At 37.5% G+C, this 72,089-nt stretch overlaps 3 protein-coding genes and 1 pseudogene across 3 annotated transcripts; 3 read left to right on the forward strand and 1 right to left on the reverse strand.

Moving 5' to 3' along the window:
* The first annotated feature begins 1,412 nt into the window (after positions 1-1,412).
* LOC139134481 (monocarboxylate transporter 10 pseudogene) lies at positions 1,413-1,847 on the forward strand (annotated as a pseudogene).
* A 753-nt stretch (positions 1,848-2,600) lies between these two features.
* Positions 2,601-5,173, forward strand: LOC139134345 (monocarboxylate transporter 10-like). The gene is made up of 2 exons (XM_070701223.1): positions 2,601-2,779; positions 3,628-5,173. Exons 1-2 carry the CDS (start codon positions 2,638-2,640, stop codon positions 3,972-3,974), a joined length of 489 nt encoding a protein of 162 aa, XP_070557324.1. The 5' UTR covers positions 2,601-2,637; the 3' UTR covers positions 3,975-5,173.
* Positions 5,174-26,428: 21,255 nt separating this feature from the next.
* LOC139135660 (tryptophan--tRNA ligase, cytoplasmic-like) lies at positions 26,429-37,369 on the reverse strand. Its single transcript, XM_070703191.1, has 9 exons — positions 36,759-37,369; positions 36,102-36,210; positions 35,265-35,384; positions 34,248-34,430; positions 33,851-33,951; positions 33,256-33,368; positions 29,854-30,027; positions 27,655-27,795; positions 26,429-27,394 (listed from the first exon to the last, which is right to left on the reverse strand). The coding sequence occupies exons 1-9, from the start codon at positions 36,898-36,900 to the stop codon at positions 27,230-27,232; spliced, it is 1,248 nt and encodes a 415-aa protein (XP_070559292.1). The 5' UTR covers positions 36,901-37,369; the 3' UTR covers positions 26,429-27,229.
* Positions 37,370-60,636: 23,267 nt separating this feature from the next.
* LOC139134482 (torsin-1A-like) lies at positions 60,637-70,756 on the forward strand. Its single transcript, XM_070701341.1, has 6 exons — positions 60,637-60,850; positions 66,134-66,399; positions 68,169-68,344; positions 69,096-69,220; positions 69,873-69,989; positions 70,692-70,756. Exons 1-6 carry the CDS (start codon positions 60,637-60,639, stop codon positions 70,754-70,756), a joined length of 963 nt encoding a protein of 320 aa, XP_070557442.1.
* Positions 70,757-72,089: the final 1,333 nt, after the last annotated feature.

Here is a 72,089-nt window from a genome sequence, read left to right on the forward strand (position 1 = left end):
TTGACCAACACATCTTGCCATCTACACCAGTTATGAATAATTTATATAGAAGAGAATCCCTATCAACAAAATCAAATGCTTTGTGCAGATCATAAACGAGGCAAATGTAGGTAAATGCTCATTTAGGCGGTTACGCACAATCGATGTCAGAACAAAAATGTAGTCCTGGCAAGACCTATCTTTTCTGAAACCATTTTGTTCATCGGCCAAAATATTATTGCTCTCCAAAAAAGCAATAAGTCTCATGTTCAGAACAGAGCTATATATTTTTGAAAATAGCACTTTGAAGGCTAATACCTCGGTAATTCAATGGTATGCGAGGATCCTCTGAACGGTTTTTTTGGGAATTGGAATGATGACTGATGTGTTCCAAGCTGTATGGATAAAACCAGTATGATCAAAACATCACTGTAAAAGATTAAATAACAGATCAACGGAATTGCAGTTTTTCAAAACTTCGTAAGGGATTCCGTCCATACTACTCTTTTACCTGATTTGTTCTATTTAGAACCTTTTCAATTTCCTCTCTAATAATATTTGAGTTTAAATCATGATTTGATTCATAAGTAGGATCCCATAATGTTTTGCTCCAATAACGTCTTATGATTATTCATCTGAACATGAAAATCAACATCACTTTCATTTGTTTACAATTATAAAGTAAGGAAACCTGATCCTGCCATTTCTGAAAAACTTGACTGGTATCTGAAACAACCTGTCCATTTCATCATACACCTCCATTATCAATTTATAGGTCTAGATGGATCTAATTTATTTAATACATAATACATTGATTAATAATACATAATCGATAAAGGGATGCCGACACAGATCGTATTTATCACTTTTGAGCAAGGGTGAAACATGGAAGTGATAGAAGACAGGAAAATAGTCTTAGATCTCCGGAGATGAAGATTATGCTACCATGCCACTATTTACTCGAATATTTAAATGTACAGATGCGATAGAAATATGAAAGCAAACATAACTTTGACGAAATTGATGGTATAACAACTTAAATGTTGATTTGATCGTTAGTTTGTCAGATAAATAGTATCGAGCAATCTTATGAGATAGAGTTAACGGGAGGCACAAGTCATACATTCAGAACGCAAAAATGTAATTCCCTTTGATATTACTGCAGTTCAGAGTAACTGCATCTCCGTTTGCTTCTGTTAGAGTTTCCTTGCGTCACAAATACACCATAAAATTACACAAAATTAACAAAGGTTCACATCTTCATTGTCCCATCAATCTGCACCGAACTTGGGAATATCGCTTTCTATCATGTTAGCACATATGGTCTGTCACCATTCTACACTTAGTCTAACGTTTTGTTAATCTCGCCGTGTCTCCTACTTTCAGCATGGGTTGGTTCTCTTACTGTGTTCATGACGTTCTTCGGAACCTACATGACGAGCATTTTGACAGACAGGTTTGGTTGCCGGAGGACAGCGTTTGCCGGGTCAATCATTGCATTCGTAGGTTGTCTAACGAGTTCGTTTGCAACGCGGTTAGAAATCTTGTACTTGACCTATGGGATTGTCATCGGTGTTGGATTTTCGCTGACCTACATGTCATCCTTGATCATCATCGGACACTACTTCGATGAAAAGAAAGGTAAGGCTAACGGCTTTGCAACCTGTGGTAGTGGAGTGTCTACAGTTCTCCTGCCGCCGGTTCTGAGATATCTCATCAACACGATTGGACTCTGGCACACGCTTCGTTTTATCGCTGGACTAACGTTTCTTCTCATTCCGTGTGCGCTGGCATTCAAAGGAACATCAAGCCCAGGCGACAGCTTGGACGCGGCAAATTGCAACAGCAAGGCATTCAAACAAACGTAGAGCTCAGATGATTGCTTGGACGTGGCAAATGGCAACAGCAAGAATGAAGTCTGCTGTTTGGGACATGTCAATTTAAAGATATGGAGAAACAAAAGCTATCGAATCTGGTGTATCGGTGTTGTTGTTGGACTTCTTGGCTACTTTGTTCCGTTTGCTCATTTGGTAAGAGCACAACATTAAATGTTGTTTTCAACCGATGCATGATACAAAACACGACTTTTACGGCATTATTTATTTGTTTATCTAATAATCAGTTGAATGTAGCGGATATAATTGATTACTTCCTTGAAAAAATACAGCACTCCGTATTGACTTCTTCTCCCGGTTTCAACAGCGTTGAAATTGCGAATCAAACTTTATAAAATAATTACTATAATATAGAGGGGAATTGAAAGAAGTGTAATTGCTTCAGAATCTGTTTCTTCTTTCAAAATATCAACCTAAATATTGTGCACACTATCCTGTGCATAGCTACTGGCTGCATGTGGGTGAGTAAAGTTTGTTGTCGGACACATTTTGATGCGTTTTTTTCACTTCTTCCTTAGATCAAGTACGTTGAAGAGGTTTCTCCTGATCCGAACACAAATGGTCCAATCTTAATCTCTTTAATAGGTTTGTCTTCCATTGTTGGCGCTGTTGCACCTGGGCGCCTTTCCGACATGGAGGCAGTAAAAAGATTCATGACTCGCATTGAGTTTCAGCAATTATCTTTCATCGTTATTGGTACCTTTAATTTCTTGTTCCTACCCTTGTTCTGAGCTTTCCAGCGTTGGTGGTGGCTACGTTGATCATGGGTATCTTTGACGGATGTTTTGTGTGTATGATGGTACCAGTGGCTATCGACATTGTAGGAAAGAAGGATGCAAGTCAAGCTGCTGGTTTCATATTCTGTATCATTGCTCTTCCAATGATTGTGGGAGGACCAACGGCCGGTAAGTTGTTTCCCTATTTCATTGCGGTCTCATATGCCCACGAATTAACAGCTACGATGTCTTAAAGCCAGATTTAATGAAACTTTGCTGATGACCAACATGTGTGGTGCATATTATATGTTGTTGATGCACAGGCGGCCAGGACGTATTGAGTTTTTCTCACTGTTTTCTCAGAGTCCCTCCACGCACGGTTTTCTCTATCAGTTCTTCTCCTTCTCTTCATTCTATGACTGATTGGAGTAAATAGAATAAATGATAATATAACCTAACCTAACCTAGCCTCTTGACTCTTTATTCATTTTACACCCCATTACAAGGATGTTTATCTCTCATATACACATCTTGTAATTCATTAGTCAACACAACTAATATGCTAATCCGTGGATTTATCAAGGATTTTATGGGTTGGTCAACATTGCGAAAGGTAGAGATGTCCTGTCTGTCGGAATGTTGACCAACCCATAAATCCCTGATAAGTCCACGGATTAGCATAATTAGTTGTATTGACTAATTAATTACAACATGTGTGTATGAGAGATAAACGTCCTTGTAATGGGGTGTAAAATAAATAAAGAGTCAAGAGGCTAGGTTAGGTTACATAACTGTTTATTTTATTTACTCCGACCAGTCAGAAGAGCATGAAGAAAAGCAAAGGAACTGATAGAGAAAACAGTGAGAAAAACTTAATACATCTGGGCCGCCTGTGGTTGATGTAGTGACAGAAACATTTCGTTTATTGTTTGCGTTGACTACTTGAGGAGGGAAATATTTTTACAACAGGATGAAGGAAAACTAATAAAACTGACTTTTCTTTTCAATCTAATGAAAATCTATTCTTTTTATGGCAGGTCTAATTTATGACATCACCGGCTCTTACAACCTGGCATTCATCCTTGCTGGAATTCCTCCCATACTCGGAGCGTTGATAATGTGTTTTATTAAAGTAAAGGAACCAGAGAAAGCTCCACCCACAAATTCGGAAAGTTCAAAAACTTTTGAGGAAAATGTAGACACGGTGACGAAATGTACAAATGGTGACGAAGAGGAAGATGATGAAAGGCAACCTTTAAAAGATAAAGATGCTGAACAGTTAGAGAATATCGTACTGTCCAGTAAGTCACACCAACCTCAAATGGCACAGTCCAATGGCCTCGCTCCTCTTGCTAGTATAAGTGAGGTTGACGAATTTGTATGACATTATGCAACATTCTCTCTCTGTAACACCATGGTGTGAGGACAAAGATCCACCAGGAACTCAAACGTCTGTTGAATATGTACTACCTTTGATTCTAAGAAATCAAAGTTTGTGTTATCGACTTATCTTAATTATCTTGTCTTGACATGTCTTAATTTTCTCTTTATAATCTTCAAAATGACAAAAACGTGTATAATACTAAAGTGAGCTTTCCCTTCCAAAATGTTTTGCTTCGAAGTAAAAATGTGTAAAAAAAGTGCAGAGAACTTATTTGTTCAAGTTATTCTAGTGTAATGTACATCGATGTTTTTATTCAGTCAGAATACATTTACTTTCAAAAGGACTGTCATTCTGTCCCACTCGCGAAAATGTGAACATTAGGAAGTGTTCAGAATTTACTTCCAGGGGGCCTGGAGGATTTTCAGGGGGAGGGCACCCATTTTTCCCAAGAAAATTTTTTGGGGCAGACAAAAATACCACAATCTTGTAGGGGGGATAAGGAAAAAAACACATCAATTAGATATTTGGCCAGAAGTCCTGATCTATAAAATTATGCATGGCTGTCAAAAATATCTGGTGAAAAAGTTACAGATTTGCTAGTTCCTATGTGGTAAAGTGTTGATTTTCCAATAATTCTGTATGTGCATCCAGAAGATCATGTGCATCAATACTTTTGGTGCCAGATTGTTGAAATACTGGCCATAGCATCCTGTGTACAAAATAAATTTGCTGTAGTCAAGAAGTGATCTCAGTGTGTGAATCAAGGAGAATTGTGGGTAAGCTCACACATTTTGTGGTGATACTAATACTTTAGAATCCCATTCGTTCTGATTTGTAAGATTAAGGATTTCTCAGTGACGGCTGGCGAAAAGGCCACCCCCCCCGAATTTAACATGTTTTGTTTCCTGTAATCCGAGAATATGCGCATTATGACTTTTTTAAAGTAAAAAAATGTGAAATATGCATGCTCTGTCAAGTTTTGGAAAAAAGGTGCTGCTGACAAAATGTGAACTTTGACGTATCATGGGTTATCTGCATTTATGGACACTGCATTGTGAATGCAACTAGCAGAAATATAACATATACATTGTGTGAGTTCATGTTATGGATCAGGTGTTCTGTTCAACAAAGGTTCTGAAATATTCCTCAGGATTAATGCTTTCAGTGGCAATCACTTTATTTTATGGCAACCAAATTCGAAAAAGAGAAAAGAAAACACTAATTGGGTTTCCCCAATTTTCACCATGAGTCTGCAAGTTATTGAGCATCATCAGATGAAAATGTATGCTGGACTTTTGCTTGTAACATCTCACTTTCCATAAATATCTGGAGACCTGCAACTTGTGTACCATTAAACTTCAAAGATAGATATCACTTTGTAAATTATGTGCTCCGACAATTTCTAACTAAATTATGTGCTTGTCTTTGTGTGTATCATGGGTATCAGTGAGAAAGCTTACGTTGTAGTCATGTTTATGTACACAAATTGTTCTGTCAAAAGTACAGAGGATTGGCATGGTACCCCAGAATGAAAGTATAAAATGATTGGTTTTGCCTTGCAATGAGATAAATAATTTTACGTTTGATGCAAATAGCGATTTTTCTTTGCATAAGGTAGAAGACTACCCAGGGGCTATGCAAAATTAGTCATTGCATAAAATTGCATACATGTAGAAATGTCAGAATACATACTAGAAATATTGTCAATTTCATAGAACTTTCACAAATGATCCACCGAAAGATGCTTTATTGAAAAATATAAAACAAATAGCATGTTACTGTGCTTAATTTTAAAGAGAATCATAATTGTGTTGTTTTTCCTTGAAAAATCACTGATGCAAAATTGCTGACTTGGCATTTTTTCACAATTTCCATTACATTGGATGAGTAACTTCATACATCATGTTTCTATTTGAAATACTACATGTAGATGATACTTAAGAATCAAGAGTGTAATGATATAACAATATTTTTATCCACCATGGCTATTGTTTTCTTTGAACAGGTCAAATTTGCAATAAAGTCATTGCATGCGTCTGTAAGCGTGTATCTTGGCACAAAGGCAGAACGAGAATCGGGATCTGAAACATACCGACTCTGCCATCTTGTAATAAAGATCTAAAGTAGTGCTTACAATTGACAACTTGCGAGTCAGCTTCAGTTACTGAAGGCACAACTCACATTCCCTAAAGGTACAAGCGTAACAAAGGACTGAAATCTGTCTGGGCATGTCTGGGCTGACTGGCTCGAGACCAATAAAAATTAAAACAAGATTGCCAGTAGGTATATGTATTCTATTTTATCGCAAAAACATGCTGACGAGCAGCTGTATTACACAGCACTATGTCCTTAAGCCGACTTTGAATGAAATAGGTCCATTCATGGCTGAGCAAAGGCCCTGGAAGGACAAATATTAAAAAACAAAATGGCCGCCAGACTGCCATATTGAATCGTAGTGCGAGATATTAAAATTCATGTACACCTGAACGTCATTGTACTATGTCCTTCTGCCAAGTTTGATTAAAATCGGTTCAGTAATGTCAGAATACTTGCTACAAACCAACAAAACTTAAAACAAAATGGCCGCAACTTGCCAGTCCTGGACTGTTTTGAATAACAAATTAAAATAAAAATTAGTCATGACGTGCTGTGTTTATGCCAATTTTAAATGAAAGCAGTCAAGGTATGTGTAAATTATAGCTCTCCGTACAAAACGACAGCATTAACCATATTTTCTCATGTTTACACGGTGCTTTCTGCAGTAGAAGTGCAATATCTATCGTTTTGAGAAAGGTACGAAATCGTGTCACCAATTTGTACAACCAATCATTTTATTAATTTCCTTTCAACCGACGAGAGGTTTCAAGTGAAAAATGTGATACAGTATCACTGAAAAGGCTTCAAAATCAGTCGTCATTGGTATTTAAGTTTATAATGCTCAATCAAGACATGAAATTTATACACGCGGCGGACATTTAAAATGTGGTCAGTCAGAATAAGTACTTATTGTTATCATTACATCCTTAATGGCCCGAAAGTGTCCCTACTTGCGTAGAGCAACAACAATTTTCCTTACTTTTACGATGCTAGAACAAGAAGTCAGGGCGTAATATCTTTGCTAATATTGTGTGCATGGTCTATGGTGTTTTATGTGTACTTCCATTATTACGTTGTCACCATCGTTACGGTGTGAAAGGTCACCGAATTTCGTCGTGGATACATAAAAACAAAGCAATTTCGGGTACTGTTAATGACACAGAGATTTATATTTAAAGGACAAGTCATTTGATTTATATTAAAACCAAAACGGCACATTTTTCTAGTTTTTCTTCAATGTTCCACCCTCGGTCCGAACTTGTTTGTCACAGCTCGAGTGTCATTTTTTCGTCGTTATAGCACAGAGTGGCAACGGGTATTGTTTAAGGCGAGAAGCGGTTACGTAACCCATCCATGTTCGCCTCGCCTCAGGTTGCTCTCGCCTCTCTTTTCCGAAGAGTGCCGACCATGCATCCTTCGGTAATTTTCGGATTTTCGCCTATTGTTAAGCGAAAGTATGTTCGGCAAAGTTTCTGTTGTTGTTGTCGTGTGGTGCTGAGCGGAATTGACGTACTGGCGAAAATGGGAGTGTTTGGAGCTTCAGAAAAGTGAGTTTTGCCGTTTTAAAAATTCCTCTCATATTTTTATGAATATATAATGAGTGTGTTTGAACCAAATTTGAAAGTCTTTTATCGATACTGTCTGGTTTTACTCAATGGTTTACGGTCAGTCATACCGTCTTTTACACGTGCGTCAAGGAAGGACATGTTTATGAAACTGCTGGCGTGTTATGTTTTGATTGGCGTGAAGCAGTGTTTCTGGCCTGAGAGCTCACATAGTAACTATGGTTGCTACGCGACTGGCAGTACGATGCCATCTCGTCGTATTTTTCGCATAATCTCGTGTAATTATCAACCACAAACAAAGCCTCCAAAAACTTTAACACCTTTGAAGCTCATTTAATATGAAAAGCCAATATAGTCTACCGAGACGACCATGGAACAAAAGGCATGCAAGCGTTGCCACTCTACCTATGTTTCTCTGTGGTCATAGGGAAACGACATTCAAAGGTAGTACGTCTCAGGCGCCACAACACACAATGAAAGAAACTGAAAGGTATGCTGGTACAACAAAAGCTTGGAGTATAATGGTTTCTGGTTTTAATCTCAATCCAACTTCGTTGATTATACAGTGTTATCGTTTATTTGCATAGTAAGAGGTATTATGTATTTTGATGTTATAAATTTATTGTCGATGGCCAATAAAGATTTCAGACAAGATATAGGCCTCTCTTGGCAACAAAATAACATCAAATTTTTGACGGAATGTTTGTCTTTTGTTAACGTCCATGAGTTATTATCAGCCTCTCTAAAGCTAAATGGTTGTAGAATAGAGTTTTATAGTTTCATGATACACTGTCTCAAAGTAATCAGACAATGAGAAAGGCAATTTCTTCTCATCATAGTTTGAAAGGTGACGTTGAACTTGTCAACGTCAAAGTTTACTTGTAACTGTTAACGTTCGCTGGCGGTGACGCCACGAGTATATTTAACAGCTTAGTGACGGGTAAGGCTTATAAATGAAGAGTTTTGAACATTTTGCCTGAAAATACGGCCAGTTTTCAATCGGGTTCGAACCTACAACGTACGGCATCAGTCGCCTAGCGGAGAGGCAACAGAGAGATACGCTCGGCTAAATATCCACTCCCAAAAAAGAGTGGTTTGAGCTGTGACTCGAGCTGTGACCGGCTAAGTTGTTACATTTTTCTGACTGAGACCGCTCCACACGTTGTAGAGTTCGTGAAGCACTCACGCACTCACGCTCACTATCACTCATCGCACATACGAACTTTATTCAAATCGGTCGCAAGGGCGGCTGACCGGATTAGTATCGATTTTCAGAAAATCGAATATTGTGCTTACAATCACGTTATCGCTGTCCGCAGAATTAATCGACACCTGGTATAATTACTACTTTTAAAATTTGAGTTGCTGTTTTGGGTTTTTTTTGAACGGTTTCAAGATAGCACCCAACTTTTCTAGTCATCGCTTAAAATGACAGAAGAAAAAGGGAAAAGAGAACTCTAATGGTAACAATAAAGGTCTTTGCCCCTCTAAACGTGAACTTCTTGTCAAGATTTATTTCCTCGCTGAAGCTATCGGTGCCTACAATGAATTTCTTTCATCGATCAATCTTTTGATCGATTTATTGATTATTTCAGTCTTCCTGAGCACATTTCCTCTTAACTTACTCTTACAGGTCCATTCTTTTTAGTAAAATTTTAAACACTGCCAAACATTTACTCTTATGATAACATTGACTCCTGAACGCAGTATGGTAAGTTCTATATTTGATAAGTTAGACACACAGTAGTTTTGTGGAGGGTCCTTGGTAGGGCATTGTAATCGAAATGAATCATGACCAGGCACAGTAATATAAGCTTATGATCTCCCGATGACCTACACAATGGGCAGTTTGTTTGCTTTAGGTCTAAATACCTCACAACACTGCAGGGGGTTATTACTTGGAGTTATTAGTCTCCTCTAACCCTAGTTTCAAGGTGTGGTATTTTCAAAACAATAACGTAGATATGGTAGCGGGACAACAATCTATTGTGTTCTGACTGCGTGTAAACTTTATAAACGCGTAAACGTTGAAATGTACTGGTAACCAAACAATCGCCCGAAAAAATAATCGCATGATAATTATATACTGGCCCTACTGAAGCATTTTTATTTCAAAGTTCCCCTTTTTAAAAGCATGAGCGCAAAGAGTGACGTTACAGCTACAACTGCCCCCTGCCATTACAAATTTCAAGTTCATCACTAACCATATATATATAGCAAGATGAGGAACTCCATTAAGCATGTTACGGTACCATTTGCTATATACCGGTCACCCAGGAAAAGTAGCACAGTATATTTAGTGATCAACCGAATTATCCTCCTGGACTTTTGCACAAGCATATTCTGCAGTCAGCAATTTTAATGTCTTTACAACACACAGGTGTCCGACAGTAGGCCAGATCGATCGCGAAATTATGTTAAAAATGCGGCGTTGAGAATGCCCTACAATTTTCTTTAATAAGTCTCAATGAAAGATTTTATTGAAGCTACAGCAATATGCGCAACCTATCCATCATGTATTTGTAAACAAATTTGCAACATCAAGTTTGTGTAAAGAAAGGTGCGATGGATACCTTCGTGTTTTCCGATTGGAATTGTGAAATCATTGGAAAGACATTGCCCTTGACGAACCATCGGCCAATCATTTTCGTAAACCAATAATTATTAACCTGGAATTATTCTATGAATAACAATTACCAATAGATGTGTGCATAATTCGAACACCGCGCTTTAGGGAGCCTTCAGTAATTACAGGGGGGGGGGCCGGGGGAATTTCGCGAACAGCTGTACCGTAAAATGTGACCTCCCCCAATCCTCCTGTCTAAAATGTGACCCTCCCCCTTGTCCGACATTCTAAAACTTGACCCTCCCCCCCTCTCCCATCATACCACATATGAAGTCTGTAGCACTTGTGGTTATCAAGTTGTGGACGTATAGTATATTTAAGGTCAAAGGTCATCGACGTCACATGACATTTTGTCAAAAAAATTTTATTGCTAAGCTATCCCTATATACCAAAAATCAGACCTCTAGCTCTATTGGCTGGCTCAGAATTAGATATGCGCATAATTAATTAAATACAGGATGTGTTGTCATAAGGTCTCCTATCATACCAAATATGAAAGGTGTAGCCTTCTGGTTACTTAGTTATGGACATGTACTCATATTTGAGGTCAAAGGTCATCGAAGTCACATGATATTTTGCCCAAAAATTGTAATGCTATGTTATCCCTATATACCAAAAATCAGACCTCTAGCTCTATTGGCTGGCTCAGAATTAGATATGCGCATAATTAATGAGGTACAGGATGTGGTGTCATAAGGTCTCCCATCATACCAAATATGAAGCGTGTAGCACTTCTGGTTACTGAGTTATGGACATATATGTATATTCAAGGTCAAAGGTCATCGAGGTCACATGACATTTTGTCAAAAAAATTGTAATGCTAAGTTATCCCTATATACCAAAAATCAGACCTCTAGCTCTATTGGCTGGCTCAGAATTAGATATGCGCATAATTAATGAGGCACAGGATGTGGTGTCATAAGGTCTCCCATCATACCAAATATGAAGGGTGTAGCACTTGTGGTTACTGAGTTATGGACATATACGTATATTCAAGGTCAAAGGTCATTGAGGTCACGTGACATTTTGTCAAAAAAATTGTATTGCTAAGTTATCCCTATATACCAAAAATCAGACCTCTAGCTCTATTGGCTGGCTCAGAATTAGATATGTGCATAATAAATGAGTTGCAGGAAGAGGCCAAGGTCAAAGGTCAAGTGGAATCCCCAAATTGTGGAGTGCAATTTGGTCCCTACTGGCCATTGTCCAATAGACGCTGGCTGTCTTGGACTTTAACATAGGCCAGAATAAGCCATTACCATAGCTTAGCTGCATAGGTATAGGGGAGGTCAAAGGTCATTGAAAAATCAGAAAAATAATACTTTAAAAATCTTCTTCTCAAATCGGCAAGACCTGTGACCTTTATATTTGGCATGAAGGAGCCTAACCCTATGGTCTACAAAAATTTAGGACAGAATTTTGATTGGTTAATTTTTATGCAAATGAAGTCAATTTTAAAGTTTATTTTCAAAATGGCCGAAAGGTCACGTGACCTTTTGTTATGGTCATGTGACAAAAAATTTACTTTTGATGAGTTGTACCTCTGTACCAAATATGAAGTCTCTAGGTGCAACGGTGTTCGCGTGGTAGTTGCAGAAGTGCGACGGAAGAAGAAGAAGAAGAAGAATAAAAAACAGAACGATTACAAGAGGTTTCGCACCCATGGTGTCCAAACCCTATATAATAATAATAATAATAACAAGGCAGTATGCTGAAGGCATGAGTACTTGGGCCGTGATAGAGTAATTTTGAGGACAATATATACTACTATTCAAATATGGTCTTGAATTTCCTCCTGTCAATAAGGCATTTGATTAACTGGTTATTAAACGAAGCAATGGCATGACAACGGCAAAATATTTCTAGCAACTTTTGTGGAGTTTGAGGCAGGGGTTCTCTATTTATAGTGGAAATTGCTTAAACTCCTCAAATATTCAAATTACAGCAAATTTCTTTTGTTCTCGATGGCAGATGTCTAATATTTAGATGGGCATATTTAGATTTCTACCCTATAGTTATCCCTATATACCAAAAATCGGACATCTAGCTCTATTGGCTTGCTCAGAATTAGATATGCGCATAATTAATGAGGTACAATATGTGGTGTCATAAGGTGTCCCATCATACCAAATATGAAGGGTGTAGCACTTGTGGTTACTGAGTTGTGGACAAATATATATATTTGAGGTCAAAGGTCATTGAGGTCACGTGACATTTTGTCAAAATAATTGTATTGCTAAGTTATTCCTATATACCAAAAATCAGACCTCTAGCTCTATTGGCTCGCTCAAAATTAGATATGCGCATAATTAATGAGGTACAATATGTGGTGTCATAAGATGTCTTATCATACCAAATATGAAGGATGTAGCACTTGTGGTTACTGAGTTGTGGACAAATATATATATTTGAGGTCAAAGGTCATTGAGGTCATGTCACATTTTGTCATAATAATTGTATTGCTAAGTTATTCCTATATACCAAAAATCAGACCTCTAGCTCTATTGGCTCGCTCAAAATAAGATATGCGCATAATTAATGAGGTACAATATATGGTGTCATAAGGTGTCCTATCATACCAAATATGAAAGGTTTAGCACTTGTGGTTACTGAGTTGTGGACAAATATGTATATTGGAGGTCAAAGGTCATTGAGGTCACGTGACGTTTTGTCAAACAAATTATATTGTTAACTTATCCCTATATACCAAAAATCAGACCTCTAGCTCTATTGGCTCGCTCAAAATTAGATATGCGCATAATTAATGTGGTACAATATGTGGCGTCATAAGGTGTCCCATCATACCAAATATGAAAGGTTTAGCACTTGTGGTTACTGAGTTTATGGACAATAATGTATATACTAGGTCAAAGGTCACCAAGGTCACATGATATTTTGTCAAAATGTCTGAGATATCTGCGTGAACCAATGGACTCACTGATGGACTCACGGACGGATATGACCCAATCTATAAGCCCCCTGGACTTTATCCGTGGGGACAAAAAACTGTGTCACTGCATCCTTTAGGCAATATGAATACGATGAGAAACTAAATTGTTATTTTTCTTGACCTTATACATGGGAGTCTATGGAAAACTGCCTTATACATGGGAGTCTATGGAGGTGTAAACTAAAAAGTCCTCTAACACGGCCAATTCGATCGCATTGTGAAACAAATCGACGTGCATCTGTATGGGGTTGGGTACTATTCTTGTGCACAGTTTGAAAGAAATTGACCAGGGCATGTCTGAGAATATCTGCGTGACGGACGGACGGACGGACTGACATGACCAAACCTATAACTCCCCCAGGACTTCGTCCGTGGGCACTAAAAACAACGCAACAGTTGTTACAGCTACACCGGCGGTAGGTTCATATCCAGAGCCCCGTACGGTGTGCCGCCATCGCTTGAAAACAATCTCATAAACCTGGCTATATGGGCAACTGTGTATGGGCAGCTGGATGCTTGACTTCCCGGAGAAGGCGAGCTGTCACGTTCAAGCTCAGGATTATTTGTCGATCAAATTTCAGTAAATTTACCTTACCTAGATGAAACTTTTGTATGGCTGAAATTCGCCGAAGTTTGACAAAATTACATCGATTTTTCAGGTTCATATCCGACATTTTGAGTTTTGAGTGCAGACAGAAATAAGTTTTGAGGCAACATGGCTGCGACCCCATGTTGAACCCCTGTTGACCCTAGCCCTGCGTACGATGCTATTGTGCTACAGCTAACACACAGCATCGTACGCAGGGCTAGCGAGAGAGTTGCCGACATCGACGGTTATTTACGAGAAGTGAATAAAAGACTGTCATTTTTGGAAGCGATCGAGTAGCTGAGGTAGGCTGGGATACGACTTGGGCCCAAGAACGCTGAATTTCGGCAGTAATTTGGCTTTTTACGTCAAGTCCCAAAATGGATTTGAAGTCACCGACCCTACGCACGGGTCTTTGCAGGGCTGTGGTGAGCCGGGCAATTAGCTGTAGCGGAACACACAGCATCGTAAGCAGGGCTAGTTGACCCCAAGTGAAAATGTGTTCGCGATCAAATCTTCCTATATTTTTTTCAGAATTTTCGACAAAATCATTGCTTCTTAAATCTTTTGTAAAATATAAAATACTAAAATAAAAATGCGATGTGCCATGTCTCCAGATTTCTAAAATATCGTTCGTTGACCGTTCGACGGAATACTCATTTCGCAAACTTGTGACGCAGTTGAAATTCAATGCTGACCGCCAAATAATCTTAATGAGACGAGATCATTCTAGACATCCTCCAAATTATCCAACCATTCGCGTTAGAGTTCAGCTCGCTTAGAGTATCATAACATTCTTCGGCCTTCGTTTAGATCGACCCTAATCTCTCCCATTTAGGAAATAAATACACAAGCTACCTTGACAAAACTACGTGCACCATCCAGGACCAAACGCACTACAAATCTGTCTTGACGTCATCATCTCCTTACATGGTAATCGGCATACCGTATTTTTTAGCAAAGGAGACACAGAATACGTCGGAGTATTCAGTTTGAAAACGAATTACATTGTGTGATGTTGTCAAAAAAGGTAATGTTACTGCAGTGGTATAAATTACAAAACACATAAGTTCAAATCAGTTTATTTTGGACTGGCTTTACCCAACATTTCATATTGTTTCTTATGCCACATTGACCACGTGCTTGCTGGCGACCCCTTTACATGCAAATTTTGTGTCAAATGGTGTGTTCTCCTGGAAAAACAACGTACGATTTCTATATGAAGGAGGCGAAATTTGCCCTCAAAACTCGAAACCACCCCTTTATGGGGTGTACCTAGCTATTTTGAACGAGCTTCTCGAATCTGCAGCTCTATTTCGAAATGATGGTCTGGTTTTCTCAGCTCAAGGATAAGTGTTCTCCATCGCTGTGGGCATTACTATTCTCAATGGGGGTAGCAGTTTCCAGTCGTAATGTTTTTCATTGTGTCCGGGATATAAAACCTTTCCTTTTCACAATTTTACTTTGATTAACACTAGTCCACATCTTGTCAGCGATTAAACATGTTTCAAGTTTAAATGTTAAATTCTGGTCTCGAGCCCTCTTGTTCGACCAAACTGAAATTACCCCTCCCACTTTGGCTCGTCCGGTGGGTGTAGCAAGGGTCGTGCCATAGCACGGAAACGGAGGGTGCATTAATTGTTGCATTTCGATGCACATTTGATTATATTCAGAAGATTTTGTGGCAAAAACTCAGATAGAGAAGCATTAATATTCACATCTCACTTATTCAAGACTGGCTGAGAGCAGCACTTCCATTCAGTTAAACATGATTACGCCATTTATTATGCCAAGAAAGATGAAGCCAAGACATTTTGCCCTCCTGGTCTCCGCCAGAAATGGTTATACCTTACAGAGTTTTTCCCACGGAATGAAACAAATGTACTTGGCTGAGGCCCAAGTACAATAATAATATAAGCTGCTAGCAGCGATACCAGGGCCAAAGCAATCTAAGTTGGTAAAAAGACGTTAAACGTCATCAGAGTGATTCAAGGTCATCTCGGTTACGTGTTTATTTTTGGCAAAAAAGTTGTATTCCTTCTATTACCCTTTTCAACCAAATATCAGACCATTAGGTTTATTGGCCAGTTCCAAATAAGATATGTACATAATTAATGAGTTAATGACGTAATTAATAAGGGTTTTACATAGGTCCCTAGGACTATCTGTCAGTTATGTCTACAATAACTTGTTTTATCCCGTCAAGTCGACGTTCTTCAATGAGAGAAGATTTTCTGTATTTGTCAATGTTAAGTAGCAAAGTTAACGTTCGTTTTTAACCAAGCAAACCCTTGAAATCTCGAAGTCTTCTTCGAAGTCTTGTTCATCATCAATGCTGGGAAGCCTAACCTACTAAACAAACGATCGGAGCTGATCTCAAAATGTCGCCATGAAAATAGATACCTCCTGAGCAGCAAAAAGTTGCGATGTTACCGTAAGGAGCTGGAATGTTTATCAGCAAAGTAACCAAGTTGAGCACAATAGAAAGTTTTGAGCTTACACTATATAAATACTCAATGTAGACAAGAACTACTGCGAAAGACATGGGTTTAGGACTGTCCCTGTACCTCTGCTACTTTGGGCGCATAAGGTGAACGTCACGAATTGTTGTCAGACGAATATACTGAGAGAATTGATGGTTTAATCTTCATTTCTTTTCCAGATCAAATATGTTGAAAGAGTTTCTCCAGATCCCAACACAAACGGACCAATCTTGATATCTTGCATAGGTCTGTCTTCAATCGTTGGTGTATTGCGCCTGGGTACATATCTGACAAGCCAGCAGTGAAACGCGTCATGACCCGCATACAATTTCAGCAGCTGTCATTTATCGTCATTGGCCTGTTCAACCTCCTTGTTCCTACTCTTGTTCTTAGTTTTCCAGCGCTGGTGGTGGCTACGTTGATCATGGGTATCTTTGATGGTGTTTTGTGTGTATGCAGTTGCCTGTAGCTCGAGATATAGTCGGACAGAGCAATGCCAGTCAAGGAATCGGTTTCATATTGCTCACTATCGCCTTTCCCATGCTTGTTGGAGGACCTACAGCCGGTAGGTCTTCTTTGTTCCATTAATTTCATTGTTTTCTCAGGCTCAACTAGTACTAATTATAAGCAGAGACTTGCATGAATCCAAAGCAGACTCCTACACAGGCATAAAGTGCAAGACAATTCCGTTCAAAGAAATCACTCAGCTCAAAGTACGGGTAAGTTTAGTTCTTCAGACTGTTGTTTAAGTTCATGTCAGGACGCTAGTGTGAAGGTCAAATTTTCAGTTAACACAACAAGGATATATAATATGCATTATTATTCTTTGTAGGTCATCAATATAAATGTGGCTATATGCACAGGAGAGTTCTAACAAGCGGAATACTGTTATTTCCTTTCAAACATTTTTTCTCTCTACAAGGCAAACTTTACCACAGAAAGTATTTAGTATTTTCATTCAAACTGTGTTGCTGATTTGCTCCAGCAAGTAGACCCGGAACCAGATCCTTTTCTTGGAAAGGGGGACTAACCTGAAATGCTTAGGAAAGGGGGACTAACCTGAAATGCTTAGTGATGTCAAAATTGTCTGAAGGGAAGAATTTTCCTGACTGTCCAAGCTCTAAACGTTTCATTTCTAACTGTAGTCGACGTTCTGCTAATTCTCTTTCCTTTTCTTTTTCCTCTCTTTCTTTCTCTCTTTGTCTTTCTTCCATTTGTAATCTTTCCTGCCTATCTTTCTCTCTGTCTTTTTTCCAATTGTAATCTTTCCTGCCTATCTTTCTCCCTGTGTCTTTTATCCATTTTTAATCTTTCCTGCCTATCTTTCTCTCTCTGTCTTTCTTCCATTTCTAATTTTTCCTGTTCTAATGCCTGTCTCTCTTTTTCCATTTGTAATTCCATTTTCTTAAGTTCCAAATTTGCCTGTATTTCTAATTCCAATTTTCTGAGTTCAAAGGTAGACTCGGGCTCATAATCTTTCAAGGTGGATTCCTCAAATTGGCCTAAATTAACTAAATGTTTTGCAATATTGTACTGTATTTCCCTCTTGCGCATAGATCTTTTGACTTCTACTTTAAGGAAATTGGCCAGTGTTATGAGATTGTCTTTTCTGCGGGAATCAAATGCGTCCTGATCAAGGTCATCCATAAATTCGTCTGGCTTGAATTCCGCCATGATTGAATTTCGCTGAGTTCACAGTATACAGTAGTTTTGAAAAGGCTGGCAAAATGTTGTCAAACGGCTCAAAATATTCGTATCCCGGACGAGCCCCCAATTTTGTTACGTGAAAGAAAACGAACAAAAGGTGAACTCAGCAGTTTCCGTGTAAAACGAAATTTATTACAAAATAAAACTAATTTCTAAGTCAGGGATAGAATACAAACTGTAAAAGTGTACAGACTACTTATCTCAGCTGGGACGGCAAAGCTCCAGTCTCAGAGTTGTAACAGTCAGTCGGATGAATGAACAGTCCTTTGGCTTGCAGGCTTGAAGTTGCACAAAGTCCACAGTATAAATCCAGCTTTGGCAGTGAAGGTCTTGAAAAGTCTTGAAATTAATACTGCTGGAGTTTCCAAAGACTTGAAGTAACACGCAAGAGACACGATCCCAAAATGTCTGACTGCAAGCTGTGCACGTCCCTATTTATACCCATGTGCTTACATAAGAGCACATAAGAACAATCTAGAACTTTTATTGACATGCTAATTACTGTTCTAAAATTATCTCTCTTACACAACTAATTAAATTTCCAGAACATTCCAAACACCACTAATTGAATTCAAGGTTGTGAGGTCGTTAAGGGCAGTGACCTTGAGAATGTTCTAGACTAATTAAACTCAGGTCATGATGAGTATGTAGGGGGGGTGACATACATAACACCTGTGACAATTTTTGACTTAGCATTCATTGCCATAACATTATTGGTTATGATTATTAAAATATCATCCGTTGCTTCTTTTGCTCATCCAGAAAAATCCGAAAAACAAGCATGTTTTGCACGCCTGAATTTTTTTTTCTGAACGTTTGTCAGGTAGAAGCATAGGTTAGCGAAGGGATATACTACGAAACAACGAATATTACGGTGTATTCCGTCTACTTTTAAGAAACAGCTATTTTTCATGTATTTGGCAGGTCTAATTTATGACATCACCGGCTCATACAACCTAGCATTCATCCTTGCCGGAATTCCTCCCATACTTGGAGCTTTGATAATGTGTTTTGTGAAGCTGAAACCTGTAAAGGATGAAGGCGGAGAAGGAGGAAATACAGAAAACATACCTTTACGTGATGTCACTGACAACGACGGAGATGAAAATGTCAACAGGCTGCCTTTAAGGTTTATCGACCAACACCCGGTAGAGATGGCGAACTAGTCGACAATCCGCGCCATCGCCGTGAGCCGATAGTTGAAGGCCGAGCTCCAATTGCTAGTATTAGCGAGGTTGACGAAGATAATTGACATTAAGAAATAGTCCTCTCTATCAGTAAAATGAGTGCAAAAATATATCAGACAGTCAAATATCTGCAACATTATGTCTTCATCAGGTCATTTGGTGAATGTAAGAAGTGAAACAGTGCATGGACCGACACTTTAAAGTACATGTAGGCGTATACTATATTATCCGATAATTACTGATTTTGCGTGGAACACGATTGGAACTAATTTGGCATAATTGGATCTTCGTATTTTTCAAATTTCTCAACAATGGTAGGTGCCATATCTCTGAATGTTGCAATATTACAAAAAAAGAAAAGCAAATGAGCTTACATTTGCAGATTTTAAAGACATTAGTTCACCATCCAATTATCCCAAATTAGTTCCAATCGTGTTGTGGATGTTTTTTCTACAATCTAGAACGTGGTACATACATGTATAACATTAGCAAAATATTTCCCTTTGGAATATTTTACGATAATTTCAAATTTGTTGTACATTTTTTCCATATTTTCTGGATGTAATCGTTGTTTGTTTATATATCATCGTACATAGTGACAGTAGGTTCATCCAGCCTCTACACCAAATTATGGTAGAAACACCTGTGTTCTTTCATTTTGTTTACAGAGATCTGCATTATATTAACGTTAAGGTCATTAAATGACAAACAACGAATAATTTCTGACATACGTCATCAAAAGTACCCAGATGTTCGTACCTGTGATGCGTCAAGTGTCCGTAATATTCGGTGAAAACTTTAAACAACAAATGACCTTTTGTCAACAAAGAATATTAATGATGATTTTTTGTTCAGGCAAACCGTCAAGTCGTCATGAATCAAATTAATTTTGTTTCGTTTGTACGCCATTGTCCCACGTTTAACAGGAAAGAGTATTTCATTTTTGATGATATAAAAAGCATTTGTTTGGTTCCTTATTCATAGACGAGATTATTCTTCTTTTATAACAGAAGTAATGCATACTATACACAAAGTACTGAAATATAAGCCCCTCCTATAGCTCCCTTATGGTACGTATCTTTGCCATTGTCAGTAATGTTTACAATAATTTGTTCTTCCCGTCAAGTCGACATTCTTCCAATGAGAGAGGATTTTCCGTATTTGTCAATGCTAAGTAGCAAAGTTAACGTTCGTTTATAACCAAGCAACCTCTTGGAATTTCGAAGTCTTCTTTCATTGGAGTACTCCTCTGCCGCAATGAATTCCTAAACCGACTTTGTACGCCTAACAAGCACTGTTAAGCACAAATATTCAGACGATGCCCCTCGTTACGAATGACCTGATTGATTAAAATGCGTGTTTTATGGTTCGCCGATCTAAATCATGTCAACGCTTGTTGAGAATACACGAAAAGCGAATTTACAATGATGTATGCGAGGTGAAATATTAGTATTGACGTGTTCGCGTAACCTATGGTGCCTTAAGCCGTCCAAGTCTCGAGAATGTATTCGAGAAGGATAATTTATAACTGCGAACGCAACGTGGTTCACCGTAAAGTTTTCAAATATAACAATATCAGTCATCAGGTATTTGATACCCCAGACCATAATTTATAGGAATCGCCGGCGAATGTTGAAGTATTCAGATAATACAAGTTTATTTATTCAGATAATACAAGTGTAACCCATGGTTACTTTGACATCGATTTCTGTATTGCTATATAACGAAACTTGCAAATTTCCTTTTATAGAGGGCGCTTTTTAGTTTGTGTTTATTATGCTAATCAGTAAGTTGTACGCAACATAAACAACTAAAAACAAAGTTTTGAGCAGTATGTGCACTGTAGTTTATGTCGACATTATTCAGCCATTACAATACTTACCTGTCTACAGTATGATTTGTAACACAATGATTACAGTATATCAGTAGGTTTCAGTACCTTCTGTAATATATACAGTGAGAAATTCCACTTTCGTATTCCAGATGCTGTTATCATGTGAAGCGCAGTGTTTTGAAAATCGCGCGAGTGAAAGGGTTGTTTCAGGTATCATTGTTTGCATTATAAACCATCAAAATGACATGCTTTATTTCTATATTGTACTCTCTGTATGATATCAGTAGTCAGGAACGTATATTTTGTTTGCATTTTAACAAACTTTAGTATATTTTTGAAGAACTCATTTGGCGTATGAATTTCAAAGAGTTGTCTGGTTTTTCAATTTAAAGGGACAATCGAAAATTGTCCGTGGTCGTTGCGCAGTGTTGGTTTTCAGTGCAGGTCGTGTAAACGTGTGCGTAGTTGTTTTGAAGTCTAAACGTGGCAACAGCGTAATTTTGACTGTAAAGAGATGCCATAGTGTGGACTTTGAAGCTGCAACTTCAGTCGAGTGTTGGTAACGTGTTCAACATTAGAACGATGAAGTTTGGTGTGCTGTAGTGTTCATTTAGTCAAGTTATGACGAGTTTGGAACTCCAGTTGTGATTTGAGTTGCATTGTCATTTGCTATGCATGGACCGCCACACTGAGAAGCCGTACTCGTATAAAGACAGAAAGTGAACTGTTTCTCGTCGCTAGAAACTGTGAGTATTTGTGCTAGAATTTTCTGACTAAAGTGCCAGATGTTGTACATTTAAGCCAGAACTGTTGAAGTCTCTGTGAGAAGTTTCTGCAGAACTATTCTGTCCTAGAGTTACTCTGTATTCGAACTCTGAGATTGTATTCGCCGTGTAGAGTTGTGAAAGTCATCGTCGCTGTTATTGTATGCTGGACTAGACTTTGCATAATCAGAATACCAGCGTACCAGATGTTGTGCAATGCGGTTTATGCAAATAGAGTCGTCTGTGAGCAGAACGAATTCATTACTGCTGTCGTGAGAGTTTCAGAAAGAACTGTAAGCTGTCAGTACCATTCCGTACATTTCATTGGCATCGCATAGTGTTCCTTGAGCCGCCACCTTGGACAACATACAGAAAAGTTTGGTCAACGGTGGAGTGATGCCGTGCTGATTGAGACAAATTTGATGTAACTGTGAAAACATGCTTTCATTTGAAAGATATTTTTGAGGGTGCGTAGTACAAAGAAAACACCGAATTTCCTTGGTGAATATTTATTTCTATGATCTGTAGTTTGTCAGCGTACATGTCACTTCAGTGTCAATAGTTTACTAAGCATTCATTATGTGTATTTTTGATTATAAGTGAACAGAGAAATTGAGAAATCTATCCGTGTTTATTTGTAGAGACGATACTTTTGAGAATAGTTTGTAACAGTGGTTTAGATCATTGTATAAAACTATTGTGAACACAATTATAAAAAAAAAGCAATTGTGCTGAACATTGGAAGTTGAAGTATTTGTGAACAGTTATTCACTATTTGGAGAATGGTTTGTAATAGAGTGGTTCAGACCATTGTATAAAAAATATGTGAACGGAATATGAAAGTAATATATAGTCATTTTTGATTTTCACAGTATAATTTGTATCGAGTGTTTTTGTTACCCTGCTAATGCTAATGTATGAGTGCTCTTCTGACATGAAATCATGGTGCCGCAATGCTATCTGGGACTCCGTTAAACAAATAATTTGTGATAGCCAAGATAGTTTCTGGTTTCGGCTAATTTGGCATTTTCAAGGTATAAAATTGTGGTTGGTGTCAAATTTGGGGTTGTTAGTATTCTTGGGCTACACAAGTTTATTTGATAATTAGAACACTTTTTACCCTATCTGCGAATTGCTTTACTCCATACATGATGGTAAGTTAGCATTATCACAAGGGGCAAAATGTCGAGGAAATAAAGGAGGAATAAAGAATGGCATTTTTCAAAAACCTCAAAATCGTTGGCTTTAAAGCCCCCGAGACGATGCTCCAAAATGTAAAGTATCAGCATACAGCCAAATTTTGTATTCAGTAATAACAACCTCAATTTCGTTTTTCACGGCGATGCAATATGACTGTGCTGGTGAACGCTACGCTTACCTATACGGTGCACAGTTGTAAATAGTTTTTGGGTTTCACCTTGTTTAAATGAGAGGCGAGGTATGATATAATTATCAGGGCAGGTACAATTTTCGGGAAAGCAATTTGTCAAGTTACCTGACTTCTTGTCAAAATCTTTCTGTTATTTTCACAATACCCTACAATGCTATAACATACTACTCTGGCGCTGAATACAGTAGTTCACCTGGATGGTTGCAATGTTGGGAATAAAAAAGTGTAAGGTTTGTTTCTCATAAAATCGGTTCCGCGTTAAAAGGGCGTCAAGTTATTAAAGGCGTTAGTCGAGGATAGTATAAAGGACATCTCTAGTTGCTTTGGAGACCCCAAGATACTCACCAGACAGTAAACAGACTTACTACTTCATGTGGATTGTTGAGTCATCCTGTCTTAGAGAGTTGTTCCGATAAAGTTGAAACCTGTAACCACAACGTACATTCGAAGTCCAGAGTGAAAGTAGAGAAACTGAATTTCGTCAACTTGCAGTTCTAATAGTAAGTCCGATGCTCTGTCCAACTATGAGATCATAGTGACATTTGCAGTCCTAATATTAAGTCCGATGCTCTGTCCAACTATGTGATCATAGTGACATATTTTGTGATCACCACCGTCCTTTCGGTTTTACTGAATACACTTTGGCATAGCTCAGCTGAACTCAAGCAGGTTAACGTCAGTCTGATCTTTGACTCTTAGAATACACGTTTTGTGTTGTTTTGCACGTCACTGGTCTCGCTCTCGTTAACATGTCCCAGAGCTGACCTCTTTTTTTCTGTTTTGACCACCCCTCCCAAGATCTAATTACATACATTTCAACAAAAAATTAGATTTTGGAATTTCACCAAAGTGTTGATATTCTATACATTATTGTCTACGAGGAAACAAGAATAAATTTATTACGATACAAACTAGCTAAATCTGTGCTTTTTGAGATGTTTGATAATTGATATAAATGTACAATGTGTTTGAAAGAGTAGATGTGAATAACAAATCGATATTGGATTTTCATCCAAGTGATTATTTGTAAAGTTCAAAAAAAATCATTGAACTTCAAAGGTCAAATGGGAATTATAAGTAATTAAGATATTATTGATGCGGACTGTGACATCTGGGGGAGAGACACTGTTTTTTATGCATGGAAATCGGGGAGAGTCACTCTTTTCTGGCAAAATTTTGAAGGGTCACTATTTTTCACCCGGGGCTTAATGTGCAATGGGTTAATGAATCAAATCAGATGATTTTTTGGGGTGGGTCATATTTTACGATTGATGAATTTAGGGGTGGTCAAATTTTATAAATTTAATTTTGAGGGGGTTGCTTTTGCATTTTATTTGTAGCTTAAATTCAACCGACCTCCCCCTCCCCGTAAAAAACGAATGCTCCCTAAAATAATTGGTATAAAATTTCAATACCGAAACAATGCTCATCAATGTACTCTACATAAATGAATACAACCCACTTCTTGCACTGAAAGACAAACAGTAGTCCCCCGATCGATCGATAGAGTATTGTAGTGTAAAAAGGTAGAAATATGTTAAAGTTTGAAGTGAATTTGTTTTTGCTGAAGGAGGAAGTTGAAACTTTACAAGCGTGCACAGTCGTAAATAAAGAAGCATTGTGTCCTATTGCTGAGACTTGAATAGATGCTTGGACTTGTGTAAATATACGTACGTCATCTGAAATCAGTTACCCGGATTAGCACCTGTGTTTATTTTCCTTTCATAACGAAATAGCCCTGTAGTGCGTTTCATCGAGCGTGGTCTTTAGCATTATCGTGTTGAGAGTCCGTACTCAGCGAAGAAAACTGGCAGCCATGATACGCCTACCACCTCAATATATTGAATAGATAGGGTGCCGCTGCGTATCATTCAGAAAGAGCTGCTGTAGGCCTAAGTCAGTTAAAGCCGCACTTTTCAATCCCAGGTTCTCGCATTGAAGTTTAGTGGAGTTCTCCTTCTTGTCAAACGCTTGGCCAGTATGATGTTTGATTTCCATAACATTAATTACACAGACTGATCTCAATCTTTTGTCACCATTTGCTAATCCTGCAAACAGAGTTTATACAAGCGTTTTATTGACGGTCGGTTCAAACTGCCAATGATCATTGATTCCCCAACACCAACGCTCAAATTTCCAAAAAACTGTCTTCAAGTCGCGTTAGAATTTGAATATAACCACAGAGTTCGATCGGCAGCAGCTTCGTGCTGACCGCTTGACAGTCTATCTACGTTTTTGAGGCGGAGAAGTCTAAAAAGTATCATTTTCTGGAGCGTGTGCCCACCTGTTTCCTGTCCACTTACACAATGAACGCCCCCTTAGCTTGGCGCACTTTTAAAGGGAAGTTCCGCCTTTAGGTGGGACGCGCCTTAGAGGGACAGATATTCGGACCCTCAAACTTTCACAGTTCCTTTCTGATATACCCACTTGTGAGGATTCATTTTAAAACTCGTAGTGAAAGAAAACTTTTCACCGTCTTACTTTGTCGAAAATCGACAATTTTATTTTTCACCATTGGGATGGTGGTCATTTTAAATTTCAAATATCTATAAATCTTGGGCAATTTCAAATGTCCCTTTGTTTCCCGATTTTTATTCTTGATTTTGACATGGAATGGTTAAAAGACTCATTGAGGAAAGTCTGAGCAAATGTTCGAGGCGCATATCACCTTAAGATAGAATGCGCCTCGGTACAGAAATTCATTCTCGCGAGCCAGAGCATAATATTTCCGCTCCGCTGACCTACGCAAAAATCAAGCTCTGACAGATTACGCGGGAAACTGCGCGGAAGTTTGAATGGGGATTAATTAATTATTCAGTAAAGGGGCGCGTATTTACGACGATGCAGAAATTTAGACGCTCAAAGTCTCCATTATTTTTCTAGCCTACCGCTTGTGGGGGCTCATTTTAAAGCTCTTGTTAAAAGAAATGTTTTTACCGTCTTAGTTTTCCCCATAAAGTTAACACAAGGATGGCAGCCATTTTGAATTTCAAAACATTGGTAAATACCGTGGATGATTTGTTTCTCTAGTACTAAAATTTGCACCGTGACCCCCTTATTTAATTCTTGATTTTGAAAGAGAATGGTTGAAAGTTTCCTTAAGGAAAGTTTAAGTAAGAGATTAAGTCTTCCACTTTCGAGGCGCGTACAGATACAAAATATTGAAAGTTTATCTCGGAAACCTTGAAAAGATTAGACGAACTGTCACATCTAGTTTGCATCATACTTTAAGAACACCTCACTCTAGTTCATTCTACAACAATGATACATTTTTTTCCTTTTTTATTGCCATTAAAATAGTATTCAAAAACTTTCTTTGTATACAAAAAATATTGTCACAAATAGAAGACATTTTCAAATGTTCCAAGATTTGGCGTGAAATTCCCCTATACGTGATACATGACGATTATTAACGAATATAATAACATTGTCACCACATGAAAGTTGACATGATTTTGCTTCTCAATTTTTGTGAGTTCCTCCAATCAGTCGTCAGCGTAAACTTAAACTTGGAAGGAGGCTAACCTATTGTCATTTTCCAAAATTAGGAAAACTGAAGCAAGAAAAGGGTGATTTTTAGTAAAACTTAGATTTCATTTTGAAAGAGTTGCTGCTTAATTGGTAGCCGGCCATTGCATCGACAAATTTCGCACAGAGATTCAAATAATCTCTGATTTACACTAGTAGTCTCCTGAGCATACTGAAAAACGCTCTATTTCATTGTTCTATAGTTCAAACAATACTTTTTGTGACATCCAGGGAAGAGATTATATTTGAATCCGCACTTAAAGTAATTGTAACATGCATACAGTATGTAAAGTTCCTTGTGTTGTTAAATCTATTACTTCAAAACGCTGCATTATGTCATTGTAGATTTAGATGACGATTGTAATTAACGTATTCACATTGTCCATAGGACTAACCATACTTTGATACAAATGCCAACTAACACCAGACACACTATTTCTCTCTCATATTGATACGCAGTGGATGAAATGGTGCTTTTAAAGCTACCTTGACTGAATTTCTTTTTCATCAGTACGTTGCAATGTCTGACAAGCGAAACCTATTTAGAATAATCAAAATCTAACTTTCTGGGAGTCATAAATTCCTTTACAATCTCGTTGGTGACTTCAGCTCTCTTCTCTCTGTGTTTTCTAATCAGTGGCTGCAGTGTGTCGATGAGTACCTTCTTCAGCTCACCTGTCAGTAGCTTGCCACTCGTGTAGTCCTGAAGATTCCAATCAAGACATACATTTAACAACACCACTTTTCATTATATGTGAGTCAGGAAACAGAGGCATGGAACTGTATTGAAAAGGTGTAGATGACTATTGTTTCCTGGAAATGACTTAGTGAAAATAAATTTTGTCCGATTCGGAATCGCAGTGAAATCTCGGCTTTATAAAGTTGGTGTGATATATCGCGCTGACATACATTTAATTCTGTGGTGATTCGGTATCCATGACTCTATATTGCTAGGAAACTCACCTGTTTCAATTGTTGCAATTTCTCATCATCTTCCATGAAGAACTTGAGATACTGATATGAAATGTCAATCTCACAGTCTCCTCCTTTCTCTCTGTGTTCCTCTACGGTAGCTCCTCCACCAGAATAGGCATACTTTTCTATCTAGCAAACAGAAACAGTACAGGGTATAAGTACAAAGTTCGGTTCAGTATCAACACAATTCAAAATGTCTTCGGCGTTATATAAGTAACACGATGTGAGGAGATGAGATTTGGATCGAAAAATATCGCTCCAGTGGTTATCTAAGCGAGCGAGAATAGGTTTGTAAAAAGTAAATTCCCTAATAGGCATTATATTATATTTAAGATAATTCGCGCCACGAAAGTAAAAGCCTTAAACTTTTGCTCAAACTTTCACCAAGATATATTCCAACATTCTCTTTGAAAATCAAGAATAAAAATTGGGGTCACCGTGCAAATTTTAGCACTGGAGAAACAAATAACCCAAAATTACCGATATTTGAAATTCAAAATGGCCTCATCCCTGTCATCTCTTTGGAGAATAATAACATTTCGAATTTGGAAAAACAAATCCGGCGAAAAGTTTTCTGGCACCAAGGGCTTTTGAGCACCAACAAGTGGTATATCAGCAAATAATCATAAAAGTTTGAGCGTCCGAATAATCTGTCCCTGAGGCGTATTATAAACCACAGTTAAAGTAGAATGCCCCTGGGGGGGGGGGCAGATATTCAGACTCTAAATTTTCTACAATTTTTTCTGATCTACCACTTGTAGGACTCATTTTAATAAAGCTCTTTGGGAAAGAAAAATTTTTCACCGTCTTAGTTTTCCAAAACTCAAACTTTAATTTCCCCCATAGAATTATCACAGGGATGGCAGCCATTTTCAATTTCAAATTTGTTTTCGCTAGTTCGAAACTTTGCATGGTGACCCCCGATTTTTATTGTTGATGTGGTAAGAGAATAGCTAAAAGTTTCATTTAGGAAAGTTTGAGGAAAAGTTTAAGGTCTTTCACTTTTGAGGCGCATACTACCTCAAGGAACGTCCACCAGCTTTAAAGAAATTCATTCGCCATAATGTCAAAGATATATATATCAAGGTGAACGTTAAGAAAACACGATGCGAAAATATTTGCGACAGGGTTTGCGATTTTTTAAAAATCGGACTAGGCAAAAATACCAGCGCTGATTGGGATTTTTCCCGGCCAGAATTGAATTTTAGGGGTTGGAAAGAATTACAACAAAGATTAGCAGTCGTAAATTCACACAATGTTGACTCATGAAGTTGAAGCACCTCTTATAACAATAACCTGGGCAGGTATTAAATGACGTCTGATCATCTACCACGATGTAAGGAACATGCAGTCAGTATGGCTCTCCGCAACTCTGGCTACGGAGTTATTCTGCATGGCTATAAAATCGATCGCAACCACAGACTGCCCACTTTTTTTCTGATAAAATCCTGACCTGACATATGCAATGTAAAAGCTTGCACCACGTTTGATCGATGAGTTAATAAATAACTTTGCGATCGACGGTGCGGACATTTTTGGCATGTAGTAATTTTTTTCAGATTGTATGTTACGAGCGTAGTCTGCTGAAGTGAAAATGAAGAATGACATGTCCTTTGTCACTTCCTAAGTGTTCCTATCTCATTACTGTTCAAGTTTATTAACACGATACACATTTTACATTCACAGATTTTCAAATATTCGAATCGGGGTTGGTAGAATCTGACTTGTGAAATTTACACATTCACATGTTCTGCCGTAACAACTTTGATTTACTCGTGTTGCCAAGTAGAATCTGACTTGTGAAATTTACACAAGGTAGAATCTGACTTGTGAAATTTACACGTTCAAGAAATCTGACATGTTCTGCCGTAACAACTTTGATTTACTCGTGTTGCCAAGTGAGCTATGATACGGCAAACAAAGTGGTCACCTACCCCGTCAGTGTTGTACAAAGCAACTTAGCTTAGCAGGGATTAATGCAATTTTAGCGCCTTGATACTATAAATTTTTACTTATTTATTCTGCATGCGAACAGTATAGTTCACTGTGAAAACGCATCTGTTCGAAAATGTTCAAGAAAAAATACATACAATTTAATAATATTTGGATGGTAAGTTTAAACGTTCCCTCCTTCCATCTCCCTTCTCTGGCGAATTTTGGAAGTAGAGATCATCGAGTTTCACTTACTTTTGTTTTGATATCCGCATCAGAGTCCGTGAGGAAGATTGAAGATGTTGGGTCACTAGCACTCATCTTTGTTTGAGCGCCTTGTAAAGCCGGGAAGAATTGGGAGTGGATGAGGGCCGGCTTTGGATAACCGAGTTTCGGGGCTGCATCTCGTGTCATTCGAAAATACGGATCCTGCCAGCGAGTGAAGCAGAATAAATAAAGGATTAAAACAACAACAAAAACAGTAAATAGTTTGTCGTGAAATGTCAATCAAAATCAAAATCGATTACCGTCAGAAGAGTACAGTAAATGTGACTGACCCATTCTGTGTAACCTGTCATGCAGAATCTGTGTTTGATTTGTCACCAAAAATGCCATGAAATGCGGTAGAACTTTGCAAGCCTGACGTCATATGGATTTATAGTTTGTACTCTAATTGGTGGTTACGCCTTTCCTCAATTCTACTTTTTTTGCCTGCCGTTTGTACGGGGACAATCAGTTTGAAGAGAAAAAAATCCTTTATTTTCACAAAACCTCATGCGTTTCAGTGGCATTCTTTTTCATGTTGGCGAATTTTATTTAGTGTTTTATGTCGTGCATAGTGCGTCGTCTGCAAGAATTAGGCTACTGATTAACTTTATTGTTATTGAAAAGACGTCTACTCAATGATAGGATAAAATGTTTACAGTTACAGAGTTTACACAAATGTCGAGACTTCAATTGTAGGTCTTCCAATTAAATCTGGTATTATGTTTGTCAGAAAGCCTTAAAGGTGACAAGATGTCTGATAAAACAGTCGATAGCCTGTCAAACGTTGTATGTCATCATGTACAAATTCCATTGAAACTAACAGGTGCAGTTCGGCCTGTCCGAATTGATTTGCTTGCCCCGGCCTCTTGATTTCAAACCCTGCACAACAATACACGAATCACTAATGCACAAATGTGTTTCAAAGTAAAATTCTACATCACTAGAAACAAGGGAAGGGATGGGCTGGTGATTTTCGAAAAGGGGATGAATAAAACAGCAGACCTTTCCTTGATTGAATAACCAAAATTGTTGATCACCCGCTTCTCTGTGAATTAAGAGAAGAGACTCTCCCATTCAGAACTACCATTACATGTAATGGGAGGAGCAGCTTCTGGTAATGAGTACATTTATTTTTGTCAACGCTCCCTATGGAAAAGCCAATTCTTTGTCCAGTCAATACGCATGTATGTGTTGTTAGTCAACAGCGTCATTGTAGAAAATCCAATTGACTGCACATACCATATATGTTATGTTACTAAATGAATTAATAGGTATTGAAATATTACACAGGCAGACAGCAGGACACTCTTGTTCCTTCATTAAGGCAGAATACGTCTCGGAGACAGATATTCGGACTCTCAAATAATGGCAAATTGCAAAACTTTTCTGGCCTTTAACTCGTGGGAGCCCACTTTAAAGCTTTTGGTTTTAGAACAATTTTTAAGGTCTAAGCATTTCAAAAATCGAAAATTGTATTTTTCTCATCATAAAGTTCACTGAGGTGGTGGCCATTTTGAATTTAGAATATCAGTAAATGATGATAGGTAGTTTGTTTGTCTAGCTCCAAACTTGTCACGGTGACCCCTGATTATGGTTGATAATTTTATTTAGAAAAGTTTGAGCGAAAGTTTAAGTCTTTCACTTTTGAGGCAATTAGTAACTTAAAAGTTGCTGAAGTACACTCTCTTCTCTCTCCATCGCATCCTCCGATTGGCTAATCAAGGCAGCCATCTTCTTCTCCAGGCAACTTCTGCTCAGTACAGCACCGCTCGGCGAGCTGGCATAACCTGTTGGCTACTTGTTGACAATAGTCTTCCTTTCATAGTGCTGCTTGTGTGTGTATACGTGTGAGCCTTTCAATCGCGTCGCTGCGGAAGAATGCGCCTCGTAAGGTAGAACGCGCCATTGGACAGATATTCGGACTCGCGCACTTTTTACAATTCTTTTCTGACATACCACTTGTGGGGTTCATTTTAAAGCTCTTGGTGTAAGAAATTTTTTTCAACGGCTTAGTTTTTCGAAATTCGAAAATTTTATTGTTCTCCATAGCGTTAACACAGGGATAGCGGCCATTTTAAAATTTAAATATCAGTAAATCTTGGGTTATTTGTTTCTCTGGTAGCAAAATTTGCAAGGTGACCCCCGATTTTTATTCTTGATTTTGAAAGAGAATGTTTGAAAGATTCCTTAAGGAAATTTTGACCGAAAGTTTCAGTCTTTCACTTTCGAGGCGCATACTGCCGTAAATGCTGTTGTTGTTGGTTTCGCATGAGAAAGTCAGGGGTATATGTATTTCACAAACATCACGACTTGGAAAGCTGCCAGAGGATAAATATCTGAAATATTTTACTTTACACTCTTGACATTTCGAGTGCTATGGGTCATAAAGGATTATGCTTTTTATCAATAAAATCTGGTAAGATTAATATGTCTCCTAAGCTGAATTTACATCTCGGCTGATTCCAAATGACGTCGAGGTTCTGTAAATCACGGCAAAATAGATTTATCGGAAAATATGTGAACAAGAGATAGCGAAAACGGTTCGTTGTTACAATTGAGTGGCTTATCACGGAATCACTAAAATTCCATGTTGACGGGTCCAAACACAAACCTTAGTAACATACCTGACAGTTGCAAAATAGACTTTAAGGTAGAATGCGCCTCGAGGACACATATTCGGACTCTCAAACTTTTACAATACTTTTCTGATCTACCACTTGTGATGACTCATTTTGAAGGCATTGGAGAAAGAAAAACATTCACGGTCTTAGTTTTTTGAAAATCGACGTTTCTATTTTCCCCCATAGAGTTACCAAAGGGATGGCGGCCATTTTGAATTCCAAATATCGGTGAATCTTGGGTAATTTGTTTCTCTGATACCAAAATTTGCACGGTGACCCCTGATTTTTATTCTTGATTTTAAAAGAGAATGGTTGAAAGATTCCTTAAGGAAAGGTTTAGCAAAAGTAGAAGTCTTTCACTTTCGAGGCGCATACTACCTTAAGGACGAATTTCTGTCGACACAGGCGACACTCTCTTCACAAACAAATATGATCGCCATAGCGTTATTCAACAATCATTCAAACCAAATTGTGTCGAATGAGCAATGTCCATGGGAGCTATTATGTGCTTGAAAAGATACACTGCAGGTATTTGAAAGCATTTCGTTTTACCGTTTTAGTAGAAATAATGCAAAACAGATCAACTTTTGTTGTGGAGTGTTTAGATAAGCGTGGCAGATACTTTTAGAACTTTCGGTTTCTCTGAATTTCCGCAATAGGGTAGCAAGTCTTTCAGTTTCTAGGTTCACTAGACAAGTAAATATGGCAACGTCTAAAGCACAAAATCAGAAACATTCGAAGTAACTAACTGCCAAGCTATGATATTTACCTGATCAATTGCACAAGGAATGAGACATGCTATATCTGTTTTCCCGCCAAATATTTGTGGAAAGGAATTGCTGAACGACGGTGCCGCCTGGATAGCGGGAAAGCTGATTTTACCTACACAATTGAAAAATATGACATTTTATATTTGATGAAATAATAAAGAAAAAGGTTGAAATGTTACTGCGTTTAATGTGTTATTGCAATTGGTTCGATTTTTTCTCGACAATGCTGTAGACTGAGGAAAAAGAGCATCATCTTCTGCTCACATCGATGGCAGTTGACGACGTTTGTTGACAGTGCACGTTGCTGTAAATGTTCCTGTTCACTGTATGATTTTTTTACTGTCAGAAAATTTCTGCAATCTTATCTGTAATGGATTCCAACTAAAGCCACCGTTTTGTCGAAAGGAAAATTTTAATTTTGTGACTTCTTGACTTTCATCTCTGGTCTGATGGGTAACATAAATCATCACCCCTGAGGAACGAAAATTAAGGTAAGTATAAAATTTTTTGTTTTAATTTTTGTAAAAATCTCTACCGGTAAATTATTCAGTTTAGAGCTGCTGTTTAAAGATAACTCCTATACCCCTTACTCACCAATACTATCGCTGTCGTTAAACCCAAATATAGCTCTGACTTGGCTGAAAGTGACGCAGCGTTGGATTCGCAACATATTCATGTAGAAGTCGCTGGATGACCTGTGTCATGACATAAAAAATGTAAATCTCACCTTGGAGTATTCGCAAATCATGGGTTATATCTATCGTTAATAAAAACAACTCACGAAATCAAGGCACTTACACTAAAATGGAGGAAAATGTAGCATCTCTACTTTACTATACCCTATGTTATCTCTTATAAAGAAATTGCTGTAATGCATTTGAAATTAAAGAGCAGATTCTGTATATCAGCATTTGAGAAGTCTTATACATGGTAATCCAATATTGGCTATATCATTTTCGCATCACCTCTTCATGATATTATTGATACGTACCCGATATAATCGATGTCAGAAAAGATAAAAGTTTTTTTGATGTCGAACCCACAGGCTATGATATCCTTGGCGTTCTCATAGGCAAGTCTGTGAGCCTCTTCAATACTCAAGTCTCTCCATAAAAATTTCTCATCGTCTGTCATCTGGATCACCAAGGGAACATCGAATGTATCCTGAAGATATCTGATAAAAAAGATCCCTATTACGTCCAATATGTATGCATGTATGTATGTATGTATGTATGTATGTATGTATGTATGTATGTATGTATGTATGTATGTATGTATGTATGTATGTGTGTATGTGTGTGTGTGTGTATGTGTGTATGTATGTATGTATGTATGTATGTATGTATGTATGTATGTATGTATGTATGTATGTATGTATGTATGTATGTATGTATGTATGTATGTATGTATGTATGTATGTATGGATGGATGGATGGATGTATGTATGGATGTATGTATGGATGTATGGATGCATGTATAAATGCATGGATGCATGGATGTATGTATATATGTATATATGTATGTACCCACCCAAAAACAAACACCAATTTCTTTCTAATTATGGCATTGCCTGTTGCATCATCAAACACACTGCACTATCTCTAAGGTATAATGCGCTTTAGGACAGATATTTGGACTCTAAAACTTTTACACTACATGTTTGTCTACCACTTGAGGTGGCCAATTTGAAACTCATTAAGTAACTACAGTTTTCACAAGCTTTTTTTTTGATAATCGACAACAATTTTTCACGATAGAGTTAACACAGGGATGGCGGCCATTTTGAATTTTAAGTGTCGAGAAATATTGCCATGGGTATTTTGTTTGTTTAGCACGGCGACCCTTGATTTTCATTCTTGATTTCGAAAGAGAATGATTTAAAGTTCTCTTACGGAAAGTTTTAGCAAAAGTTTACGTTTTTCAATTTCGTGGGCTAAGGCGCGTTTTCTGCCCAAAATTAATAAACAGTTTAACGATCCAGACACCTTAACACTTTAGACTCACTCACTTCGTAAAGATGAATGGGATCAGATGACCAAGATGCATTGCTTCGGACGATGGACCTCTCCCTGTGTACAGAAAGAATGGTTTGCCCTGCTCGTATGAATCAAGAATTTGACTCAGGTCTCTGTAAAAATGGAAAAAAAAACAGAACTGTATATCAGTGCAACATAAATCATAAACTGTTATGCAAATATCCATAGTCTGTGACAATCTCCATGTTCTTCAATAGCTTCTTGCTTCATAATTTTAAATGCTGAAATATATATCCATCGGTACTAAAATGTATATTAAATTTCGAAAAGTCTTAAATGTTCAAAATTAGTGAATGTTACAGCTAACTTGGAAGAAACGTTTATGTATCTCCACGATTTTTGCCTGCATGTAAAATGTAGTTCTTACTACTCCCGAAATCATCCCCAAATATCCAGTATTCAACTAGTCCTTGCAGCATGTGATGTACAAACACCTTGTTGAATTGACAACAGAATTTTAGTCTCAACTAGAATTTATTTATCGACAATGAATTGCTTATTGTACACAGTATTTGTGTTTGTAAAGCCACTTCTTTGTATTTAAACTTACTTCAAAAAGGAGAAAACGGCTGGCTCATTCAAGAATACGATTAATGACAATTTTACCGACAGTATATCTATTGATCTTCAAAATGTCATAACACGTTAAGTTGCCAGACTTGTTGATCGTGTCCAGAGCTGACGTCATCTTTCGTCACATCATCAAATGTTTCTTGATGGAAACAGTTGACGTAATTAAGTCAATTTTGAACACTTGACGAGCGAAAGGGTCACCTTGGATGGAATTTCAACATTATCTCATAACTTACCGCTGCGAGAAGAAAATTTCTCGTTTAAGTAAGTGATGAAGAGGCTTGCCAGTCACCTTTTCCATTCTTTGCAATAACTCTGGCTCAATTTTCTGGCTTCCAAAGCGGGCTGTTTGAGATATAAAACAAATTGGGTTATTTTGGACCTAATTTATACCTCGGCGAACAGTATACATACATAAGCTTATTGACTGTCCATCAGAAGCAGTTCTTCGAACTCGGGAAATAAACTTATTGAGGGTGACAAGTCCCTCTAGAAACAATCGCAAAGCTGTTACTCGAATATATTAAGTATCGTCAGTCTGTGTTGAAAGTTTCTGAAGAGTTGAGAAGTGTTCTCCGCTAGCATTGGCCTCGGTCGTCGAAGTCACCGTGCTATATTTGATCACATTTTCTTTGATATACGAACTCGTAGATGGCGCTTTCACACTCATCCATATAATAAATGCCCGACTTGTTACAAATCAAAAAGTTTTAACCGGTTTCTTTCTCATTGGATGTACCATCTTCTCTATACTAGGAGGCTCCCCCGTGCAAGCGAATGAATGATGACCTCAATTCTTTCCAATTGCTTTCGAATGATAATGGTCCTGAAACTTTTTGAGTATTTTTTCATTTCTGTCCATAGTCAGAATTACATGAAAACTTGTAACTTACTGATAAGTTTATCGTAGTCAACACCCTTTGCCGATTTGCTAGTCACAGTCCATGGATCAACAACGTCTCCACTTTCATTCTCCACATCTTCCCCTTCCACTGAGGGCGACTGTTCAGGTTTTGGTGTTTCGTTTTCAGCCATGGCTTCACAACAAGACCGTTCACTACAAAGCCGAACTGTCGAGTTTCTTCACTGGCTTGGTGGCTATGACGTCCCGTGTGCGGTACACAACTACACGGTCTTTTATACCGGTTAGGGAAGCAGATAGGAGCGATGCACTGTGGGAATAGTCGCACAAGCGCACAATCTGGTGATTATAGTAGCTGGCAAGGCTGACGAAATTTCTGTGTCACTCACCGGTCTCAAAATATTGCGTCAGCCGTACAGAAAGCAAAAGGTCGAAAAGCGCCAGTGGCCTTGTGTTTACCAATCGCTTTTATTTGGCCACATCGTGCGTCCCTCGAACCCCGTCAAATTGATCAAGATACTACGATAACGGATTGACAAGTCTGACGACATTCCATTGAAACTAAGCTGACTGTTGAAAGGGATGGCATACCTACTGGTACCCTGGGGCTGGTACCTTCGCACAGACCTGGACGATGCGTCTACAGGTCGTTACGAGGTCACATAACACATCAGGGTTAAACGAACGAAATTCCACATGCACTATACCTTTCCTTTGTTCACCTGAAATGTAAGGAATTAAGGAAAATTTACCTTGACAACGACATTGTTTTTCCTTGCACTTTATTAGTTTGTTCTCATTCAAACGAGTTGGCTGTGAGGTCACAAAAGTGTACATAGGTATTTCACAATTGCTATTTATTGTAGGTAAACACGACGCGTATTCTCTTTCAAATACCTATATTGTAAGGACTTTAGAATCATACAAATGTCATAAAATGTAAGTAGTTATATAGGTCAAGCGTGTCATTAGTACAAAAGTCAAAAAGTAAACCGCTAATTCAGTTTCGGTTTGTCTGAGGTCATTCAAGAGACATGCGTGATCCCTCTTCGCAGTTCACAAGGAGTTTATTTGTTTTCAAATACTCCTTCAAACCGCGCCGTTTAATTTGAAAGGCTTGTCACAAAGGCAATTCACCGGATTGTCAAAAATTGTGTGTTATCATTCCCACAGTTCTTCTGCAGAATCAAGTTCCAATCACTAGATTGACAAAATTTATCTAGATTTGCAATGCTGCTACTCATCTGTTACGGCAGTTTTTGACTATTAGATTGCATTTCAGAGTCTTGAAAATCTGCCGCGTTACTTGTTGTGCTCACAAGAGACACAATAATTGGCCGAACTCAAAAAAAAAAACACGAGGAATAGTGGTCGTTTCTTTGTTGTCAACAGACCTATCCACAGTCACGCTTATTAAAATATGTTTATAAAGTTATCTGTGTGCAAAATGTTGTTCGATAATTTGTCGTCATGGTCTATGTGGCTGTAGTTGACATATCAATCTTCTCGTTTCATTTTCCCGAATCCAATGCATGCACCGTTAACAGAAATGGTGAACATAACACATCATGACCGATTGCTGGCGCATTCCAAGCTGCGGTGGCGCTCTTAATGAGGATCGATCAAACAACTGCAACAACAATAGCACACCGGTCCAATGTTTCTCCTTGTACCACCACTATGAGATGCTTTCATTTGAGAAAAGTTATATCCACAACTTTTTTACTGATCATAACATACATTTGAAGGCAAAATTACGCAGAAAATATCGTAATCAACATATACTTTTGGATACAAGGACAGGTATGCATAACGTAGAGGTTATGCGGCAGTCTCCGAATAAGTGGGCAAAAACATCTCCATTGTTTCAAACTGACTCCAGGTTGTACTCTATTTGTCAAAGGGTATAGCCTTGGATATTGTGCATTGGTTTGTCATTTATAATTGAATAAAAGACTAAGATTTTGAGATCTAAAATTACCTTAAGGTAATATGCGCCTCGAAAGAAAAAGACTTAAACTTTTTCCTCAATGAACAATAAAATTTTGATTTTCAAGAAACTAAGATGGTAAAAATTTTTCTTACGCCATGAGCTTCAAAATGAACCCCGACAAGCGGTTTACCAGGAAAGTATTGAAGAAATTTGACAGTCCGACCATATGTTCTTGGGACGCAAACTACGTTAAATTGTTATTTTAAGGAGACCTACCTGGTCTACTTATTGCCAAGAGAGTGCGCACTGCCCGTCCAAAATGACATGAGATGTGCATTGACATATGTAAGCATTGACATAGTATATAGTATTGACATAACGGATACTCCTAGGTATGAAGATCTCAGGTATATCATAAAATATGATTATTCATCATATTATACCAATATATTGATAGCAGAATTAGCGAGCTGAGATCGAGACGCGAGATTTTTCCACGACCTCAACAAATTGATCCCTTCTGAATGGTCCTGAAGATGAATTAATATCCTGCAGGGTAAATACCTGATCGATAAAATTTAGAAGGATTATTGAGCAGAGAATTAGGAATCTGTCAACAAAAATAGAAAAATAAACCAAACACAATAATTACTGTCAAACTTTGTTCATTTTTACATTAGCGTGTGCATAGTTTTAATTAATTTAATTTAAAATAATTTGATCATTTGTGATGTCGTCTGCAGCGTTGAGTGATATAGTCACAAGCGCGCGTGCACAAAAGACGTGTCAGCTGAGAACAATTTTAAGCTTAATTATTTGTAATTTGACTGCGTTCAAAATCGACCCGGAAGAGAAAAAGAACAATTTAGGGACTGGTCATTTTCGTCAGCCTGGGCGGGGAGGGATTGATTATTTTTTGCCGACGTCAAAAAGTGGTTGACCCCTATTCCAAATTTGGAAACAGGGTGACTAGACCCCCGCGCGACAAAGGTAAAATAATAGGTGTATATTATATATATATATATATATATATATATATATATATTATTTTATACATATTTATTTTAAACATTCAGTCAGTCTGTGTTTAAATAAAATTGTTAACATGTTAGCTGTAAGATAGGAATTTCAAAGTGTCAATTTTAAAGTTTGAATACACTATTTTTAATGAGCTGGGAATGTATGGGAATGTATTACACACTTTCTTTGCTCAACCAGATGTCCTGAACTGTTGTACAGAAATGGATGTCAACCATTAATATCAAAGAGGGAAAAGCAATAAATCAGAAACTTTGATGTGTGTTTAGACATGCAAGCCATCCAATTACATCTCCTGAGAAGCCATAGAGAGCTATTTTTATAAGTTGCAGCCAAATCTGATGAATGCACTGTCTGAGAGGACCTTTTCTGTTAACATTGAAACCATAAAAATATGAAAAATATTAAACATACAGATATCTCTGATACATGTATGTCTGATATAGTAAAGTCATTCGCCCGAAGGGCGCGCTGAAAAACATGTCTGATTATTAAAGTTACAAGCCCGAAGGGCACGCCGAAAAATGCAACTGAATGATGAAATTCGTGGCTGGCACGATGTATTTTGGGCAAGTATGAACCGTGTCGAAATTCAAAAACATAGTGACCCCCTTTGGGTATTTCAAAAACGTGGTGACCCACCAATCACCAAAGTCAAAAACAGGGTACCCTCCCCCCATTAATCCACCCCCGAAGAAACTGACCAGTCCCTTTATTACAGTTGATTCCGTATAAGAAGGTAACACGACACATCGATTAAATTCATTGCACTTCACTTGAAGAATGTAACGTGTAAAACGTTCAACAAGAAATTGAAAAATTGTTCGATGGTCGTAACTACTTTACAGGCTTTACAGTGGTGAGTTTATCGAGCTGTACCAGATTAAAATTTAACAATCAAAATTAACCCCCGACATGAAAGGGGGTTGAGCTCTTAATCTGGAAGTTCGAAATTTGCGCAAGCTCCAAAACATTACACACATCTTCTTGTTGACAATATAAAACCTTGACTCTAGCCAATCCGATGACTAAATTGGGAGAAAGCATATTTAATTTATAATAAACAACTATTACCTGGTCATCTCTGTCAATATAATGATTTAGGGTCCATATACTATCACTAGCACGTACTCATTTCTTCGTTAGTTAGTCAGTGCATCAATTACGGGGCGTCTGTGTTTGTGTACGGTGGTGATTTTGACGTCATCAGTGTGTGGCTATACCACTTGTACAATGATGCCCAGAATTTTTTCCTCATGATTGGAAGCAACGTTATGCCTCTGATACTTCCAGCGCAATTTCTGTCGCCCTTTCCGTAAATATGTGTTATGATACCTTGCGCCCAGGCAGATGGCAAGTAACCAGAATCTAAAACAGCATTAAAAAGTTTACACATCATTCTCAAATAACACGAGCAGGAGCCTTTAAAATATCTGGTGATACACCATCCCGACCTGTGGCTTTACCACTCTTAAGTTTCTTGACACTGATCTACTTTATTAATTACTGTAGGTGAATTCAAGTCATATAGATCATTATTCTCTATATGTTCTACAAAATCATTCATTTCTCCATGAAATAGAACAAAATCCTCATTTTCAAAACCTGGAGTATTCAACAATATTGAGAATAGGTGAACTTTTATGTTCTGTGAGACTGGAGCTGATAACCTTTAACAAGAAGACCAAAATTCCCTCGAGTTGAAATTCCTGTCCGCTGTTCGTAATTGTCGAGATTTTTACTCACATGATTTCTTTTTATTATTAATCAGCTCTCTGTAATCTCTTTACAAGTTTTTAATACTTCTATATTGTTTTTTGACCTATTATTTCTAAATTCATTCAACCTTGAGTTGAGTGAACGCTTCATTCTCTGACAGTCACTATTGTAACAATTATTACCTTGACATTCATTACTTTTTGATTTTTGATTACAATTGTAAATACGCTTCATTTCACTTGCAGTAGACTTGATCATATTTAAAAGACATTCAGCAGCTTGTTCAATTGATACAACATCAACAGATGCATTAAATTCATGAATCTGATCATTTTTTCGTGTTAAATTCCAATACTGTGAAAAAGAATCTTGCTCAATACTCTCCCAGACAAAATCTATCATAAGAATGAGTTAAAATTCCACTACTGAAGTTACCATTAATGGTATTTAATGATGCTGTGACATGACATTCTCGTGATGTATTGATATCAAATACAAGGCGTTGATGGTCAGACGCGACCTTGTGTCAATAGAAGACTTATCAATATCTGAAAAATTACATACATCGTTAATGAGGTATTCTATGGCGCTACATGCAGAGTGACCAACGTACGTAAACGAAATTATAGCGGGCACTTTGAAAGATATGATGACGATATTTTTTTTTAATATGTTTATTTACCGTTCAATAAAGTTACAATATCTCGTATACATTCATTAATTGTACAAATACAAACGCCATTTCAAAAATTCGCTATAATATAATAATCAGCAAAGCGTATAAGACTAGAGCTAGCAATGCTCCTATTACTGCAATATTTTTTTCCAAAGTGTATAAAAAATTTTGTATCTGCTACATTTATGAGTTGAATAAATAAACTGTAAATATTTATAGAAAATGTCGTATGACAAGACAGATTTCATGCTTCCACTGTTATTTCTAGAATTAGCCCAAGCAGCAAAAATACAATATTTTGCAACTGTAATTATAAGATTGACAAATCTGACTAGGGAGGATTTCTGAAGAGGTTTATACCCTAATACAATAGTATGGAAATCTACATCTATATGGATGCCAAGTTTACTTAGAAGACCTTTGATATGTATCCAGAAATTTCCGAGCTTTTTACAATAAAAACATATGTTCGTAGAAATCAGATACTTTACAAACTGTACAATTATCACTATTTTCAATTCTCCACTTGAGGAGATTGCAACCATTTGGGAGAATATGGTGTAAAATCTTAAAATTGAACTCTGCCAGCTTTCTATCATATGTTAGCCCTATAGTTTGGTGTATCCAAATAGTGCTCCACTCGGAAGGAGAATAAGATTTAATACACTGATTACGAATATGTTCTCTGTAGGAAGGTATAAAACGCTTCCGTAAGAAGGCTTGATAGTAATATTAAGTGGTGAGTTTTAAAAGCTTTTGTGAAAACAGAATTTTCTTCCAGAAACTAGAAGAAAACTAGGGGTACGGTGAAATACATCTATTCGTGTCCCTTGAAGTTGTAACCTCCACAAATGTAATAATCTCCACAAATGTAATATCAACCATAATTGTACTAAAATCAACCACAAATGTAATATAATAGTCAACCATTAATGTAACAACCGCAACCACAAATGTAATAAAAAATTAACCATAAATGTAATAAAAATCAACCATAAATGTAATAAACTTGAACTTGCATATGTGACCATTTTTGTATCAATGCCCTGAGTAAATAATAACTTTAATAAGACTAGTGTAATGTTATTGCATACTTTCCTGAAACTAGGTTTCCTTTCCGAAACACAGAATAGAATACTTTGAGAACGCTATCAGAAAACGGCGAGGTACTGATCAAACCGTTAGATAATGGAAATGGAACAGCAGTTCTAGACACTGATAATTACATAATAAGGAAGCGTCAAAATAACTCGTCAACCAGTGATACCACACAAAGTTTATAACAGATGACTCAGAACAAATAACAGAGAAATATAAAACCTTATAACAGAAACTTACGACGCAAACATGTTGACGAGAACATATATTTCATTCTAGTAAAAAACAATACGAACACTACCTTGAACACAGTAGAACAAAATTAAACATCCTGGCATCCCTAATGAAGGAACAAACTTTAAGTGGGACAACATAGGAATACAGACAATCTATCGATTATTCCAAACAATTTATCCACTGAAGACGAATTTGAGGCGATCGATAAGAAAGTGCGGCAATTTTGGAGGAAAAAAGGCGTTAAAGGATCGTAAAGTTATACAGTCTTCCCCACTCTGGAGTAGAGACTGCACTGACGTTCAGATTACAGCTGTGTCTAGCCATCATGGCCAATTAGTTCTGTACACAAAACAGGGAAATGTAAAATACACTTTCAAATATGCAAAACACACTAAACGCAAACAATTAAGAAATGAATAATGTGTGGAGTTGCTTTCCTTATTACATAGATCAATATTTAAGGGCTAATTCCTCAATTGCAACGACAAAATAGATTTATTACATTTATGGTTGATAAGTATTACATTTATGGGTGATTTTTTTATTACATTTATGGTTACCATTTATTACATTGTGGTTGGTGTTTTTATTACATTTATGGTTGATTTTTGTAACATTTATGGGCGATATTACATTTATGGGTGCATTTTATTACAATTGTGGTTGATATTACATTTGTGGAGATTATTACATTTGTGGAGGTTACAGAAGTTTTCTTTTCCAGTTAGTGGCTATAGCCTTTTTGACAATAGCTAATTCAGAAATCCAATTTCTTTTATCTTTCAATTTACTTAAGACACAAAGAGATTCAATAGAACTGTATTCCAGTCTACAATATCATTTACATATATAATCTCAGAATTAATCCATTTCTCAAAAAAACAGGCACTGACCATTATATAGGATATTTTCATTTCCCCATGTGATTTGATTTCTAATATCGAAGTGGCTAGGATCAGGCAGGTTAGCGTATCCGCCTCCAACCTCATGCCATGCCTTAACAATCTGTCTGTAAAATTCAGAATTACAATATCAATAAATGGAAAACGAGAATTATTTTGATAATTAAAATGGAAAATAAGAAGATTAGGTCCAAGCTGGCTAAAACTCAAAAGGGGCAGAGCTTTCCACTTAGCATTATCTAAGGAGAACAGCCTACGTAGCCACGATGCATATAAACATTTCTGTAAAATGAAAATATCTGGCATTTTCAATCCTCCGTTTTTATACTCTTCGATCATCGTCCTTTTTTGATTTTATCAGGACCACCATTCCACACAAAGTTATAGAGAATGTGATTAATTTCTTTGAGATAAACATCTGGACATCCAAGCATTGTCATGATGAAAAGAATTTGGGAATTGCAAGCGAATTAATTATTGTAATTTTGCCATAAAGCGTTAATTTTCTACTCTTCATGTGTCCAGTATTGATTCAGTCTCTCTATTTTTTTCTCCCAGTTTAAAAGAACGAGTTTTGCTTGATCATAATAAAAATATATTCCTAAGACTGTTATGGGATCGGTTACCCAGTTAAGACCCGCTATTTTGTCAGTTCTATTTTTCCATTTACCAAGCCAGAGACCTTCTGATTTGGTAACATTTAATTTTAATCCTGAGTAGTTACCAAATTGTTTAATTACTGTAGTTGCAATGGGGATCGACGTATCATCAGAAACAAACAGAGATGTATCATCGGCGACTTGAGATATTTTGATTTCTGTTCTATTTGGAAAACTATTAACTTTATTTAGGCCAACGTTGACACTGTGAATATCAGAATTATGTCTTATCTCACAGGCCATTATCTCTACAGCGAGCAGAAAAGAAGTGCTGAAAGTGGACATCATTGACGGATGCCTCTGTGAAGTTTAAAATATTGGGAACACCAACCATTATTAATAATACTGCTTTCACAACGGTTGTAGATAGTTTTAATGTATCTCACAAACCTTGAACCAAACCCGAATTTTGAAAGTACTTCAAATAGGAAATTCCACTCAAGCGAATCAAAAGCTTTCGAGAAATCGAGAAACAGTATGGCGCCAAATAAATCTTCCTCGTCAGCATAATCAATTATATCTTTTATCAGACGAATATTTGTCCGATATAACGGCCTTGCATATAAGCAGTTTGATCAGCGTTTATAATGCGGGGTAAAATGATTTGGAGTCGTCTGGCAAGCGCTAGGGCTAATATTTTATAATCGGCATTTAGGAGGCTAATTGGTCTCCAGTTACCTAACAATTCACGATCATTCTTTTTGTGGAGTAAGCGAATAGTAGCTCGACACTGAGAATAGGAGAGTTTACCTGTTTCAAAACCTTCAACAAAAGAATTAAATACTAAAGGTCCAACGAAATCCCAGCAACGCTTAAAAATTCCGCAGGCAGACCATCTGGTCCAGGAGTTTACAATTTTTTAAATTTCAACCGCTTTTGTACATTCATGAAAGGAAAGATTCAGATCGCAAATTTTTCTTTCAGTTTCTGTTAGATGCACAGGAATGTCGATAGAATCAAGATAATTTTTTGTATTTCGATAGTTGAAATATCAGTAGAGGAATATAATTTTTTTGTAAATATCAAACAAGAATCCAAAATTCATTAGGCAAACGTACGGTTTTTCCATTTTGTTTCAATGAACTTATATTATTTTGAGCGTTACGGCGACGTTCAAGGTTCAAAAATAATTTTGTACATCGGTCAACTTGCAAAGACCAGTTGGCTCTGGCACGAACCCGTGCTCCCTAAAGCTGTTTGTCATATAGAAGCTGAATTTCTTTTTTCAATATATTGTATTCAGCAAGCACTTGGGAATCCGTGGCACAACTCGGCCAACCAATAAACCAATTTGCATTTTCAAAAAAGAAAATCGAAATGGAGCTAATTTTCAATTTTCAAATGGTTTTATCATCTTGATTATTAACTTTTAGGCCTATTTCTAAATTTAAACTCTTTGGGCTGAGATTGAAGTGAAGGAAACAGGTGTATACTGCTGTGAGGATGGCACTTTACGGCCATTCAAATTTCCCTCTGACAAACTCTACTTCCCACAATTCGTATTTCCGTTTTTTCAATTTCCAATATACCAAATGTCCGATTTTCCCATTTCATTTGGAGCGTGGCAGCTGATAGTATCTATCTTTGGCCTAGGAATGCATCAAATTGTGACAGTTGTTTGCGCGGGCAAGTCGTTCAACGGATAGAGTAACGAACATACAAAGAACAATAGTGTTGCGGCCGCCGGAAAGGAAAGTCCGATATAATCAGTTTGACCTGACCTGCTGAAGTTTTGCGCGCTTCCCGTCATCGTCGCAAACTGGAACATTGTGTAAATTGTGACAGTCATCTGCCCAATCAGAGCGCGGCATCCACATTTAATTTTATCTGATCAATTTATTCAGCTGTCAATCTTTGTACGCAATGATGTTCTCCTCATAATGATCTAAGTAACCAATCATAGTTTTAATTCGTATGCCGGCTCACTTTATAAATTGCACCTGTTCCAACCCGATCAAAATCTTGTGACCTTAAAGGCGTTTGAAATCATGTTTGAGACATCATCGTCTAACAGTTCGTTCAGAGATACCACTTGCCCAGGGCAAAACATTTTGGAGATGAACACCTATTTCGCGGTGACTTCTTCCTTTTTCACTCTTTTCTTGAATTTCTTGCGGATGAAGTGCACGCGTACTCTACCATCCAAAGAACAGTTTTTTCTTGTCTTCCGGCATGTGAGACGAAATTAGGGACTGGCCAGTTTGTTCAGCCTCGCGCGCTCTGTACGTACGTGTGTAGTAGGCCTACACACACTCCAGAGCTTGCAGAAGCCGTCTGAGATAGCGTTCTACATTTGCACCATAAATCGGAAGAAAAAATGTTGATATTGCAATAAAACGGTCACTAATCTGACAATTTGTAGCTGTGGAAAAGCAGTTATTGTTGGCGTGGTAGCGTGCGCCGCTATGCGGGTCATCAAAAGGCGGGGTTGACCTTTTGATGACCTGCATAGCCACGCACCCAATCCCGCCAACAGATAGCTGCACAGCTAGACAATTTGATGTCCCAGTGAAGAATGTAAGATGTATAATGATAAGATTATCAAGAAAATACCGCAAAGGATGCACTATGACATCGGCGCCGTGCATCACCCTCCGCTTCGCGTCGAGTGATACGCTACGCCAATGTCCTCCTCGTGCATCCTTTGCGGTATTTTCGTAATAACCTCATATTAGTAAAGTTACGCGCCCGAAGGGCGCGCCAAAAAATGAAACTAAATGATGAAATTCATGGCTAGCACGATGCATTTTAGGCAAGTATGAGCCCGTGTCGAAATTTAAAAACACACTGACCCCCTAGTTGAGCATTACAAAATAGGTGACCCCATCATCAAAGTGAAAAACAGGATGACCCCCATGAATCCACCGGCCTCCAAGGCCGAAGAAACTGACCAGTCCCTCATTCCCGCTAATTTTTAAAAGAATGTTGTGCCAATTATCGTAAGCCCCGCCCCAGTACATTTGGTCACACTGAGATAAATGTTACACCTTAATTCCAATTCGATACAGTTATTTCCGCCATAATATGAAAAGATACTGGGCCACGCCCCAAATGAAATGGGAAAATCGGACATTTGGTATATTGGAAATTGAAAAAACGGAAATACGAATTGTGAGAAATAGAGTTTGTTAGAGGGAAATTTGAATGGCCGTAAAGTGCCATCCTCACAGCAGTATACACCTGTTTCCTATATTTCAATCTCAGCCCAAAGAGTTTAAATTTAGAAATAGGCCTAAAAGTTAATAATCAAGATGATAAACCCATTTGAAAATTGAAAATTAGCTCCATTTCGATTTTCTTTTTTGAAAGTGCAAATTGGTTTATTGGTTGACCGAATTGTGCCACGGATTCTTGGGGAACAAGATTCTCATCAATTATTTGTTCAATTATTTGTGATTTTTTTAAGCATATTTTGTTTACTTTTTCTTTTACTAGCTGCATTTTGGGAATAGAATATACTGAACTGTTGAATTCTTTTTTTCGTGATATCCCATAACAGCCTTTTAGAAATACTGTCATTGAATTCAGAAGTAGTCATGTTGACAACTCTTTTTACACCTTCGATGTATTCATTTTCTTCTAAAATAGAAATGTTTAAACGAAAAAGACCAGGTCCCCTCTCGACAGAACTCACGTCTAAATTGAGCATTAATAATCCGTGGCACAATTCGGCCAACCAATAAACCAATTTGCATTTTCAAAAAAGAAAATCGAAATGGAGCTAATTTTCAATTTTCAAATGGTTTTATCATCTTGATTATTAACTTTTAGGCCTATTTCTAAATTTAAAATCTTTGGGCTGAGATTGAAATAAAGGAAACAGGTGTATACTGCTGTGATGATGGCACTTTACGGCCATTTAAATTTCCCTCTGACAAACTCTATTTCCCGCAATTCGTATTTCCGTTTTTTCAATTTCCAATATACCAAATGTCCGATTTTCCCATTTCATTTGGGGCGTGGCCCAGTATCTTTTCATACTATGGCGGAAATAATTGTATCGAATTGGAATTAATGTGTAACATTATCTCAGTGTGACCAAATGTACTGGGGCGGGTCTTGGTTACGAAGATTGGCACAAGATACTTTTAAAATTAGTGGGAATGAGGGACTGGTCAGTTGCTTCGGCCTTGGAGGCCGGTTGATTCATGGGGGTCACCCTGTTTTTCACTTTGGTGATGGGGTCACCTATTTTGAAATGCCCAATTTGGGGGTCAGTGTGTTTTTAAATTTCGACATGGGCTCATACTTGCCTAGTATGCATCGTGCTAGCCATGGATTTCATCATTCAGTTTCATTTTCGGCGCGCCTTTCGGGCGCGTAACTTTACTAACATGAGGTTTATAATATTACGAAAATACCGCAAAGGATTCACGAGGACATTGGCGCAGCGTATCTCTCGACGCGAAGCGGAGGGTGACGCACGGCGCCGATGTCATAGTGCATCCTTTGCGGTATTTTCGTGATAATCTTATTATTATACATCTTACATTCTTCACTGGGACATCAAATTGTCTAGCTGTGCAGCTATCTGTTGGCGGGGTAGGGTGCGTGGCTATGCAGGTCATCAAAAGGTCATCAAAGGTCAACCCCGCCTTTTGATGACCCGCATAGCGGCGCACGCTACCCCGCCAACAATAGCTGCGTTTCCACAGCTACAAATTGTCAGAGTAGTGACCGTTTTAGTGCAATATCAACATTTTTTCTTCCGATTTATAGTGCAAATGTAGAACGCTATCCCTGACGGCTTCTGCAAGCTCTGGAGTGTGTGTACTACACACGTACGTACAGAGCGCGCGAGGCTGAACAAACTGCCCGGTCGGCAGTCCCTAACATCGTCTCACATACTGGAAGACAAGAAAAAAAGCTGTTCTTTGGTTGGTAGAGTGCGGGTGCACTTTAGGCAATGAATTTAAGTTGGTGCGTTCAGCCGCAGGAAATTCAAGAAATGGGTGATAAAGGAATAAGTCACCGCGAAATAGGTGTTCATCTCCAAAATCTTTTGCCCAGGGCAAGTGGACGAACTGTTAGACGATAATGTCTCAAACATGATATCAAACGCCTTTAAGGTCAAGATTTGGATCGGGTTGGAACTGGTGCAAGTTATAAAGTGAGCCGGCATACGGATTAAAACTATGACTGGTTACTTAGATGATTATGAGGAGAACATCATTGTGTACAAAGATTGACAAATTGATTAGATAAAATTAAATGTGGATGCCGCGCTCTGATTGGGCTGATGACTGTCACAATTCTACGCAATGTTCCGGTTTGCGACGCTGACGGGAAGCGCGCAAAACTTCAGCAGGTCAGGTCAAACTGATTATATCGGACTTTCCTTTCCGGCGGCCGCAACACTATTGTTCTTTGTATGTTCGTTACTCGATCCATTGAACGAGTTACCCGCACAAATAACTGTCACAATTTGATGTATTCCTAGGCCAAAGATAGATACTATCAGCAACCACGCCCAAATTGAAATGGGGAAATCGGACATTTGGTATATTGGAAATTGAAAAAACGGAAATACAAATTGTGGGAAATAGAGTTTGTCAGAGAAAAATTTGAATGGCCGTAAAGTGCCATCCTCACAGCAGTATACACCTGTTTCCTATATTTCAATCTCAGCCCAAATATTTTAAATTTAGAAATAGGCCTAAAAGTTAATAATCAAGATGATAAAACCATTTGAAAATTGAAAATTAGCTCCATTTCTCGATTTTCTTTGTTGAAAATGCAAATTGGTCTATTTGTTGGCCGAATTGTGCCACGGATTTGTAATGAATGATGATCAGAAAGAAACCACGGTTTTATGGAGGATTTCGATACTTGGCACATTAAGGAATTTGATATTAAAAAGAAATCTAGACGGCAAGCTACAGAAGGTTTCATCTGACGCCATGTAAACTGTTTACAAGTTGGATGCTGTGTTCTCCAAATGTCAATAAGTTTAAAGTTCTTACAGATATAGTTTTGGAGACAGGTTGCAACATTTGGATCTGGTTGCAGCCACCGTTTTTGTCCATGTCTGGATCAAGAACGGTATTGAAATCCCCTCCAATTATAATATTATAAAGATCGTGTTCGCCCATCCAGGTGGCGAGATCGGTGAAAAAAGAAACTCTTTGTTTTATGGTATTGGTGCATATATATGTTAATGAAAGAAAAACAATAGTTATTGATTTTAGATTCACAAGTAATTTCCTGCCATCTGTGTCAGTAACAACATGACAGAATTCAATTGGTAAGCCACGTTTCAGCAAAATCGAAACACCACAACTGTGATTTGTTTGCGCAAGGGAGTGAAAACAGTTTCCACCCCATCATTGTGAATTTGTTCTACTAATTCCTGTGTGATATATGTTTCCTGTAGCAGGCAGACATCAGACTTTTGGCGTTTAAGCCAATGAAACAATTTGTTACGTTTGCATCTATCACGTATGCCATTGACATTATTGGAGGTGACATTCAATTTTCCATTATTCAAGGTTAACATGAAACTGTACATCTTATCTTCATGCAAAAAATTGATGAGATTAAAAAACAGTCTCCATACACATTGACTACTTTTTTTGGTTTTACGTCGGGTCTGCACACCATCCCTGATTGGTGTATTATCGTGTCATTTTGTTTGTTTCTTGATTTTGGTTTCTGATTTGATTTAAAGAAGTTTGAAATTTTACGTGGAATTTTGTTACCTTGTAAGTTAGAGTTGGATTGTTTTTCAGTCTTAGAGACGGTACCAGCGTCACTTTCATTGCTCATTTCTGTCATAGTCGATGGGATGACTGATGGCGTAGAGACTGAGCATAGAGTTTCAGAACTGGATGAAGATCTGAACTAGAGTCTTCTTCATCGACTGAATCCAGATCGGTGTTGTTCGTTGTTTCATCCTCATTTGAAGCCACAAATCGCTTATGTGCTTCGTTAATACCTGTATACATTCTGTAGTGGGGCTGACTTGTATATGATGGAATTTATCAGACGGTTGCCGTTGTTTATCACTCGATCGACGCTTCGATACGGCTTAGGCCGGGCTCCATGGTGTTACCGTGGCGGCGGCGATTATCATCATGTTCGGGTTTTTTGTTGGTCTTCCTACCCTTAGCATTAGAGGTAGGAACTAGCCGTCGATGGTTGATGTGAAACCGCCTCGTTGGTTTCCAATTCCATACCCAGTGACGAATATGGAGAGTGCGGGTCTTCGGGATACGCAGGTCTCCCGGGTACAATTTGTCCAGGATGAAATATGCGCACTGCGATTCCACATACTAATAATCCAGTACGAGGGAGTGTCAAGTCGGTCGGCAACTCACAATAAACCACACGATCGCCGTTGAAGCAGTTCGTCAGTTTACCGTTGTACCTGATTCGTTCACGAATGATGTCAGACTTAACATTGCACCCCTTTTCAACAAGCACGTCGCGTAAAGCGTTATCGTCTGCCGAATGCGGGAGATCTTTTACACGAACTCGGGTTGCCCCAAGAGCACGCATTCTGGTTGCAAGCGAAAAGGGGTTATGCTCAAGAATATCAACCGATTTTCCTCGCAAAGTAATACCGTTGGTTATCAAGTTCAGTTGAGATTGCCTATCTCTGACATAGATTCGCCATAAGGCGCGAACTTTCTGAATAGAGATCAGATTGTCACAGTGTATTTCTTGAATCAGGCAATGATACAGTTCTTCAGATGTGAGAGGATTACGCTTTGATTCTCCAAAGTCAATAAAGGAACGTTCAAAAATGAAGACTGTGAACTCACGACGTTGTATCACCCCAATATGTAATAAGTAACCCAATATGTAATACTAACCCAATATGTAATAACACTTAACCCAATATGTAATACTAACCCAATATGTAATAACACTTAACCCTATATGTAATACTAACCCAATATGTAATAACACTTAACCCAATATGTAATACTAACCCAATATGTAATAACACTTAACCCAATATGTAATAACAATGAATTTTGGATATAATACTGACCAAAATAAGACTAAAATATGCATAGCAACCATGATCACGCCCCTTCACGACCAGCAGCATTTCTAAAATTTGATAATTTTTCAAAGGTTTTTTGAGTTTTTTACCCAATATGTAATACTAACCCAATATGTAAGAACATTTCACCCAATAAGTAATAATGTTCAACCCAATTTGTAATACTAAACGAATATGTAATAACATTCTAACCAATATATAATCCTAACCCAATACGTAATAACATTTATCCCAATACGTACATTCTCAGACAAAATCACTTCAACATCCAATTCTCCGGACATTTCTTCATTATCTTCAAATTAGGTAGTAAAGGGAAAGCAACTCCACACATCGTTCATATTTGGGTTGTTTGCGTTTTATGTATGATATCATGTATAATATAAGTGTATATCCTGTTTGGCTGTTTTATGTAAATTGTTGTTTAGCCATGGCGAGACGTACCCGTAATCTACGTGTCTTGTGTTACTCCGAGTTGGAGCGGAGAGACTACTGTGACACTACGATCCTTTGGCGCTACGTTTCGAAAACAGAGTTTTCTTCATCAGTCGCTTAAAATTCAGTTTTGTTCGGTGAGACGTGTTGAATGGTTGATTGTTTTTATTTTGTAATATGTTGTTCCACTTGAGTTTGTTGTTCAAATAAGGAAGCTAAAATATCTACTGTTTGATCTCGTTGTGTTTGTATAGGTTCTTGTGAACCCGAGTTTGAGCTATTGTAGTTTTTGTGAAGTCTGGCGCTTATAAGTGTGTCGCCTATATTTCTGTTCCTTCTGTATGCGATTATTGGTTTGTTTTGGAACCCAAATATGAACGATGTGTGGAGTTGCTTTCCCTTTACTGCCAAAGAAGTGGCATTGTGCTTGCATTAAAGGAAATTATCAACAGCACAAAATGGTTGAACGCATGGGTTAATCTACTATTTACAGGAACGGGATCATGGATGTATGTTCGTGAAATAATTTGGCGGAATGGAAGGAAATACTGAGTTTTAAAAATAAGGATATGGTATGTTTGATAAGTTAAAGGTGCTGCCGGTGTAAATTTGATGATTTTTACTATGTGTCAACTGCACTTCAAAATGTGTACACAATGTGTTGACGGTCGAGAGCGTCATTAATGTTTTACCTTAGTAAATAGAGTAAAATGAGAAAAATAAAGATTAAAAATAAAGATTGAGGTTGTGGGTTCTAACCCGATTGAAAACAACGTATAATAATGTTTACAATGTGTAAAAAAGTTTTCTAAGACAATGTGTTAAAATTTTATTACATATTGGGTTAACCCAATATGTAATAAAATTTCCATGCATTCTCTATGGGGACTTTATTACATATTGGGTTAACCCAATATGTAATAAAATTTCCATGCATTCTCTATGGGGACTTTATTACATATTGGGTTAACCCAATATGTAATAAAATTTCCATGCATTTTCTATGGGGGACTTTATTACATATTGGGTTAACCCAATATGTAATAAAATTTCCATGCATTCTCTATGGGGACTTTATTACATATTGGGTTAACCCAATATGTAATAAAATTTCCATGCATTTTCTATGGGGGACTTTATTACATATTGGGTTAACCCAATATGTAATAAAATTTCCATGCATTTTCTATGGGGGACTTTATTACATATTGGGTTAACCCAATATGTAATAAAATTTCCATGCATTCTCTATGGGGACTTTATTACATATTGGGTTAACCCAATATGTAATAAAATTTCCATGCATTTTCTATGGGGACTTTATTACATATTGGGTTAACCCAATATGCAATAAAACTTCAGTGCATTCTCCTTTGGGGACTTTATTACATGGAAGGTTTATTTCATATTTGATTAACCCAAAACAGATCGTTAATTACATATTGAGTTAACCCAAAAATATTGTGTGGGAGCACATATTTTTAGAGAATACCAAAAATAGTTAGGCCGGTATTATCATTCAATCGAAGTTGGTGACTTCAGCCTTTCAGAGCTATCATGTATAGTTTCTCCTCTTTATTAATCTTTGGAAACATTTCTGTCAGGATAATATTCCCGTTAATTTGCCCATAATGTTGTGATATTACACATCATATTAATATATCGGTAGTCGCTTTCATATTTACCATAAATTATGTTTGGTTTTATGAATGTTGACAGCCATAAGTGTTCCGCATGTAAACAAACAAGTAAAAAAATTGAACCATTGCTGTCATTTTCTGATTGTCGTGCGGTCAGGAACAAGCAATATTGGTGAAACTTTTCTTTCCGTCATGAAATTATTGCTAAATGATTATAAGAAATGTATGTGTTTTCAGGTATTTCCGCTGTATGAAAATTAGGGAACAATTAAAATATAAATTTAAATGCTCGCCGACGGCTTGATTATGGTACCTGGGCGTTCCTAGCTTTTTTGCAAGTTTACTGATCTCAATAATTGTCGCCGCTTTCATCTACAGTTTTGAAGTGTTTTGGCCACACAGGGACGTGTTGATGGTTGTTAGGCATTTTTTGCATTATTTTGCTTAGTATTATATTCCAAGTTTAGTTTTATTACATATTGGGTTAAGTGTTATTACATATTGGGTTAGTATTACATATTGGGTTAATTATTACATATTGGGGTGATACAGACGTTCGGGCATCCCGCCATGACCACCGTTGTCCATTCAACAGGTGTTGGATGACTGGTTTGAATGATGCCCTCGGCCAATGTCATGCGTTGACGGTTGATGTAACACGGCGTCCAAAAAATACCCCAAAAAACGTCAACTGGGAGCGTCGAAGAGTTCAAACCGACACGCAAAGTGAACAAGCCCAAACAAAGTAGCAGCTATCACGTTGGTCAAAAGAAGTATAAAGTCCGCAACGACGAAAAACGAAGAAAAAACGCAGAGCCAGTAGCTCGTGTTGCCTTAGCGAACAAGCTAACATCCATTTCATGATGACGAATTTAAAGACGGTGATTATATTGATTTTGATGAATAAATGTCATCAAGTTTTCTAGTTTTGCATAAAATTCAAATATTTTAATTTTAAAATAGTAAGCTTATTCTGAAAGAAGGTTATACAGACCTTTTCTTTGACAGCAGCCATGCAAACATTAAGTCCATAGTTTATTAACCTTATACCAATACACGTTATGTTGAATAAATGCATCTAATAATTAGCGGGTACGAGTAAATTATTGTTTTACATCATGAAAATTATACATCTTAATTAGACATTTTAATATTTCATAATGAAGACTAATTAAATTGTTTCCAATGATACCCTACAAGCTAGGTTAAACGTGTAAAATAAAGTTCAGTAGATAATTTATAATTTTCATGAAGATAATTTTCATAAAAATACACACACTACAAGTTAATTATACCATGTTTCAAGGTAACTTTCAATACATGACCATGACAGGTATTTCATCCCTATTTCCTTCTGTTAAAGCCCCATTTTGCAGCGTTGGCATGTCTCTTTGGCTGATAAAAAAGTTGAATAAAAATTTTATCATTTGTATATACTGCCCAAAAAGAATATATCTGAGAACAGATGTAATTTGTCAAATAAATTTTGGGGTAGGGGTAAGTTTTTCCTATTTCATGAAAACTGTATGTATAGAAGTTGTTTGTCATTTCAATACGTACACCACTGCTTGCTGTGTTTCCGGTCCATGTACTAATTGAATAATATTTGCACGCGGAGGCGATAGGCCGTTTATTATCCAGTCAGAGCTCTTGTGATAATATACTGCTTTCGTTTACGTGCATTAATACACTGCGTGGGACAATTTCCAAGAGTGTGGGGGTCAACTTATTCCACACAGTCGCTCCCATACTGTTTCGGCTTCTTAGAGATTACAGAGTTTATAGCGTTTGACAAGCCAGGTCATTTTTGCCTTTCTTCTCTCCTTTGTTCAGTCGAGTTCGCAGGTTTTTTCGTGAGCGTCTGTTTTCTCTTGCACATTCTCTCTTGTGCAACCCCCTGCACCACCTGTCAGGGATGTTCTGCATTTTTAAACTTCCCGCCTTTGTCTTTTTCTTCTTGCTATCCAGCCACCTATTGCTTCTTTCCCGCTCTTCTTTGCCTCTTTTGACCTTGTTTTTTGCTATGTTACTCTCTGTCTTGGTCATGCTGTTGGCACATTGTCGCTTATTAGTTACAAGGGTGTGACGCAAGCGAACATTGCTACTCTTATTCTTCTTGATAAGCTACCTTAGTCTAGCGAGTTGCTAGTTGCAACACGGATTTATTAGATATCTTCTCCGTCATTTTTTCTCTCTCCGTAACATTGCGTATCGGAAACGAACATTGTTCGCTAGACTAGGTATTTATTCTGATGTTTCTGTGCGCGAGCACCAAACGGAAATTTACATCTCTCAACAGAGGAGCTGTGAGAATGTACAAGAGATTTTATGCTTATGAAATCGGGGCCAGGCAGTCGAACCGTTGAGAGGTTGCTGCGAGGGTGCCCACGAGTATCTTCATAAAGGTACGGCCAAGTAGTCAACCCGTTGAGGGGTTGCTGCCTGGGTGTCCGGTAGTCTTTACAAGATGGGGAAAGGTAGCTAAGGGAGCGTTCAGTTATTATGGCCGGGGTGGGCCAGCAAATTCCAAGGGGGTCACCTCTAATTTGAAAACTGCAAGGGGGGTCATGTGTTTTTCAAAACAGCTCGGAGGGGAGATCACTTGATTTTCATAAGTATCCGTCTCGTCAAAAGGAGTTTCAGTGTTCAGAAATATTCTGGCAGATAAAATCATTTGCTGCATGATTTCATCCTCTGAAGTCATTTAATTGTAAATCTGAACAAACGTATAATTATCTGTCCCATGAACATCTTGCTTTGACAACTCTGAGGCTTGTCTTATTGTAAATCAAGCTTACTGAGGGCAATGAATTCGAACAATTCCTATTACTTGCATATTAGAGATTTAGCAAGTTTTGTCAGGGAAATTATTTAACAGTCACCTGTAGACTACTAGTACCATATGAAGTAAATTCTACTTTTAGGTGAAATTCAAATATCATAATTGTTGTCAACATCTGAACTTTCAAATACCCTATTTGAAACAAGTACATTTGTATCAATTGTCAAACACCTATAAAAGCAAAATTTAGTTTAGCATTGTAAAAAATATTCATAGTTTTCTCATAGACTCAAATGTATAGTGAATCAACATTTCGGTGATTCCAAATCCAATTTCTTGCACACATATCAACCTTTAACCATCCTAGTCTCAGTACTTTAAAAATGAATAATCAAACGTCTATAAATACACAGATTTAGCTTTTATTGGAAAAAAGTATTCATAGCTTCCTCAAAGACTACCATGTATAGTGAATCAACATTTCGGTGAAATTCTACAATCCATTTTTTGCACTCATATCCATTTGTAACTACCCTAGTCTAATTAAGTACATTAATATTAATAATTGATAGTACATAAAGACACAGATTCACTTATTTTTGTATTGGAAAAAAATTATTCATAGTTTCCTCATAGACTCCCATGTATAGTGGATGAACATTTTCAGTGAAATTCCAAAATCATATTTCTTGTACACATAATATGCACTTTTAACCATCATATTCTAATCATGTACAATTATGTTAATTATTCAACGTCTGTATATGCACAAGTATAGCAAGTTTTTTATTGCAAAACAAATATTCACAGTTTTCTCATAGACTCCCATGTATAGTGGATGAACATTTTCAGTGAAATTCCAAAATCAGATTTCTTGTACACATAATATGCACCTTTAACCATCATATTCTAATCAAGTACAATTATGTTAATTATTCAATGTCTGTATATGCACAAGTATAGCAAGTTTTTCATTGGAAAAAAATTATTCACAATTTTATCATAGACTCCCATGTATAGTGGATGAACATTTTTGGTGAAATTCTAAAGTCAAATTTTTTGTCCACATACCAGTTGTAACAACCCTATTCCAATTAAGTACATTTATGTTAATTATCAAATATCTATAAATGCATAGATATAGTTTTGTATTGAAAAAGTATTACATAGTTTTCTCATAGACTACCATGTATAGTGAATCAACATTATCAACAGCTGATTATCAATTAAATCCAAATATCAAAATTTTGAACACACATGCTTGCGCAAAAATATTGCGATTCACCTGTAATTTCTGTCCAATCCCTTTTAGGGGTACTTTCAAAATTTTAGCAAGTCAGAAGGGGAAATTTGAATATGAACACCTTGTGAGTTTGTGAGGGGGTCATTTAAAAAGTCTGAGAATCTTTATTTTTTTTTTCTATCAACCCCCTTCCAGAGGTGTTTGTGTGTGCAGCTTTACTCAAGCAATGTAGGGCGTGTCATGAAATTTTTGTCATCTTAAAAGGGGGGATCATCAATGTTTTGGTGCAATGGGTAGGGGTTTCACTTATTTTGATGATGCGCAGGAAGAATTTGCTGGCTCATCCCCGGCTATAATAACTGAACGTTCCCTTACCTTTGTTGGGGTTGCTGCAAGGGTGCCTACGAGTATCATTGAGGGTGTACGAGCAAGAAAGCGAAAAAAATTAATTCCCCTCAGGCAGGGAGGGTCCATAGTACCCTTATGCAGTTACATGCAACCTCGGTTTCCGAGGTCCTGTCGACGGGCACCCTCAAAGTTGGCATGTAGGTCGGTATACTGTGAAATGTCAGTGTTTTCTTTTGAGAGAGTAACTTGTCAGCTGAAGAAGACAGATCACGCATATCCCCTGGGTTACTTTAGAGGGTGCCCCTCGACAGGCCCAACAAATCACGGTTCGACTATCAGTCTGGTAAGGATTTTTAAAATGAGTCATGTTGTCTAAAGGAATTCAGTTTATGTATGTATGATTACATGTAGATAGTGTATTAGTGTGACAAGAAATTACATGATTGTGGCATTGGAATTAATGTTTTGAGACAACAAGAAATGAAATTAAATGTATGATACAACAATGGATATTAGGAGTGGGTTATAAATCACAATAATGGTTGATGTATGGTTAGGAAGTTTTGAGGTATAGGTGAAGTTTGTATGAGTGCGGAGGAAAGCACACTGGCATTAGGTAGCCGACCAGAACGCCAGCCCAATCCTAAAAACTAGGCTATATCATTGAGCGAAGTGATAAGGTTTTAACATTACGTTATTCAAGCCGCATCACGTACCGAAATCAATACGTCATGAAAATGTGTGTATAAATCGGAGACGTGTCAATTAGACTTTCTCCCTCATTGCAACACGACAAAGGAGAAAACAACCAAAGCTTATACAAAGGGCGCTGCTTTCTCCGCCCAACCTCCCTCACCGAGCTTCAGATCGCTTCGCCATGGTTTAGCCGACCAGAACCACGGTCCAATATCAATTTAATCACTCATGACTATCTTGTCAAAAAAAACTCGATAGGCTATATCATTTGGCGAAGTGATAAAACTTGAAATATTGATATTTCGTCACGTGACGTATTCTGACGAATCGCAAATGGAATGAGCATGTGGCGTGCTATTAATATGCATAGCTCAAAGTTCGTAGTACCACGAGGCTTTGAAGAAAGATCGCGCGCAGTCTTTTGCTAGTGGAAGAATTTGGTAGTCTATTTTTGACATGACAAACCCTAAGAATACGTGTAGTCGACAGAAAATGTTGATGATTTCCTTGGTGTTGGTTTTATTATTGTCGGAAATTATTGTAACACCAGCAGATGCGATCGGTTTAGGGGTAGCTGGTGCCGTCGCGCTGGCAAGCTTAGGGATCGGATACTACGGTCATTGGCTGTCATCACGAAGATACAGTCCGGAGGACTTCTCATCACGAGAATACTGTCCGGAGTACTGGGCTGAAGCAAACATGATAGGTGAGAAAGATTTATCATAATTTGTCATAAGTTAAATATAATACGAATTTAAATAAGAAATTATCCTTACTTGTCGAGTAACATTCTCTTAGCTGCAACTTACTAGTTTTATGCGTACGCGTCTCGGCTTCTTAGATAAGTTCGGTTTGTGCTTCGTATAAAGAGTTCCGCATGAGACACAGTAAATTACCATCCCACGTAGGGACAGGGATATTTTGAAGTAGATCGACAAGATCTTTAGAAAAGTCTTATCTTATGCTAATGCAAGGAAAGGGATATGGTCAGAGTTGACTGAACTTTGGTCAACTACTTTGTTTTATTTACAGATAGAATATGATTAATGTTGATCGACAAAGCCACGTGACTGAAAATTGATACCTTCCCGCCAAAATTGATTCAACAATAAAAAGATGGAATTTCAATTTGTAAGCTCAAAATGTTTGTGTTTTTCTTTCTATTCTGAAAAAGAATTCTCACTCAACAAATCAGACATTATAACCTGATTAAAATAATTCGATATATCTATTAAATATTTAAAAATGTCCATGAAATGTACTGTTTTGCTCGATTTTTTACGTTTTTAGGGAAACAATTGAGAAAAGTTAATACTTGTAATTAGTAAGTGGTTGTTTAATGAACTTTCGCGCAACTTTTTTTTTCTACTGACAATTTTGTTTTCATTATATTTTCTTGAAATTGAAATATGTCTGTATTTCCCCTATGTGATTTGCTGGGAAGATATAGACTGTTCAGTCTGCACGACAACCCGGCTTTTGGAGATGTGGCAGTACCAGTGATTTGATTGGCTATTATAGGGTGTATTGGAATTTGTGACGTCGTGTCAGAAAACACTTTTTAATTTGTGGGTTAACCTCCTCAATGCATGAATAACAAAAATATGTCATCATATGAAAATGTTCTACAATAATTTGATGATGTTTGTAATTTATCTGATAAAAATAATTTTCTTAATGACTTGTGAAAGTTGATAACCTAAATGTGCACCTTCCATGTTTACAAATGCCACCCTGCACATAAATGGTCTCATCCCCAATGACATTATTCTGTTTTCTGTTGAAATTTCTTTGCTCGACTCCTTTGAGTGATCTCCTTGATCATGTGTCTCTCCGACTGTTACCCTTGAACATCTGACGTTTTTTTAATGTTTGCGTTTCTAGTTGGAATGGTTTTGCTGTCAAGTGAAAACAATAATTGTGAACAAGATTTGACAATGTGATTCCTCCAATGGCCACCACTATGATATGTGAACAGTTTTTATGTACCCTGATGAAAAATGTCAGTTCTTGTAAAGAGAACTATCAAAACTAGTTATCTTTCTAGTGTAGAAATAAAGATAGGTGCAAAAATATGGCTTTGCAGGAACAAGCCTAGATTGAAAATTCTAAGTGTAGCAATGACATGTTCTGATAGGACGGACTGATGCAACGCTGCCTGTGATCGCAGATTTGTGTCATAGTAACATCAGTTGTGACAGAAATTTTGCTTATCTGGAACTTCTATCAACAAACACGAGTTGCCAAAAGTTTACTCTGAATGCAGTTGTAATTCACGACTTCTACCACATTAATAATAAAAAATGTGCTCAGAACGTCAAGGAGTTATGCGGTATTTGTAAGCTTACTAGTCGTATGCACTGACGCTCACCACTCGAGTTGATAGATGGACACTCACTGCCCGAGAAGCGGCAATTCATGGCTCGGGTGGAGTTGTGATCTTGGGTGACAGGAGTACCTGGCCCGAGCATGAAATGTTGCTCAGATGGAGTTGGGATGATATGGCTCATATACGTACAGCCCGAGGCATGGAATATCGCCAGTCAAGCTATGAATAAGCGATTGAACAGCAAAAACAGGGATACCTCATTATGCATGACCTAATTATGCCTAGCCTCAAAACCAACAGACGCAGCTCTGAGATGTCAAGTGATGTTATTCATAAGCATGATTTATGCCCCTTGCCATTTTCCCGCTATGTCATGGAGGTTTGCGTTCCCCTTAAGGTACAGAAGTTGGAAGAAAATCGGCTTGAAAATTATAGCCTTTTTTATTTTTCTCTCACTTGTATAGAATGCTAAAAACACTTTTTAACACATAACCGTAGCAATCAATTACTTTGAAATTATAAATGATATCTAAAGGCCTTGTCTTCGAAGATTGTCTGTATGAATTTAGACCAAAAATTGCAAAGTGTCGAGGGGAGGTACTGTCGACCCAATGGAAACTGTACCCTCCATTCCTTCGTGAAATGAGTACACCAGCTGAGGCGGACGGGATTGTAGAACCCCTTTACCCGATAGTCAAAACCTTTCCAAACGTGACACTTACAGCTATTTTCAATCAGCGTTGACCCCCAAGACCAGGATTATGCCACAAAATAGACAACATTTTGGGGTCCTCATTGTACTCATGGGTAAAACTGAAGGACCACATTTTTTCATTTCGTTACCATGCCCTCTGGGGCTTGTGCCCCTATTATTTTTACTGGAGTTGTTCTTCTTCTCCTTCTTCTTCTTCTTCTTCTGTAACCTTTTTGTCACCCTCGGATCAGAAACCGCTGCAAGCACCCAGTTCAAACTTGCAGGTCTAATAGGGTCCTATCAGCACTCTTGCACCTAACCCCTGAAATTTTCATTGTCACATGCCATCTTGGCTTGAAATTTGTAGTCTGCCTAATTTGCATAATATTTGACCAACAAAAAACTTTTGCAGAGCATTGTACTAAGATGCTATATGCAAAATTCAGGGTCATTCGCCCAGTTGTTTTTGACAAGAAGATTTTTGAGTGATTAAATTGATATTTTTCCATACCTAATTAATTATGCAAAATCAATATATCTCAGGTTTGGTTCTTGGTTAATATGTGTCACTATGGGACAAAAATATTTTGACAATTTAGGATGACCTTGAATGACCTTTGACCTACTTTCATGTATCATGGCTCCCTTTCAAAGATCATTGCACAAAACGACTTGCAATTGTACTCACAGGTAAAACTGAAAGACCACGTTTTTTCATTTCGTTACCATGCTTATTGGTCACATGACCAAGTGGTGATCTTCAAATGTAAGTTTAAGCCATCTCATTATCATAAAAACTGATCAATCAAAATTCTGTTAACATCATTTGCAGACAAAAGGGCAAGGCTCCTTCATGCAAAATTTGAAGGTCTCGGGCAATATCAACTGTGAGAAGAAGATTTTTAAACGATTAGTTTTCACATTTTAATGACCTTTGACGTGTGCTATACTTCTGCAGCTAAACTATGGCAATGACTTATTCTGACCTATGTAAGAGTCCGGGAGGACCGGTGTGTAATGAACATTGACTAGTAGGGGACCAAATTGTACACTTCAATATTTGGGATACCCCCTGACCTTTGACCCTTGCAACATACTGAACCTCATTAATTATGCACATATCTAATAATAAGGTTCCAAATGGGGCTAAAGGTCCAATTTTTGGTATGCATGGGTAACTATGGGAGCAAGGTTTTATGACAAAATGTCACATGACCAGCTACTTCCTGTGCCTCATTAATTCTAAACATATCTAATTCTTGGCTTCGTAATAGAGTTATAGGTCTGTGATTTGATACTCAGGGATAACTACTTGAGCAAAGTTTTTTGACGCAATGTCACGTGACCTCGATGATCTTTGACCTCAAATATACATATATGTCCACAACTCAGTAACCACTAGTGCTACACCCTTCACATTTGGTATCATAGGAGACCTTAGGATTGTACATCTTGTACGTCATTAATTACATACATATCTAATTCTGGGCTTGCCAATAGATATAGAGGTCTAATTTTCGATACATAGGGATAACTATGGAATACAATTTTTTTACTTCAAGTGTCACGTGACCCCGATGACCTTTAACCTCAAATGTACATGTATGTTCATAACTCAGTAACAAAAAATGCTACACCCTTCACATTTTGTATGATGGGAGACCTTACGACGGTAGATCCTGTATCTCATTAATTACGCTCATTTTAATTCTAGGCGTACCAATGGAGATAGAGGTCTGATTTTCGGTACATAGGCATAAGTATGGAATACAATTTTTTTACAATTTGTCACGTGACCTCGATGACCTTTAATCTCAAATATACATACATTTCTATTACTAAGTAACCAAAGTGCTACTCCCTTCATATCTAATATGATGGGAAACTTTAATGGTGCCACATCCTTTACCTCCTTCATTATGTACATAACTAATTCTAGGATAGCCATATAGCTAGAGTGCTGATGTTTGGTTACAGGGATAACTATTTGACCAAAAATTTTTGGCAATTTGTCATATGACCTTGATGACCTTTTACTTAAATTGTGCATACATAACTACCGATCTGTAACCACAAGTGCTATACATTTAATAATCGGTATTATGGGAACTGAGGCTGCGTTCACAAAAGGGTTGGGGGGCTGGAGGAATTAGGGGGATTCGAAAATTTTTGGGGTAGTAGAGGGGGACTTGAAAATTTTGCTCTACCTGTAGGGGGGACTTGAAAATTTTTTTGTTCCCTTTTATGTTTTACATTTTCCAATTCCAAGTTTTTGTAGATAATTCAATGAAAAATGAATACCATTTTTATGTCATCCAATTGTTGTAATGTTAGTAATAATTTAAAAAATCTAGAACCATTTTGCCGTATTTCATTACTTTTATCTCGAAAAAATATAAATATATGTGATTTGTTGTAAAAACCAAACTTTAGCCTAGTAACACAGCAGAAGCTGCAACTGTTGATGATTTTTGCAATATTTCTATGCAATATATCATCTACAGTTTCTTGCTGTCTCCCTACAGCATTCTCAAACACACAAAATTCAGTTTGTCAACAAAGCCTGTATGTATGAATATGTATTAGATGATAATTTAATTAGATTCCAGACCAACAGTCAGTCGTCAGTGATACAAATGCATGGTACACATACACAGGATATGATAGAAAGCTGAGTACTGGACAGTTCAACATGCTGTAGGGAGTAGGACAAGAATGCAGTTGTATAAACGGAAATAAAATATTGCCAAAATTATTAAAGTTCGTACAGCTGCTGCCTACGGGCAGTGTCACTATCAGGTACTACCCTGCTACTGCAGTGTCACTGTCACTGCATACCTGAGCAGTGACAGAGATAGCTCTGACCCTGATGTACATGTTATTTGAAGAAAGAGTTTGTGTCAAATGACGCTCATGACAGTGTAACATACTTGTATAACCACTATATTCCATTCTCCTCCTAACAGCTCTGGAAGAAACGTTGAAACAGAAGGTTTACGGTCAGCATTTGGCTGAGAAAGTTGTGCTCGATGTTTTAATAGGCCACATTAAAAATCCAAACCAAGCAAAAGCATTGGCGTTATCATTTCACGGTACAACTGGTATCGGGAAAACCTTTGTCAGTAGGATAATTGCTGAAAGTCTTTTCAAAGATGGATTGAGCAGTAAATACGTTCACGTGTTTTCTACAAGACTACATTTTCTGCACGAGAGTAAGCTTCCAGAATACAAGGTGAGACAGAACCTCAAAGTTAATAAAGTAAACAAGTATGTTTGTGCGTATCTGCCAAAGAATACGCACTGACCTCTGGTTCAGAACCTCTTGCTTGCGATATAGTAAAGTAAAACAAAATGGGTCTTTTTTCATTAACTTGGGATAGAAATATTCTCAGACAGTTAATGGAATCAAATGTCACTTGCCTATGGTTTTGAACCGTATCTTATCAAGACGAAGTCTTACGATTCTCCTTCGTTTTCATTTCTGTATGAATTGTGGATAATTAAATGGTCGGTGGCTAGTTTTAACTTATATCGGACATAACACTGACATAAGAATGTTTTAATTATATCAAGATTAATCTAAATCAACGTATTCTATACTATTGATGTCATTTATAACTTTTGTTTGAGTCTTATCCACGTGATCAGGGCATGAGTCATTGCATCAGATGATGACCCTCTGATATCTGTATTTGGAATTTTGGATTCAGATTCAGAGGATGTAGCTCTGAATATCCAAAAAAGTGAATCCTTGGTGGCCAAATTTGATTGCTTTGTGACAACATGTTGCGTGCATTTGGAGGCCATATGGTACTCTACTTTGGCCAAGTTGTTAAAAAATCGCTGCACAAATGACTGAGAAATCGCTGGTGACGGATGCACAGACGGACAGACGGACACAACCTAATCTATGAGTCCCCGCCGCTGCGCGAACTGAGGGGTGAATAAAATACACCGTATATTCTGATCTGTACGTGAACGACTTAATCTTCCTGTCTTTTGTCATTTTAATTTGCAAAATTATGACATCTTGAACTTGTTGTTGAGAATGGAATTTACTGAAAAGAAATTCGGGGAAGCTGGATGCATATGAAACTACCAGCAAGCGTACAAATTGATATTTATTTTCAGGGATATTAGAACATAGGAAAATGCAAAGGGAGAAACTTGCCTATTATAAATATTATAGATTACTTGACACAACAAAACTCAAATCATTGTACAAACAGAAGGAAGCAGGTATAAGTTGCAATATCAAACAAGCTCAATGCGCCATTTCATCGTTACAACTTTGGCCTCGACATAGCGATACATGCCGGAATACATTGTGCAGTACATTGATTTATTACTGATATGCAATACAAATACAAATGACCAACCGAGTATGCATGTTTATTCGTCATGTTGCCATATTTTCACCAATTGACAATAGCAAGCAAAGTCAAGGATACGTCAAATTTATATTACTCTGTCAATTTTACCAAAAGGTAAATTTTTCGCATCCATTATGCTGCTATGTGGGCCTTCTTTTAACACTGAGCTAGCTTCCACCTGAAGTTAGCTTACCTTATCTAAGCAAAAGTCTGCCATGATCCCATCATTTCCACTCTACTGAAACAGTTTGAGGAAAAACTTTCCTTTATATATAGAGTTGTTTTGAAAGATTGAATATGTATGACGTACAAAAGATTTATTCGAACAAGAATGAAATTATTTCAAGAAAGTGCAAAGTATCAAATCGGTTCCCACGGAATACTGTTTACACACATAAAGGATTTTTGACCAGTGAACGTTATCGAACTCATATGACTATCTATGTGTGGAAAAGCACGTAGTTTTAAAATTTCAGATGACCTGCAGGATTTGACCGGTCAACCTTTGGCCATAATAACTGAACACTACCAAATCTTGAATGTCAATGCTTTGGTATCTTGTATCGCTTCTCACACAATATGTGTATTTGACAATTTTTACGTTATATTTTATGTGATTTCTCACTAGAACCAGCTTCAGTATTGGGTATCTTCAAATATTGCAGCCTGCGGCTGGCAAATGTTCATCTTTGACGAAACGGACGAAATGCCCCCAGGATTGATTGATGTTCTGAAACCATTCCTGGACTTCTATCCAAAAATTGGTGGGGTCGATTATAGAAAGAGTATATACATATTCTTGAGGTTAGTATTTCATTGTTTGCTGAAGTTTTCTTTCCCTCTTCTTTAAATTCTAACGATCATACCTCTCTCTCTTTATCTTTATGTGCATACCGCCTTAAAGTTGTGAAAACTGAGCAAAAATCACCAATAGTACCACATAAAACTGTTAGCATATACGTTTGCATGGTGTTCAGAAGACTTGATCAAACTGTAGAATGTTAATTTCTCTGTACTTGCAACCACCAACATGAAAATGCTTGAGTTGACGCATGTGTGTGTCCGATGTGTTAAGAACTGTTTATTCGTTCTAACGAATAAATTATCATTGTAATCCCAAAGTTTAGAACTTTACTGGTCAAACATTGACGACTCTGTTAGGTCTTGATTGACCCATTCAGTGATTTTATAATTAATTCACGGCGGTAAAAAGAGGTCAACTCTGATGACTATCATGCCATATGGTGATTGATTAAGTAATTACTTAACGAATTTAATATTTTGCTAACCATAGTAAAATACTTTGGATGAAATAATGATGATAAATTACATGCTGTTTCAAACAACATCTTTTCTATTGACCGATGGTTGTTCACATGTCACTTGCACTAGAAGGGCTATGATGTACTAGCAGAAAATATACAAATTAGGATTTACTTCAGTGTATGTGACCCTTCTCTCTTATGAAAGCTGGCATGTGTCCCTGTAATCAAGAGAGATGAAGCCTTTATCACTCGCTCGATTGAATAGGACGATTGACAATGCTTTATTTTAGCAATTCTGGTGGAAGAGAGATATCAAGGCGAACTGTGCAGCAGTCGGCAGATAATATGACAAGAGAAAACATCACTTTGAAAGAAATGGATGGAATTCTGAAAAAAATGGCTTTCAATTTAAAAGGTACTAATTGTTCTACTATTTAAACCTGAGATTGAGACTTTAATTCGCAAGATGTTAGATAATTTATGGCACATAATTGCAAGAGATCGACCTTTTAACCGTTTAACGTACATGCACATGAAGACAGATGTTACGTTGTGCAGGTGCTAGTTTAGCAAATTTTACATAATTATAGAATGGGTGAATTTACGGTTATTGAGGTTTCCAGAAGAGAAGCTGTCAATACCACCAGCAATGAATTCATTTTCAAACGATTCAGTTTCCTTCCAAGTCCAAAAATGTTTATAGTTTTGATTCGACAGACTGATATAAGTAGACCATGTCAGCACAACCCCACCTGCCCCCTCCAAAATCTGTCTGTCTGTCTGTCTGTCTGTCTGTCTGTCTGTCTGTCTGTCTGTCTGTCTGTCTCTCTCTCTCTCTCTCTCTCTCTCTCTCTCTCTCTCTCTCTCTCTCTCTCTCTTCCTCTCTCCTCTCTCTCTCTCTCTCTCTCTCTCTCTCACTGACACATACATATCATATACTCATAATACACATACCCGCTCACTCACACACTGGAGTACATCAACCACAAACATTTTCATATTCAATTAAATATTTTGCATCCATCGATAGAGAGTATCTAATCTTAAATCCGATGTTGATTTTTCAGGCGGATTATGGCATAGCAACCTGATAGAGAAAAACCTTATCTCTTTCATGGTTCCTTTCCTGCCTCTAGAACGATCGCACGTCTTGAAGTGTATCCAAGATGACCTGCGCGATAAAGGTTTGAAACTTTCAATAGACGACGAACTTATTAATGCGATTGCAAATGAACTCGTCTATCGTCCAAAACATTTCTCAGAAACGGGTTGTAAAAGAGTGTCAGAAAAGGCCGACCTTATTGTGAATGAGAGAAAACGTTCTTCTGGAAAACACTAAAAAAATCTTGAAAGTCACTAAAACCGTAAGGGGCCGTCGATAATAAAAGCTGACGCACGACATACGTAATTCTTTCGTTCGGGGGGGGGGGGGGGATTAAAGCGCATTTCGTTTTGTGTGCGTCAAAATCGCATAAGGTTTTCTATTATTTTCAAAGTGCGACTTTGCAGCGAGAACACAAAACTACCTTCGCGTTCATCGAGAACAGAATGACCACAAAATACGGAGACAGAAAAGACAACGAAAAGACATGAATGTGATATAAAAGCTTGTATCCTTTTTCAACTTGAAACATGTATGTGAAACATTTTCCTACGTGCGAAATACATTTAAATGTTCTGTCTTAAAAGTGAAACACGTAAAGTGGAGGTTTATTAATTAATGTGCCCTTCCGGTATTTTTTCATGGGCGTGCGGATCGGAGAGGTGCGTGTGGGTTTGCAGAAGAAACGGCATCATGATACGAAATTGATTTCGCATAAGAACTTTCGTTTTGAGGGGGAGGGGGTTTCAAGTAAAATGAAGGAATTATGTTTCTTGTGCGTCAGCTTTTTTATCGGCGACCCCTAAGATAACAGAAGGTGGTAATTTCAAACAAGTGAACATCACTTGAATCCCACGGTTGCTGATGATAATGATGGTGAAGTAGTTCCATCGCAACCTAACATGATTGGAACTTATCTGGGATGATTGGATCATTATTGTTTTCTCTCAAAAGTTTTAGTTGCCCTATAGCTGAATGTTGCAATATTACAAATTACTCAAAAACAAACCAAAAAACAAACAAGTGCGTAACGTAAAAGGAAAAGCAGATGAGCTTACATTCGTAGATTAAACAGATATTACTTCACCATTCAATTATCCCAAATTAGTTCAAATCGTGTTACCTGTAAATCACAGAATTCATCACAGGATTGGCAAGTTGCACGATTCGTGCCGCATGTCGGCCACCAAATAAGGCAATTTGCACCTTCAAAAAGAGAAATCGAAATTTTCAGATGATTTTAACTTTTAGGTCTATCTTTAAATTAAAATCTTTGAACTTGGATTGAAATATAGTGAAGAGGTATATACTGCTGAGAGGATGGCACATTACGGCCATCTGAATTTCCCTCTGACAAACTTTAATTCCAGCTATGCACTGCTTCTGTTTTCCCAATTTTCAATTTACCAAAGATCTCATTTTCCTATTTAATTTGGGTTCGGCAGCTGATAGCATCTATCTTTGGCCTAGGACGAATCCGTGGCACATTTCGGCCAACCAATAAACCAATTGCACCTTCAAAAAAGAAAATCGAAATGGAGCTAATTTTCAATTTTCGAATGGTTTCATCATCTTGATTATTAACTTTTAGGCCCATTTTAAAATTTAAAATCTTTGGTCTGAGATTGAAATATAGGAAATAGGTGTATACTGCCGTGAGGATGGCACTATGCGGTCATTCAAATTTCCCTCTGACAAACTCTATTTCCAACAATACACTATTTCCGTTTTCCCAATTTTCAATTTACCAAAGATCTCATTTTCTTATTTTATCTTGGGCTTGGCAACTGATAGTATCTATCTTTGGCCTATGAATGCATCACATTGTGACAATTATTTGCGCAGCAACTTGTTTGAATGGACTGAGTAACGAACATGCAAAGAACAATCGTGTTGCTGTTTGACCTGACCTCCTAAAGTTTTGCACGCTATCCGTCAATGTTGCAAACTTGTACGGTGTAAAAATTGTGACAGCCATCAGCCAAATCAGAGTGCGGCATCCACATTTAATTTTATCGGATTAATTTATTCAGCTGTCAATCTTTGTACGCAATGATGTTCTCCGTACAATGATCTTGGTACCCTGTCATAGTTTTTAAACCGTACGCCGGCCAACTTTATGAATTGCATGCAAAACCCGATCGAAATCTTGACCTTGAAGGCGATGATAACATGTTTGAGA

Source organism: Ptychodera flava, chromosome 6 (assembly GCF_041260155.1).
Source record: "Ptychodera flava strain L36383 chromosome 6, AS_Pfla_20210202, whole genome shotgun sequence".
Lineage (NCBI taxonomy): Eukaryota > Metazoa > Hemichordata > Enteropneusta > Ptychoderidae > Ptychodera > Ptychodera flava.

Coding starts and splice junctions, on each gene's coding strand:
- LOC139135660 (XM_070703191.1), bottom strand. CDS start 36,900: ATGGCTGAAAACGAAACACCAAAACCTGAACAGTCGCCCTCAGTGGAA. Junction 35,385..36,101: donor GAAATTTTCTTCTCGCAGCG/GTAAGTTATGAG, acceptor CCATTTTTACAG/AGACCTGAGTCAAATTCTTG. Junction 30,028..33,255: donor TTCCTTGTGCAATTGATCAG/GTAAATATCATA, acceptor ACTCGCTGGCAG/GATCCGTATTTTCGAATGAC.
- LOC139134345 (XM_070701223.1), top strand. CDS start 2,638: ATGGGTATCTTTGACGGATGTTTTGTGTGTATGATGGTACCAGTGGCT. Junction 2,780..3,627: donor TGTGGGAGGACCAACGGCCG/GTAAGTTGTTTC, acceptor TTTTTATGGCAG/GTCTAATTTATGACATCACC.
- LOC139134482 (XM_070701341.1), top strand. CDS start 60,637: ATGTTGATGATTTCCTTGGTGTTGGTTTTATTATTGTCGGAAATTATT. Junction 66,400..68,168: donor GTAAGCTTCCAGAATACAAG/GTGAGACAGAAC, acceptor ATTTCTCACTAG/AACCAGCTTCAGTATTGGGT. Junction 68,345..69,095: donor AGTATATACATATTCTTGAG/GTTAGTATTTCA, acceptor GCTTTATTTTAG/CAATTCTGGTGGAAGAGAGA.